This window comes from Chlorocebus sabaeus, chromosome 14, assembly GCF_047675955.1.
Source record: "Chlorocebus sabaeus isolate Y175 chromosome 14, mChlSab1.0.hap1, whole genome shotgun sequence".
Taxonomy (NCBI): domain Eukaryota; kingdom Metazoa; phylum Chordata; class Mammalia; order Primates; family Cercopithecidae; genus Chlorocebus; species Chlorocebus sabaeus.
Genome location: NC_132917.1, coordinates 94,820,770 through 94,892,512, shown reverse-complemented (window position 1 = coordinate 94,892,512; position 71,743 = coordinate 94,820,770). Strand labels below are relative to the sequence as shown.

The following is a 71,743-nucleotide window of genomic DNA, read 5'->3' as shown; positions in this document are numbered from 1 at the left end:
TGAGCCGAATGAGTTGGCTACATATACATATTCAACAGGATATCGGAGGAGCTGTATCATTTTATGAGAATACTCATAAAAGAAGTTCTAACACATGCATATTCGATAAACATGCATGTTCATTCTGGGGTGGAGACTTGACATTTAAATGTGTTATAATTAGGCCCTACACATCAAAAAGTGAAGCAGGGACATGAAGGTACACAGCCTCTGTAAAGGCACAGACTCTAAAACTGGCCAGAACCAGTCCATGAAGGATGGTCTCTTATCAGGAGGAAGTTACTGTAATCAGTCCCTTGTCCACTGAAAGCTGTCGTTAAGGTTGGTGGGGCAGGAGGTCAGTTACTCAGGGCCTGTGAACTGGGTGAGTTGTAATTGTTTTAATCCTGCTTCTCTCACGGCCAGTGCTTGCTTGGCTGCTAGAGAAAAATAAAAACCATGTGGTAGTTAGAATCTAGTTCATTCGTTAAGGGTAGGGTGCAAGACTTAACCCTTGCCTGGCATGGCCCTAGGTCCTGTTTATAATTTGGGGTCTTATTCCACAAAGAGTCTGTTCTGTCAGTCTCATAGTCTCTATTTTAACATTAATGCTTTTCAGTTGTTGGGTCTAAATCATAAGAGGGAGGGACATACAGGGAAGTATGTCTGACCTCCTGTCCTGTCATGGCCAAGAACTCAATTTTAAGATTTATTTGAGGTTCTTTGGCCAAGAGGGGGTCTGTTAAGTCGGATGGGGGCTTAGGATTTTATTTTTAGTTCTCAAGGAAAAGAATTTAATCTATTAGCCCCCGTGACTGTGGGACTAACATGGCTATGACCTGTGGGACAGACTTCAGGCTGGCCCCCAGGCAAAATTCTATGCTGTAGTAAATGCATCATGAACATTTGTAACAACATGTACATAACAATGTCACAAAATTCTTTCACAGTGACACCTAGATGAGTGTTTTATTGAATAACTGATGATATAACCTAGCTCATTTGATGCCAAGAGTGACCATCACCACCATACCAAGGTCATCACTGATCAGAGGCCTTACCCAAGAAGGGGGTGGTGTGCAGACCCAGCAGTGGGGAGGAAAGGTGCTGCAGAAGAGACGGGTGCCCACATAGGCCCCTGAGGGGATACAGTGCTCACTAAGTGGTAAGTATAGACTTAACGCAGGCTGTTAGTTTACCCCCTGTGCAAACGGGACCCCATCCACTTGAGAGTCCAGGGTCTGTTTGGGTGGCAGGGATAGCCACTTGTGAAGGTAGAAAGGAAAATAAGCCACCAAATTGGTAGCTTTCTGAGAAATAGACATCGTGCTTAGAATCTCCATTTTCCCCACAACCCGGAGGAATAAGTATTGTCATCTGCATTTTATAGCTGAGGAATCTGACTCAACAAAATTAAATTACTTGCCTAAGCAATTAGCAATTAACCAAGTCTTTCTGGCTCAGAAATGCAGCTGTTGCCTGTTCATATCCAGCCCCTATATTGGGGTCAAGATCTGCCCTGTTCTCAATGCAGCAAGATCCGGCAGGTCACCCTGGACTCCCAGCACTGAATGTGGCTCAAGGGGACATCAAGCTTGACTGGGTCATGGGGCTCAGGAGCATCACTCTCAAAAATAGCAGCACAGGAAGAGGTGATGGCCCTAAACAGCATTTGCAGGCAGATCCCATGTTAATCGTAAAGGTCAGGACGCTCTCACTGTCTGTCTCTCTGTCTCTCCTCTAGGGCTGACCCCACACTGGACACCGCTGCATCAATGTCCACCACACACCACAGCTGCCTTTTCTTCTTCTGCCTGCTCATGGGAAAGTCCCCTCCTCTCCTCCGTTTTCTTCTCTTCCTGCCCCATCATACTGCGCACTTCTCTTCTCCCTTTCCTTAAAAAACCACCATCAACTTTAGGAGGAGGGAAAGGGGTGGCTCTGGCAGGAAGAGCCAGAATCCCCTCTAGACAGCAGAGAGAGAGAGGAATGGCTGCATGTTTTCTCCCCCAGTCCAAGGCACTGGGTCTTGGCTGGGTTACAGGTTCCAAGCTGTTCTCCTGCTGTGTTGGTGAGTTCTGGTCAACCTGCAACCTCTTGATGTGGCCACTGCAGTTCGAGTCTTCAGGGACTCCCCATGGCCTGGAGTGCTTTGCCTTGCTTACATGGGAGAGGAGAATGGATTTATAGAGAACAGCATCTAAATCCAACTTGGCCATTGTCTGACTACACTTGCCAGATTGCTGTAGTCTAAATCTACCATTGTAGAAAGACGGGGGTAGCTTGGAGCTGCACAAACCCGGGTCTGGAACTGGCTCCTTACCTTGGAAGGTGAATAATCCTGGCAGGACTCTTAGCCTCCCTGGGCCTCAGTTTCTCTGTTTAATGGGAATGAGGATCTCTGCTGGGTGGGTTGGGTGATGTGGGGGCTGTGTGGAAGCAGTCTGTCAATACAAGCTGAAAGAGAAATATTTCTCCACAGAGTATGAAGGTCAAATGAGAGAATACACTTAAATTAAATGGAAAATTAAAATGGCAAAAGAGGCAAAGCTGTATTGAAAGTTCCAAGCTTCTCTATAAGGAGCTTTTTGACTATGAAGGAATCCTGTACTCGTTCCCCCTAAATACGAAAAAAAGAGTTGAAGAAGGCAGAAGGGTGATGCATGATGGGCGAGGACTTCACCTGCTGTTGCTGTCTTTGAGGATGGAGGAAGGAGGCCACAAACCTAGATGTTGGAGCCCCTAGAAGCTGGAAAAGGCAGGGACCTGATTCTTCCCTTGAACCTCCAGAAGGGACACAGCCCTACCAGCACCTTGATTTTAGCCGGGTGAGATCCTCTTAGGACTTCTGGTAACCAGAACTGTAAGACAGAAATGGAAGCCACTGAGTCTGTAGCTGTTTGTTGCAGCAGCAATAGAAAACTAATGCAGAGCCTGAGAAATCACTGGTGATGAGATGGGGGAAGTGGGCTCAGGAGGTCTGGATCCGTGATGAGATGGTTAAGTGGGCTCAGGAGGTCTGGATCTGTGATGAGATGGGGGAAGTGGGCTCAGGAGGTCTGAATCCATGATGAGATGGGGGAAGTGGGCTCAGGAGGTCTGAATCCATGATGAGATGGGGGAAGTGGGCTCAGGAGGTCTGGATCCGTGATGAGATGGGGGAAGTGGGCTCAGGAGGTCTGGATCCGTGATGAGATGGTTAAGTGGGCTCAGGAGGTCTGGATCCGTGATGAGATGGGGGAAGTGGGCTCAGGAGGTCTGGATCCGTGATGAGATGGTTAAGTGGGCTCAGGAGGTCTGGATCCGTGATGAGATGGGGGAAGTGGGCTCAGGAGGTCTGGATCCGTGATGAGATGGGGGAAGTGGGCTCAGGAGGTCTGGATTCGTGATGAGATGGGGGAAGTGGGCTCAGGAGGTCTGGATCTGTGATGAGATGGTTAAGTGGGCTCAGGAGGTCTGGATCCGTGATGAGATGGGGGAAGTGGGCTCAGGAGGTCTGAATCCATGATGAGATGGGGGAAGTGGGCTCAGGAGGTCTGGATCCATGATGAGATGGGGGAAGTGGGCTCAGGAGGTCTGGATCCATGATGAGATGGTTAAGTGGGCTCAGGAGGTCTGGATCCGTGATGAGATGGGGGAAGTGGGCTCAGGAGGTCTGGATCCGTGATGAGATGGGGGAAGTGGGCTCAGGAGGTCTGGATTCATGATGAGATGGGGGAAGTGGGCTCAGGAGGTCTGGATCCGTGATGAGATGGGGGAAGTGGGCTCAGGAGGTCTGGATCCGTGATGAGATGGGGGAAGTGGGCTCAGGAGGTCTGAATCCGTGATGAGATGGGGGAAGTGGGCTCAGGAGGTCTGAATCCGTGATGAGATGGGGGAAGTGGGCTCAGGAGGTCTGGATCCGTGATGAGATGGGGGAAGTGGGCTCAGGAGGTCTGGATCCGTGATGAGATGGGGGAAGTGGGCTCAGGAGGTCTGGATTCGTGATGAGATGGGGGAAGTGGGCTCAGGTCTGGATCCATGATGAGATGGGGGAAGTGGGCTCAGGAGGTCTGGATCCGTGATGAGATGGGGGAAGTGGGCTCAGGAGGTCTGGATCTGTGATGAGATGGTTAAGTGGGCTCAGGAGGTCTGGATCCGTGATGAGATGGGGGAAGTGGGCTCTGGAGGTCTGGATCCGTGATGAGATGGTTAAGTGGGTTCAGGAGGTCTGAATCTGGGGTGGGAATCTGGAGTGGAAGGGGAATTCATTTGTTCATTGTCTATCCTTTCATGATGATTGAATTTATATATATATATGTGTGTGTGTGAATTTTCACAATGAAAGTTTTTTCCAAAATAAAATAAAAGAAACAAAAGGGGCTTTTTGCAACCCAATTCCCTTCTGTGTCTGAGCCCACTTACATTGAATGAGTCTTTTTGCTAACGTCTTTATATTTGGGTGACAATCTGAATGTCAGTGACCAATCAGAGCAGAGGCAGACCTTGGAGTGGGCAGGGCATCCTGAGGGCCCTGTTTCCCACCGTGAGGCATAACCCTTTAGGCGCCAGACCATGGGGAGGTCCAGGGGTTGCAGGGTAGGGCCATGCATCTGCAATGGCTCTCAGGGGGCTCCCGGTGGTGGCAATTGGTGAACCTGCACAGTGGTGCTTCAATATTGTCACAACCCTGCTGTCTCTCATGCCCTCGAAAAGCATTTCTCTTACCTGTGACAGACTTCCTATACCTAGCAGCTTGCAGAAATGTTGCAGGTTAATGAGAATAGTCTCTTGGAGCCATACCTTCCTGCTTGGAATCCCAGTTTCCCCAACTGTCTCCAGAGAGGTTAGGCTAGAAGGCCCCTGAGCCTCAGCCCCTTTATCGCCCTCCTGTCACCCAGACCTGACCTGGGTCTTACATCCTGGGTGCAGTATGACAGGGGTGGGCAGGGGCTGGCTCTGGGCCAGAGGACCCTTTCTGATGGACTTCAGTTATCGGCTTTCCAGGGGAGACTGATCAACCTCACAAGAGTCATAAGGTGAGCAGCAGTGGGCAGATCCATCCCCCTCATCTTAGATTTATGGGGATACAGAGGGAAGGAGGAGATGCTCCAGGAAGACTGGCGGGTGGGAGTACCAGGTTGAAACCAAGGACACCTTCCTGGAGGAGCGGCTGTTTGAGCCAGCTCTGAGAACAGGTGGGGTCTGGACAGGACTGGAGAGGAGGAGGGGGTTTCCTATGAGCAAAGACTGGCCATCACCCCATCCAGCTACCCCCACCGGGCCCCTCTGACATCCCTGTCCAGGCCCTGTCACCACCCCGTTTTTCCCTCTAGCCCCAGGAATGCAAAGTAACCAAGAAGGTCCGCTGCTCCAGTTGGCTGCAAATAATTACAACCTCGAGCCCAAGCAGCACTTGGGTCCTGGTTTGGGACCATGAAGCAGCTTGGTGAGACTGTGTAAGGCCAGGGCAGGAATTGGGACAGTAGGATTGTATTCTCCCTGGGGGCCCGCCTTGGAAAGCCTGTGGCCATGGCCTCTTGGTCAGCATCAGACCCTATGGTCTGGCAATGCCTGGGACACCCAGACCTCACTCTGGACAGGCCCTGGGAGGGGGCCCTGGTGAGACTCCTGGTAGCCTCACAGCCACCCTTCTGTCCATAGCTACAACCTGTCATGCCAGCTGGTGGCTCCCTCCCAGTTGGCTGGGAGCACAAAGGCCAGGAAGACAGACATCACCCACCCCAGGGGCCAGTCAGGGCCTGAATCAGGGCGGGCAGAGGTTGGCTGCCTTGGGCTATGGATGGGCTCAGGGAGTCAGACAGCAAGGGACTAGCCTCCAACCCTACTGCTGACCAGCCCTGTGACTGGGGAGAGTCATCTTACTTCTCTGGGCCTCAGTTTCCCCCTCTGTGGAGTGACACTAAATCATCTCTCTGGAGACTGGGATCAATAGGGCCCTGGTGATTGACCAGGCACTCAGCACATGCCTGGAGCACACAGTGCAGGGGCTGTGGTGGGCAGGTGGTCTGAGTCCCTGGGGAGGCACCCGTGTGTGCCTGCCCTTCCGACCAGCCACCAGGCCCTCAGTGCAGAGCCCACTACCAGCAGCAGCTCACACCCCGAGACCAGTTCAGAGGTGGCCCCCAGCTTAGCGGCAGGGACACCACAGATACTTTCAGCTGGTACTAGGGCAGCTTCTCCAGCTCCCACATGGAGAGGGTGCCCACCTGAGTCCCACTCATGTGGAGTCTCATGCCCCTGAAAGTGTCATTCACTGCTGGCCAGGCTCAGGAGGCCTCATGAGAAGGGGGTCACTGGGGAGGAGATATGGGGTAACGGAGGGGTGGTTGAATTTTTGTATACTAGGCAGTGCAAGTGTTTACCATTTGGGAGGGGAAATGTTTGTTATTATCAGCAATGCCACACTTGAATATTATACTAAAATCCAGTTTCTCTATAACCTGTGAGTTGCTCTTTTGTTCTTTCTTTTCCTGTCTTAATTAAAATGAGATGCAGACTCTCACGGTCCACAGTCGATTAAGACATCTTGCAGGAACATCAGGTTATGTCTTGGAGAGCAGGGTTTTAGTACCATCAGCCTGGCAAGGAGCCTGGCCTGCCCCTCAGAGCTCCTGGGACTGCGAGATTTAGCACATTCACAGGGCACCACTACAGCCTCTGAAACATGCTGTCTTTAAAGACATTTGCAGGCTGGACGCGGTGGCTCACTCCTGTAATCCCAGCACTTTGGGAGGCTGAAGTGGGTGGATCACCTGAGATCAGGAGTTCGAGGCCAACATGGCAAAATCCCATCTCTACTAAAAATATAAAAAATTAGCCATTTGTGGTGCCTGTAATCCCAGCTACTCGGGAGGCTGAGGCAGGAGAATCACTTGAACCCGGGAGGTGGAGGTTGCAGTGAGCAGAGATTGCACCACTGCACTCCAGCCTGGGTGACAAGAGCAAAACTTCATCTCAAAATAAAATAAAACATAAAAAAGACATTTGCAAGGACCACGTCCTCACCAGGAATGGTGCCTGCCTTTCTACAGTTTTTCAGGAAGAGGAAACATTTTCTGCTTCTCTCGCTGAGGTTTCTTTTAACCACCCATTAGGAACCTATGGATTTCAGGATCAAACACTGGGATTCCCTCAGCACGAAGGGAGGAAACTTGCAAACAGAGCTGAAAGTGCAATGTGGAAAAGCCAGGCTGAGGAAGGTTCTTAGCCAGTAGACCAAGGGCAGGAAGGACACTGCCTCATCAGTCTCCCACTAGGGAACTTGTGGTTCTTGTCCTCTGACCTCAGAATTCCTTGTCATGTTTGTTTTGCCTCCAAGGGAAGGGTTTGCATTGCAGAGTTTAAGGCTAGAGTGGGCCTCGTGCAGTTAACATTAACCCTCTCTCTCCTTCGCTGGCCGAGGTGAAGTCCGGGACCGTGTAGTTCTGACATTCACTCTCTCGGTGGATCACCAGTTCACCCACCTCACCTGGCAAACTGGGCCTTAGTTTGGTGACAGGCATCTTCTACCCACCTGGGAGGCAGGGTTCAACACTCTGTCTCTGACCTTGCTTCCATCCTCTGCCACTTCTTAGGCAGCCAGAAGGGGCTGTCCTGCCAGCATTCCTCGAGCAGGTGGAGGAAGCTTCAGGCACCTGTCTCCTCAGGTGTCTGCATCCAGGTGCTCTTCAGGCCTGCCCAGCAGGGCTGTCTTGATCCAGCTCGAGCTGCCAGAACTGACTCACTCAGGAATGTGTAGACTTTGGCATCAGGGGCTGCTTTAATTTGCACAATTTCCAAATACCTCTTTCTTCTTCTTTTTTTCTGATGAGTCATCTCCCTAGACTTGCATTTTAAAGAGATAGTTATCAGGTTCTAGAGAAGACGTGGTAGAACATTTATATCTCAAAGGCACAGAGCTGAGACTTCAGGTTTAGATACCATCATTTGCCTAAACCGAAAAGGAGGGTGTAGGTAAAGTTCTGGTTAAGACAGGATGGACAGGAAAAACACCTTAAACAAAGTGACGGCTTGCTTTGCTGATTTAAGCCAACGGCTTCTTTATCGTAAAACTTCCCAGTGATTTAGTCCTCCCTCTCTTCCAGTGCACAGAGACATACCCCTCTTTACAAATAAAAATTTTCTTTATAGATGTAAATTTATCTTACAAAAATGTTTCAAAATAACCAGATGAAAACTGTCCTTATGCCAGAAAGACTTTTTTTTTTAAATTAATAGAAACAAACAGTATTTGTTGTATTGACATACTTAGGCTTAGACCTATGTTTAACAAGAAAGCCTAATAATAGCACTGTGGTTAGACTCTAGCCTATTTTTCCAAGCCATCATTTTATTATTAAGGAAAGAAGGGATCAAATACCTTTTATTCATCTGATATGATCGTTTTAAACACATTCCACTAATAAGTCCCATTTGGAACAGCTGAAAATCCTTTAATAAAAGCTTTTTAAAGATGAGCTCATGGGCTTAGTATATATTTCACAAGCTTAATTAGGTCAAATGGAAGGAACTCAGATGAGTAGTTGCCCAATCAGAGCCCGTTATTTGTACGTCACCAGCCCCCCTCATGACCTTGAAACTTCACTCTGACCTAATTATTGCAAACCTATATATAACAAAGTGAAAGGATTAATTTTCATTCATCACCTTCTCAATCCCAGGTTTTCAAAGAAAAAACCCATCTAACGAATACTTACCAAAACCAGACAGGAATATTAAAGCTTGCCTACTTAAGAGTCACATTTGTTCTACTACAGCCGGGTTGCATGCAATTACATCTTTGGTTCTTCATACACTCTAGAACTGACCAGGACAAAGTTTAGCACAGAAAAACTATAAGAAATAAGTTCCTAAACATAGAAATTGCGAAGTTCACAAGGGTATGAAAAAAACTAATGTAAATGAGAGACTCCCCTCCCTTTGTGTTAAATAAATCAACGTTCTGTAAAAATACACACAATTTTTACAGACAAATACATTTACAAGTTGTTTTTATCTTAAAAATTGGGGATATTTCATATTTATAACTAATTATTGAGCCTTAAGTTTTCTTGGCCATTTCTAGGCTAATAAACGAACAATCATTTAAACTAAGCCAAAGTAGAATAGATATAAAAGTCCTGAACACTTCAGCTTCCTATTCTTTAAGAAGTATACCTGGGAACGCTCATTTGAGAGAGGAACTGCTTTCCTCCACCCTCTGTTTTACAGAGCTGAGGCTTCTCATCACAGTTCTATGACTTGTGGCTTAAATCCATGTTACATGGTCACTGGCATTGTTAGCACGTCTCTTTTAACGTGGTAGGAAGTAATCAATTTGGTGGCGTATTTAATTAATTCTATCACTAGCCTGGCTACTGGCCACCCTTTTCTTCTCAACAAGGAAATTAAGTCAGAAAACCTTGTTTTCACTAAGACTTTGGGAACATAGCAAAGTTCATGACAATAAGAAAGAAGCAGCAGCAAGGGTTTGAAAAGAGTGGTTTCAGTCAACTGAGGGGTTCCTATGGGAGAAGCAGGATCAAAGAGAGAGAAAGAAAAAACAGGGAGGGCAATTAGATGAGTTGATAGTTGTCCCAAGAGTGATGCCACTGGGGGCTTCCCTTAGTGGGGAAACAGTCCAGGTCAAAGGGATGACCCATGAGACGGCTGCTGTAAAAGTGGACAATTCTTTTTCCAGTGGCCTGGCTATTTGCAAAAAAAGGCTGACATCTTAGGGCACAGGGGTCTTTAGATTGCACGCACAAGTACAAGTACTCTCAATCCCTGCAGTTGCTGTAACTGGGAAGACATGCACCTGCTTACCTTTGTAAGGGTTTCCCCACTGTTGCCACTGTAACTCTAGGTTATGTTTAGGGAGGCCAAGCTTACTATCTACTGAGCCCAGTCCAGTTTCCATCTGATCATCAGACTGAGTGGCCTCTTACCTGGATCCAATACGGTTCGCCGTCAAATCCAATTTGACGTTGGACTCAGTTCAGTTTTTTGCCAATGACTCATCAGCTACCCAAACCTCAAAAGGCCATATGTCGTCTCACAGCACAAACTGGCCACTGGCACCCACCCCAAGGTTATTTGCCCTCTCACAGCACAAAACCCTGGATTCGAAACCCAAAAGGATCAAGGTTCAATGCAAAAAGAATAGAGTCTGGCCTAAAAGGAATGTACAACCCTCGGAAGGAGGGCAAAGGGGCCAGTAGTGTCTTTCCTGCGTTCCTCAAGGGGTCTTAGGAGGTGGATCCCATCCAGCTTGCCAGAACTCTCAAAAGACAAAATTACAACAAATTTAGTTTAAAGATCTCACTTAGCTTTTATTTATTATTTCAGAATCAATTTCGAAACCCAGTCTGGATAAAAAAAAAAAAAATTTTGCTTAAACAAATACATAGCTCAAAACACAAATTCTTGGAGCTTCAAAATTTGAGAGAGAACTTGCCCAGACCTCTGCTGCTGTGAGAGATCTGCGTGCACAATGGGCTTGGTGGGTCGCTGAGCTTGGGCACTCCATGCTTCTGGGGTTTGATGGAAATTCTACTTCAGATTGCATTTCCTACACTAATCTGTTTAAAAAAAAAAAAAAAAGAACTTTACATACATTAAATTTAGCAGAGTTTATTTGAGCAAAGAAACAATTTCGGAATCAGGCATCAGTTTGCACCAAAAATGGCTCAGAACGCTCCATGCCACCATATGTGCAGGGTATATTTACAGCTGGAGAAAAAGAAGTGCACAGAAACAGCCTGATTGGCTGCTGTTGGCATTTACCTTATATAGTCATGTTTTGGCAGCTTTCAGCCTCTGATTGGCTGAAGGCTCAGCTGTTTTCATTGGCTGAGACATAGTTACATGTTATAAGACTATAGTCTTGGGTTAAATTATAGTTATTTTTACACATTAAGTTAGGTTACAACTAGCTATGTATAGAGAATTCATTAGGCCAAACTTAAAATAAGTGTGGAGGCAGCTTTAGGACAAAGATAATTCAATTTAATAATACCCTTATGTATACATTTACTCTTTTTATGTGTTTCTATATATATTAATATAAGTAGTTGTATGTACATATATAAAAACATACCTATGTGTGTGCATACACATGTATGTGAGTATATATGCTTGCTTCTACCCTGTGTGAGCAAAGTATGCCAGAATGGCAGAGTGCTACATATATATGTGTAAATTTCTATATTAAATATATTTATGTATGTTACCTATATATTTATATGCTCATAAATATATATGTTTCTTTGGATAGTCACCTATGTTCTGTATTTCTAAATTTATAAACATGCATATTTATGTGTGTGTGTGTGTGTGTATATATATATGAAGGGGTGGCCTGCCCCTCCACACCTGTGGGTATATCTCATCAAGTGGGACGAGAGACTGAGAAAAGAAATAAGACACAGAGACACAGTATAGAGAAACAACAGTGGGCCCAGGAGACCGGTACTCAGCACACCAAGGACCTGCACCAGCACCGGTCTCTGAGTTCCCTCAGTTTTTATTGATTATCATTTTCATTATCTCACCAAGAGGAATGGGGTCGGAGAGCAGGGTGATAATAAGGAGAAGGTCAGCAAAAAAACATGTGAGCAAAAGAATCTGTGTCATAATTAAGTTCAAGGGGAGGTACTATGCCTGGATGTGCACGTAGGCCAGATTTTTGTTTCTCTCTGCCCAAACATCTCAGTGGAGTAAAGAATAACAAAGCAGCATTGCTGCCAACACGTCTCGCCTCCCGCCATAGGGCAGTTTTTCTCCTATCTCAGATTTGAAAAAAATGTACAATTGGGTTTTACACCGAGACAGTCAGCTCCCAGGAGCAGGCAGGAGATGGTGGCCTTTCTTTATCTCAACTGCAAGAGGCCTTCCTCTTTTACTAATCCACCTCAGCACAGACCCTTTACGGGTGCTGGGCTGGGGGACGGTCAGGTCTTTCTCATCCCATGAGGCCACATTTCAGACTATCACATGGGGAGAAACCTTGGACAATACCCGGGAGAAACCTTGGACAATACCCGGCTTTCCAAGGCAGAGGTCCCTGCGGCTTTTCACAATGCATTGTGCCCCTAGTTTATTGAGACTAGAGAATGGCGATGACTATTACCAAGCATACTGCCTGTAAATATTTTGTTAACAAGGCACGTCCTGCACAGCCCTAGATCCCTTAAACCCTGATTCCATACAACACATATTTCTGTGAGCACAAGGTTGGGGCAAAGGGGCTGAGGCAAAGTTACAAATTAACAGCATCTCAGCAAAGCAATTTTTCAAGGTACCAGTCAAAATGGAATTTCTTATGTCTTCCCTTTCTACATAGACACAGTAACAGTCTGATCTCTCTTTATTTTCCCTACGTATGTATATGTTATTTAATTTTTATGTGTTTGCTTCTGCCTTATTGGTAAGGTAGCCCAAAATGGCAGAGAGATTACATATGTATGCTATAAATGTTTATACTATATATTTATGTTTATGTATATATTTATATATGTTACATAGTTCTTCAAGAATTTGAAAAAGTTTCTAAATTGAGGAAAAATTTACATAAGATTAAGCTCTTTAAAGTGTATCATTCAGTGACATTTAGGACATTCTTAACACTATCTAGTTCCAGAATTTTTTTCTTTTTTGAGAGGGATCTCATTCTGTCCCTTAGGCTGGAGTGCGGTGGTGAGATTTTGACTCACTGCAATCTCCACCTCCCAGGCTCAAACAATCTTCCCACCTCAGCCTTCTGAATAGCTGGGACCACAGCTGTGTATGTGTGCCACCACGCCCAGCCAATTCTTCAGGGTTTTTTTTTTTTTTTTTTTTTTTTTTGTAAACACGGGGTTTCACTATGTTGCCCAGACTGGTCTTGAACTCCTGAGCTCAGGTGATCCACCTGCCTTGGCCTCCCAAAGTGCTGGCAGTTTTTATAGTTCGAAGTCTTACATTTGAGTATTTAATCCCTCTTGAGTTAATTTTTGTATATGGTGATAAGTAAGGGTCCAGTTTCATTCTGGCATCTAGATAGCAAGTTATCCCAGAATCATTTATTGAATAAGAAGTGCTTTTCCTATTGCTTGTTTTTGTCAACTTTGCCAAAGATCAGTTGGTTGTAAATGTGTGGCTTTATTTCTGGGTTCTTTATCCTGTTCTAATGGTCTGTGTGTCTGTTTTTGTACCAATAACATGTTGTTTTGGTTACTGTAGCCTTGTAGTATAGTTTGAAGTGAGGTACTGTGATGCCTCCTGTTTTGTTCTTTTTGCCTAGGATTGCTTTGGTGATTTGTGCTCTTTTTTAGTTCCTTATAAATTTTAGAATAGTTTTTTTTTTCTAATTCTGTGAAAAATGACATTGGTAGTTTGATAGAAATAACATTGAATCTGGAGGTTGCTTTTGATAATGTATGGCAATTTTAACAATATTGATTCTTCCTATCCTTGAGCATGGAATGTTTTTCTGTTTGTTTGGGTCAGCTCTGATTTCTTTCAGCAGTGTTTTGTGATTTTTGTTTTCTTGTTGTAGAGATCTTTCACCTCCCTGGTTACCTTTATTCGTTGGTATTTTCATGTGTGTGTGTGTGTGTCTATTGTGAATTAAATTGCATTCTTGATTTGGCACTCAGCTTGGATATTGTTGGTGTATAGAAATACTGCTGATTTGTGAACCTTCATTGTGTATCCTGAAACTTTGCTGAAGTTGTTTATTAGATCTAGGAGCTTTTAGGCAGAGACTGTGGGGTTTTCTAGGTATAAACTCATGTTATCTGCAAACAGAAATAGTTTGACTTCCTGTCTTCCTATTTGGATGCCTTTATTTCTTTCTATTGCCTGATTGTTCTGGCTAGGATTTCTAGTACTGTGTTGAATAGGGGTGATGAGAGTGGGCATCCTTGTCTTGTTCCAGTTCTCAAGGGGAATGCTCCCAGCTTCTGCCTGTTCAGTGTGATGTTGGCTGTGGGTTTGTCATAAATGGCTCTTATTATTTTGAGGTATGTTCTTTCAGTACCTAGTTTATTAAGGGTTTTTAACATAAAGGGATGTTGAATTTTATTAAAAGTCTTTTCTGTATCTATTAAGATGATCATGTGGTTTTTGTTTTTAGTTCTGTTTATGTGATAAGTCACATTTATTGATTTGCATATGTTGAACCAACCTTGCGTCCCAGGGATAAACCCTGCTTGATTATGGTGGATTAGCTTTTTGATGTGATGGTAGATTCAGTTTGCTGGTATTTTGTTGAGGATTTTTGCATTTGTGTTCATCAAGGATATTGGCCTGTAGTTTTTTCTTTGTTATATCTCTGAGGCTTTGGTATCAGAATGATGCTTGCCTCATAGAATGAGTTAGTGAGGGGTCTCTGCTCCTCAATTGTTTGGAATAGTTGCAGGCACGGATGGTAGCAGCTCTTCTTTATACGTCTGGTAGAATTTGGCTGTGAATTAATCTGATCCTGGTCTTTTTCTTGCTCAAAATCATAAAATTATATGGAAATTATTTTATTACTGATTCAATTTCAGAACTCATTATTAGTCTGTTCATGGTTTCAGTTTCTTCCTGGTTTGATTTTGGGCTGTTTTGTTTTCAGGAATTTTTCCACATTTTGTAGGTTTTCTAGTTTGTGTGCCTAGAGGTGTTCATAATGGTCTCTGAGAGTTTTTCGTATTTCCGTAGGGTCATTGATAATGTCCCCTTTGTCAATTTTGATTGAGTTTATCGGGATTTTCTCTCTTTCTTCTTCTGTTAGTCTAGTTAGTGTTTTATCTATCTTATTTAGTCTTAAGAAAAAAAGAACAACTTCTGGTTTCATTGATCTTTTGTATGTTTTTTCATGCATCACTTTATTTCAGTTCAGCTCTGATTTTGGTGATTTCTTGTCTTCTAGTTTTGGGTTGGTTTGATCTTGTTTTTCTAGTTCTTCTAGGTGTGATGCTATGTTGTTAATTTGAGGTCTTTCTAACTTTTTGATGTGAGCATTTAATGCTATAAACTTTCCTCTTAACGCTGCTTTAGCTGTGTCACAGAGATTCTGGTATGTCATATCTTTGTTTTCCTTGATTTTGAAGAATTTCTTTATTTCTGCCTTAATTTCATTATTTACCTAGCAGTCATTCAGGAGCAGGTTGTTTAATTTCCATGTAATTTTACGGTTTGGAGCAATCTTCTTAGTATTCACTTCTATTTTTATTGTGCTGTGGTTTGAGAGCGTAATTGGTATGATTTCAATTTTTTAAAATTTGTTGAGAATTGTTTTTGTCTGATTGTGTGGTCAGTTTTAGAGCGTGCACCATGTGGTGATGAGAAGAATATATATTCTGTTGTTTTGGGGTGAAGAACTCTGTAGATGTCTGTAAGTTCCATTTGGTCAAGTGTTGAGTTCAGGTCCCACATATCTTTTTTAGTTTCCTGCCTTGATGATCTGTCTAATACTGTCAGTGGAGTGTTGAAGTCTCCCACTATCACTGTGTGGGAATTTAAGTCTCCCCATAGGTCTCTAAGAACTTGTTTTTATGAATCTGGGTGCTCCCTGGGTGCACTCATAATTCTTGTGTTGGATGCATATGTATTTAGAAGAGTTACGTCTTCCTGTTGAACTGAACACTTTACTGTTATGTAATGCCCTTCTTTGTACTTTTTGATTGTTGTTGGCTTAAAGTCTGTTTTGTTTGAAATTAGAATAGCAGCCCTGGCTATTTTGTGTTTTGTTTTGTTTTCTGTTTACTTGGTAGATTTTCCTCCATCCCGTTACTTTGAGCCTATCTGGGTCACTGCATGTGTCAGATGGGTCTCTTGAAGACGGCATACAGTTGGGTCTTCTTTGTTTGTTTGTTTCATATTTAAAAATTTTTGAGGCCGATCTGTCTCTTTCACCTATGCTGGAATGCGGTGGCATGACTATGGCTTACTGCAGCCTCAACCTCCCTAGTTCAGGTGATCTTTACACTTCAACCTCTGGAGTAGCTGGGACTACAAGCGCATGCACCATGCCTGACTAACTTTACATTTTTTGTAGAGACGAGGTTTTCCCATGTTGCCCAGGCTGGTCTCGAACACCTGGGCTCAAGTGATCTGCCCACCTTGGTCTCCCAAAGTGCTGAGATTACAGACATGAGCCACTGCACCCGAGTGAGTCTCACTTCTTTATTCTACTTGCTACTCAGTGCGTTTCAATTGGGGCATTTAGCCCATTTACATTCAAAGTTAATAATTCTATGTATGGAATTGATCCTGTCCTTATGTTTCTTCTTCTTCTTCTTCTTCTTTTTTTTTTAAGCTGGTCATTATGCAGACTAGTCTTGAGTTTTGTAGTTGCTTTATAGTGTTAATGGTCTACGTACTTAAGTGTGTTTTTGTGGTGGCTGGTAATAGTCTTTTGTTCTCACATTTATTTTATTTTATTTTGAGACAGGATCTCATTCTGCTGCCCAGGCAGAGTGCAGTGGTATGATCTGGGCTCACTGCAGCCTCTGCTTCCTGGGCTCAAGTCATCCTCCTGCCTTAGCCTCCTGAGTGAGTGGGACCACAGGTGCATACCACCATTCCCAGCTAATTTTTATATTTTTTGTAGAAACGGGGTTTCACCGTGTTGCCCAGTCTGGTTTCAAACTCCTGGGCTCAAGTGATCTGCCTGCCTCAGCCTCCCAAAGTGCTGGGATTACAGGTATGAGCCACTGTGCTTGGCTTGTTTCTATATTTAACATTCCCTTAAGGACCTCTTTTAAGGCAGGTCTGGTGGTAATAAATTCCCTTAACATTTGCTTGTCTGAAAAGTATCTTCTCCTTTGCTTATGAAGTTTGTTTGACTGCATATGAAATTCTTGGCCTCCCTGGCATTGGGCCATCAAAGACAAAGTCATCCTCCAAGCTGTCATCCTGCATCGCTGCCATCACAGCTCTCAGTGCTAAAAAGGCGCTTCAGACTCCTCCAGAGAACAAGTGGCCAATTCGAGGGAATCCTCCCTGTTACCAAAAGAAGTAAACGACAGTCTGAGAGCCGCTGACAAATCTGAATCCCAGAATCTCATCGACAGGACCAAAAAACCATCCCTAAAACAACCGGATAGTCCCAGAAACATCTCAAGTGAGAACAGCAGCAAGGGAACCCCGTCCTCTTCCGTAGGGTCCACAACACCAATCCCCAAAGTCTGCATAAAAACCATTAAGATGTCTTCTGGGGAAGTCAAGAGAACGATGACCAGGGTATTGCCAGAAGTGGATCTTGACTCTGGGAAGAAACCTTCCAAGCAGACGGCATCTGTGATGGTCTCTGTGACATCCCTTCTGTCGTCTCCAGCATCAGCCACCATCCTTTCCTCTCCCCGCGGGGTGCCTCTCCAGTCTGCGGTGGTGACCAATGCAGTTTCCCCTGCAGAGCCCACCCCTAAACAGGTCACAATCAAGCCTGTGGCTACTGCTTTCCTCCCAGTGTTTGCTGTAAAGACAGCAGGATCCCAAGTCATTAATTTGAAGCTTGCCAACAACATCACGGTGAAAGCCATGGTCCTACCTGCTGCCTCTGTCCAGAGCGCCAGCAGCACCATCATTAGAGCAGCCAATGCCATCTAGCAGCAAACTTTCATGGTGCCAGCATCTAGCCTGGCCAACGCCAAACTTGTGCCAAAGACTGTGCACTTCGCCAACCTTAACGTTCTGCCTCTGGGTGCCCAGGCCACCTCTGAACTCCGCCAAGTGCTAACCAAAACTCAGCAACAAATAAAGAAGGCAATAATCAATGCAGCAGCCTCACAAACTCCCAAAAAGTTGTCTCAAGTCCAGGTGGTGTCATCCTTGCAGAGTTCTGTAGTGGAAACTTTCAACAAGTTGCTGGGCAGTGTCAATCCAGTCCCTGTTTACATCCGAAACCTCAGTCCTCCCGCCAATGCAGGGATCACATTACTGACGTGTGGGTACAAGTGCTTGGAGTGTGGGGACTACTTTGCACTTGAAAAGAGTCTGACCCAGAACTACGACAGATGGAGCATGTGCATCGAACTAACGTGCAACCATTGTGCAAAGAACCTTGTTTTTTTTACAACAAATGCAGCCTCCTTTCCCATGCTTGTGGGCGTTAGGAGAAAGGGATGGTAATGCAATATTCCTATTCAATTTTAAAGCCAGTCCCAGCAGGTCAAATGATAGTTTCTCCATCAAGCAATACTTCCTCTTCATCTTCCACTCTTCAGAGCCCTGTGGGAGCCAGCACACACCCTGTCACAAAAATTCAGTCTGGCATAACTGGGACAGTCATATCGGCTCCTTCAAGCACTCCCATCACCATAGCCATGCCCCTGGATGAAGACCCCTCCAAACCGTGTAGACATAGTCTAAAATGTTTGGAGTGTAATGAAATCCTCCAGGACAAGACATCGCCGGCTACACATTTCCAGCAGGCTGCAGATATGAGTGGACAGAAGACTTGCGCTATCTGCCAGAGGCTGCTTCCTAACTGGTGCAATTATGCATCACACCAGATAATCCATCAGCACAAATCTCCCTACACCCGCCCTGAGTGCAGGGCCATCTGCAGGTCAGTGCACTTCCAGACCCACATCACCAAGAACTGTCTGCACTACACAAGGAGAGTTGGTTTTCGATGTGTACATTGCAATGTTGTGTACTCTGATGGGGCTGCTCTGAAGTTTCGCATTCAAGGTTCTCACTGTGAAGTCTTCACAAGTGTCCTGTTTGTCCAATGGTGGTTTAAGTCTGCCCCAAGCACACATTCCCACGCCTACACACAGCATCCTGGCATCAAGATAGGAGAACCAAAAATAATAAATAAGTGTTCCATGTGCAACACTGTGTTCACCCTGCAAACCTTGTATCGCCACTTTGACCAACACCTTGAAAACCAGAAAGTGTGTGTTTTCAAGTATCCAGACTGTTCTCTTTTATATGCACAGAAGCAACTTGTGATGGACCGTATCAAGTCTGTGCACGGAACATTGAAAAGTACTGAAGGGCCTCCGAACTTGGGTGTAAACTTGCCTTTGAGCATTAAGCCTGCAACTCAAAATTCAGCATATCAGAAAAAAGAGAACACCAAATCCATGAATGGGAAAGAGAAACATTGGAAAAGAAATCTCCATCTCCTTTGAAAAAAATCAATGGAAACCAAGAAAGTGGCCAGTGCTGGGTGGACGTGTTGGGACTGTGACCACCTGTTCATGCAAAGAGATGTGTACATATCCCACGTGAGGAAGGAGCACGGGAAGCAAATGAAGAAACACCCCTGCTGCCGGCGTGACAAGGCTTTAGACTCGTCCCACAGCCTGTGCCGGCACAACCGCATCAAGCACAAAGGCGTCAGGAAAGTGTACGCCTGCTCGCACTGCCCAGACTCCAGAGGTACCTTTACCCAATGGTTGATGCTGGAGAAGCATTCCCAGCGGATGTATGGCATCAAGGACCCTGGCCTGAAAGAAATGAGACGCCACCAATGAGGAGAAAACAAACAAAAGAAAATGCCAAAGTCCCCAGGCCCAAATGGAAGCTGAAAGAACCGGTTCTGGAGTTCAGGCCTCCCAGAGGAGCCATCACTCAACCACCGAAAAAGCTGAAAATCAACGTTTTTAAGGTTCACAAGTGTGCCGTGTGTGGCTTCACCGCCGAAAACCTGCTGCAGTTCCACGAACACATCCCTCAGCACAAATCGGATGGTTCTTCCTGCCAGTGCCAGGAGTGTGGCCTCTGCTACACGTCTCATGTCCCTCTGACCAGGTACCTCTTCGTCATACACAAGTTAAAGGAACCTCAGCAAGTGTCCAAGCAAAACAGGGCTGGGGAAGATAATCAACAGGAGAACAAAGCCAGCCACGAGGATGAATCTCCCGATGACGCTGTGTCAGACAGAAAGTGCAAAGTGTGTGCAAAAACTTTCAAAACTGAAGCTGCCTTAAACACTCACATGCGGACACACAGCATGGCCTTCATCAAATCCAAAAGGATGAGCTCAGCCGAGAAATAGCCACAGATGCTCCATGAGGAAAATCCCTGTCCACATTGGAATAAAAAAGGCATTTTTGTTACAAAAAGTTTGCAGTATAATAGAGTTAACAGTACTGTCTAGGCTGTTGCAATATATTCTGTTTCAACATGCCTTCCTTCTTCACCTCATGCTATATATCCTCGTTAAGTATTAAAACAGTATTTGAGTTTAAAAGAGTTTGTATATATTTAAATGAATAACTTTTTATACTCTTTGTTACACGTTTGTATCAGTATTTAGTGGAACACGTTTTCAGTTGTTTTGGGTTAGAATTTTTCTTTTTGCACTGTTTCTTTAAAACAGAGTTCTTAGTAACAGGGGCAGTTCCTGAATTCAAATAAATCATTTTGTATGTTTCGGATTTGAATGGGTTAATTAATTTCAGGCTAAAATAAAGGCTTTTTTAGTGTTTTTAATTTTTAGAATTCACTACATAAATTATAAGTAATTGTGGGTCTCAAAAACACTAGGAACTTTTAAATGTATTAGCACTTCCTCAATGCACCTGCTCTGAGGGAGTGAGTGCATGTTTGAGACAACCGCACTCCAGTGTAGGTGTGCCTTTGACTTCCGGCCATGCCGAAGGGTGTTTAAAGCAGCCTTACCGGTTGCTCCTTTCCCAGTCATGGATAAAAACTGAAGCCAGGACTCTAATAAGGAATGCTGATTTCCTCAATTTCATTTTGAGGAATGGGGAAGGCTATTCTAAAGAAAAAAAAAATGGGACTAGTATTCTGGGCAGATCTGCAAGGCTGGCTTTAAGAGCACAAGGAGGGAAAGTAACAACAGGACTGGACAACTATAAAAGTTACAAATACGGAGTTAGACCAATAGATCTATATAGTTGGGTTTTTGTCATGTAATTTATTAACTATTACAGAAACACAACTAAGAATGTCAAGTATTTCTCTGGCTCTTGATAGAAAAAAAAACAGTCGACTTAATCCTTTGCTGTCAAAAGAGTTGGTGTTTCCTGTTCTGCGTGCTACTGCCAAACGTTCTGGTACTTAGAGTTGGGATGCACGACGTCAACCACCGACTTATCAATGCAGCTGGCTGAGTATCGCAACTGGCCATTACCTTAAGCACTGAGCCACGAGGGATTAGTTCAGTCATTTCAAGAAGTATGTTTAATGTCGGTAGTTCTGCTTTACTAAAATGCAGTGGAGGTACTCTTCTGTCCCTTCCATTTATAGTTCTCTGGGATAGTTATGTTTTTTGGTTTCATTTTGTGTTTTCTTTTGCATTTTATATCTTGTATTTATCCCTGAACATGTTTTGTACTTTTTTTTTTAAGAAAAGGAATTCTTTTGTGTATATATAGACACTTGCATGATATACTGTAGTCAATGTTCAGTTCCTCAAAAGGTCTTGCTGCTGTCAGGTGTTGTACACTCCATCCATCATAACTGTACGAAACACATTTCATATGTAAATAAACGTGGGACATTTGAAAAAAATATTTTGTTCTGTGTAGTTGAAAATCATTGGCTAAGTTCATTATAACCTCCTTTCTGCATCTTACCCTCATCCACACTCTTATAGGCTTTCATTAATTGTAAATTCTTATGTCTACATTTTCCATATCTTTTTAGTACTACTTTTTGGAATGAATCTTTTATGCTCTGCTCTGTTCAGTGATCTTGGGTGATATGAGAACACAAAGTCAGAGAGACCAGGTTTCTGTAGCCCTCTAACATCGGATTCTTAGACAAATCCTGCTGTGCAGTGCTCAGGCACTGCCACCCTCTGGAGAGAATTCTGTGGCTACATCCCTGAACGTCAACAGTTCCATTTCTAGGCTTGCAGCAGGTTCTGGTGTCTTAGCTATGGAGCTCCCAATACCTGCTGGTCACAGGGCAATAGAGACTGGGCTTCTAGGAATAGAAGACACAGAGCAGTGAACAGGAGCTAGTTTCATTCTGCCTATGGATAGGCAGTTATCCCAGCACTATTTATTGAATAGAGAGTCCTTTCCCTGTTGCTTATTTTTGTCAGCTTCGTGGATGTTCACTTGGTTGTAGGTGTGTGATTTTATTTCTAGGTTCTCTATTCCGTCCCACTGGTCTATGTATCTGTTTTTGTACCAGTACTGTAGTGTTTTGGTTATGCAGTCTTCTAATATAGTTTGAAGTTGGATAGTGTGCTGACTCTGGCTTTTTTCTTTTTCTTTTTTTTGTGGGGAGGGGGGTGGGTTAGGATTGCTTTGGTGATTCCTGCTCTTTTTTTCATTCCATATGGATTTTAGAGTAGTTTTTTTCCTAATTCTGTGAAAAACGACATTGGTAGTTTAATAGGAATAGTGTTAAATCTAGAGATTGCTTTGGGCAGTATGGCCATTTTAATGATACTCATTCTTCCCATCCATGAACATGGAATGTTTTCCAATTTGTTTGTGACATCTGTGATTTCATTCAGCAGAAATTTTTGTGATTCTTGTGGAGTTCTTTCACCTCCTCGGTTAGATACATTCCTAGGTGTTTTGTGTGTGTGTGTGTGTGTGGCCATTATAAATGGGATAGCATTCTTGATTTGGCTCTCAGCTTGGACAATTACTGCTGTATACAACTTTTACTGACTTTTGTACATTGATTATATATTCTGAAATTTTACTGAAGTTATTTATCAGTTGTTGGAATTTTTTGGTAGTCTTTAAGGTTTTCTAGGTATTCAGCAATATCGTCTACGAAGAGAGATAGTTTGACTTATTCTTTTCCTATTTGGATTTCCTCTTTTTCTTTCTCTTGTATAACTGCTCTGCTATGACTACCAGTACTATGATGAGTCAGAATAGTGAGAATGGGCAACGCTGTCTTGTTCTGATTCTTACAGGGAATACATCCAGCTTTTGCCAGTTCAGTATGAGTGTGGCTGTGGGTTTGTCATAGATAACTCATTATTTTGAGGTATACTCCTTTGATGTCTAATTTATTGACAGTTTTTATCATGAAGAGATGTTGGGTTTCATTTAAAACTTTTTCTGCATCTACTGATGATCATGAAATTTTTGCTTCTGTTTGTGTCTTTTGCAAATTTTGTTTATTTGGTGAATCACATTTATTTATTTGCCTGTGTTGAACCAACCTTGCCTCCCATGAATAAAGGCTATTTGATCATGGTGAATTAACTTTTTGATGTGTCGCTGGATTCAGTTTGCTAGTATTTTGTTGAGGATTTTTGTGTCTGTTCATCAGGAAAATTGGCCTGTAGTTTCCTTTTTTTGTGTGCCTGTGTCCGATTTTGGTATCAGGATGATGCTGGTTTTATAGAATGAGTTAGGGAGGAGTTCCTTCTCCTCAATTCCTTGGGGAATGTTTCGGTGGGATTGACACCAGCTCTTCTTTGCATGTCTGGCAGAATTTGACTATGAACTAATTGATCAAGGACATTTCTTGGTTAATAGGCTTTTTATTACTGGTTTATATTTTTTGAACTTGCTATTGGTCTGTTCAGGATCTCAATTGCTTCCTAATTCATCCTCGGGAGGTTTTGTGTTTCTAGGAATTTATTCATTTTCTCTAGATTTCTAGTTTGTGTACATAGAGGTGTTCGTAATAGTCTCTAAGGTTCTTTTGTATTTCTGTGGTATCAGTTCTGATTGTATTTATTTGAATCTTCTTTCTTTGTTAGTTTACCTAGCATTCTGTCAATCTCATGTATTCTTTTAAAGAAACAACTTATAATTTCATTAATATTTTATATGGCTTTTTGGGTCTCAATTTTATTTCTGCTGTGATTTTTGTCATTTATTTTATTCTGGTAGCTTTGGATAAGTTTGTTCTTTTTTTTTTTTTTTTTTTTTTTTTTTTTTTTTTTTTTTTAGGTCTTTTAGGTGTGATGTGAGATTGATAATTTGATATCTTTCTAGCTTTTTGAGATAGGCAAACCATTTAAGCATTATAAACTTTCTTCTTAATACTGCTTTCTCTGCATTCCAGAGATTTTGGTAAATTGTGTCTCTGTTTTCATTTATTCTAAATGATTATTTGATTTCTGCTCTAATTTTGTTGTTAACTCAAAAGTTATTAAGAAACAAGTTGTTTAGTTTCCATGTTTTTGTGTGATTTTGAAGTGTCTTCTTGATACTGCCTTCTATTTTTATTCCTCTGTGGTCCAAAAATATTCTTATTGTTATTTCATTAAAAAAAAGTTATTGAGACTTGCTTCATGGCCAAATATGTGGTTGATCTTAAGGTATATGCCATGTGCAAATGAGAAGAATGTATCTTCTGTGGTTGTTGGGTGGAACATTTTGTCAATTTTTATTAGGTCCAATTGGTGAAGTGTAGAATTTAAGCCAGAATTTCCTTGTTAGTTTTCTGCCTCACTCATCTATTTTTCTGATTAGTATGATTCAGCTTTTTTTTTTTTTTTTCCTGACATGGCAGTTTTCTGCACCTATCACAACACTTCAAGAAGACTATTACAAGAATACTACAACTTACACATGGCAGCACATAATATCATCAAAGGAGTGACACATTGGAGAAAAACCATAATAAATATTCAACACTAAAACAAACATTTGTATATTCTTTCATCAATTGTATTAGTTTTTTCCTCTTATTGTGCCCATACTTATTAGAATCTTTTTCATAAAAAGCAGTTTTCTTTTCTTCTTTTTTTCTTTTTGAGACAAGATCTTGTTCTGTCACCCAGGCTGGTATGCAGTGGTGTGATTATGGCTCGTTGCAGCCTTGACTTCCTAGGCTCAAGCAAATCCTCCCACCTCAGCCTCCTAAGTAGCTGGGACTATAACTTTGTGCCACTAGACCCGACTGATTTTATTTTATTTTATTTTTGTAGAGTCAGGGTCTTGGTATATTGCCCAGGCTGGTCTCAAACTCCTGGGCTCAAGTGATCCTCCCACTTTGGCCCCGCAAAGTGCTGGGATTTTAGGTGTGAGCCACCACGCATGGCAGCAATTTTCGACTAGAGCTGATTGCAAATGTTTGTAGAGAAGAATTGAGAATAATAACAGTGGATGACCAAAATTCAGTGTAGCTATGGTTAAGATTTGATGAAAGTTCCCAATAGACAAGGAAATTTTGTAATTTCTATTATTTGCAGCATTTTAAGATAACAACAAGAATCATTATGACAGAGTCGTATTAGAGCCATCAGGCTTTCATAAATTTTACATCACCTTTAGAATATTCACATTAATAACATACCATGCAAATATAACTTAAGATTTAACACAGTAATCAAAAGTATGACTGATAACAAATTAGCTTTTTGTAAATTTATATAACTTTTGGAACATTTATGTCAATAACATACCTATAATTGTAACAGGAAGATCTAGTATCAATTATCATTTGATAATACTTTCCACATAATCTACCAAATAAGTCTAATTATTTAATGCAAAAAGACTTAATTTAGAATTTTCGTCCTGGGGGAACATGACAAAGATGTCAAAAGTTTCAAAAAACCAGATCAAAATAGAATCATATGTCACTGGAAAATAAAAGTTATTTATATAATTAAAGTAATCAAAATACTTCAAAAGAAATACAGAAATTTTTATGAATGTAAAATCCTTAACCCTTTTAAATTTCAGTTTTCCTAAGTAATATGAAACCTAGCAAGGATAATGCAGAAATTGTTTTGATAAAACATAAAATCTTTGCTTTTTAGACCAACTACTATAAAGGTAAACAAACAAACAAACAAACAGAAATCCCCACAAAACCTCCTGTAGTGTTGATTTAGTTTGGATGTGTGTCCCCTTCAAATCTCATGTTGAGATGTTACCTCTAGTGTTGGAGATGGCCTAGTGGGAGGGGTTTGGACCATAGAGGCAGATGCTTTATGAATGGCTCACTGACATTCCCATGGCAATGAGTAAGTTCTTGCTCTGGTAGTTCATGCAAGAGCTGGTTGTTTAAAGGAGCTTGGCACCTCCTCTTCTCTCTTGCTCCCTCTCTTTCCATGTGACATGCCTGCTCCTCATTCACCTTCCACCATAGTTGTAATTGTAATCTTCCTGAGGCCATCACCAGAATCAGACGCTGGCACTATTCTTGTACAGTCTGCAGAACCATGAGCCAAAATAAATGTCTTTATAATTTACCCAGTCTCAGGTATTTCTTTATAGCAATGCAAAATCTCACTTGCCTCCAGGATCCTCCCTTTGTTCCAGTTTGTCTACAGGGCTTGGCACTCAGTTCTGTGCTGCTCTCCATGCACTTGCCTGTGTGCCCGTGTGGCCTCCCCAAACGACTGTGTGATCTCTGGGTTGGAGGCTGTGTCATTACAATCAATTACATGCAAAAAGTCTTTATGGGGATGGGTGAGGGAAGGAAAATAAAATTTAAATAAATCTTTATAGGCCACTTAATACCCTGTACCTGCAAAGCAGCGTTCTCAGGGGTGTATGTGTGTGTGTGTGTGTGTGTGTGTGTTGGTACATCAGCATGTCTATGTGAGTGTGTGTCTGTGTGTATGTCTGGGTGTCTGCGTCTGTGTGAATGTGACAGTCCATCTCTATGTGTGTGTGAGACACTAAGGGGAATGAACCACACACCCTGCTCTGAGGCACTCAGTCTAGATGGAGAGTAAACTGTGGCACAATAACTAAGGTGGGAATCGGGCACATGATGGAGACAAAGGAGGGGGAGATCACGGAAGGGGCCAGGAAGAACTTCGTGGAGCGAGTGGCATCTGCGGTGGGCTTGAGAGGGGAAGCAAGTTCCACCTGGGGTGGCAGTGGGAGGAAGGACCTTCTGAGGAGGGACCTGCTGGAGCAAGGCCCAGGGGACAGGAGCATAAGTGTCACTGGCAGAAGTGGGGAGGGGGTCGAAGCTCCAGTTTGATGGAGGGCTGGCTCTGGCTGTTCTCAGGGAGTCTCCTCTGGTGCTGGCCCCTTAGTGGGGTTTGAGGGGACTGGCCCACAGGCACCACCTGCCTCTGTCCAGGAGGTCAACTGGCGTCAGGAAGGATCTGACCACTTGGGCTCCTCAGAAGCCATGTTGGAGACTCGGAGACTCCCCTTGGACACTCAGCCAAGAGGCGTGATGGAAGATGGGGCGTAGATGTGCTGTGGCTGCACCTACATTCTTGGGGCTCCCCCCAAGCACTTCTCACTCCTCAATCCAGGTGTCCCAAGTGAAGCTTTTGCAGGCCCCAAGGACCCACATCTGAGTGAGAGGACTGAGGGTCAGACTCAGTGATGGGAGTCCACATTAATTTTGTCAACCCATGTGACTTTATTTTCCCTCACCCCAAAGGATCAAAGACAGAATGCAGCACAAGCTGAGGTCCAGGCTCTGAAAGAAATCTGAGTATTCTCTGCAGGAGCATATCATAAACTCAGCACACATTCTGAGCTCAGGTTCCCATTCGTTCCTACCAGGGGAACCTGGCTGTGTTCTCAGTGGAGAAGGCACCTCCCACAGGTGGCCACTGCAGTATCCTGTGTAACTCAGTGCTCCCTGTGCTGGTGTGTTGGCTGAACCAACTCCCTCCTGTACTTGAGCTGCCAGAAGCCACTTGGAGGAGCAGGGACAGCTCCCACTCCAGGTCCTCAATCCTCTGGGCCAGGTGGACTCTCCTCACTTCCAGCTCTAGAGCCTTGTCACTCTTCAGGGCCCAGATTCCCAGCTTCTCTCCACCTGGGCCACCTGCCTCCGGTGGGTTAGGTCTGTCTTCCTGCCTCTCACAAGGGAAGATGCTGGGAGCCACCTGGAAAGGACAGATGTGGAACCAGGAGAGGCGACCAGTCCTCCACTCACTCTGGACTTAGCCATGATCTTTGCCACTCTGGCACTCTTGGGGCACCAACACCCACCTCACACTTGAGAAAGGGCTAACAAGCTATCTCCAGGGACTGACCTCATGATTAACTAATGATGACATAATGTCCCCTGAGTCTATGTTACCACATTAATGCACAACAGTCAAGTATATTATTACACAATTGTCACTTGAGCAATTTGGAACAATTATTAAATAATTAAATATCACTGCATTTCATAGTCCCTTGCCTAATACTGTTTTTTCCTTCCTTAATACCTGGGCTATTTATATGGGATTTTTTTTTAAAAGAATGAAGTTCTCCTGTTGCTCTATTCTTATCAATCACTGTCTTCTGACCCCTCGACACAGCCAAGGACAGGTCCCTGCACCTGGTCCCTCTGCAGTGGAGCTGGCCTCACAGCTGCCAGTCTCAGGTGGAGTAGGGGCAGATTCAGAGAGGAATGACTCCTCCACTAGCACAAACTCTTTGGAAGGCATCCAGATAAGGCTCAGGGCAAGAATAATTGGTGTGTTGAGAAGAGAACATAACAGTAAGCTGGAGTTTGCATTTGGGCTTCATGAGAGGTCCCTCTTCTGGGGCTCAGGAATGCTATAGGGCCATGAGAGACACAGTTCCCATAGCCCCACTGGGAAGGGGTTTGTGTATTTCATGGCCGTTACTTGGACCCCACCCTGCCTTGTTTGCCCACAAGATACATTTCCCTCAGTTGTTCATGAACATAGTTATCCTTCCTTGCCATTTTTGTCTTGAGAGAGAGGTCACTTTGACCAAGAACACTGATGCTCCAGACATCAAGACCCAGGTATACGTGATGTTCTCCTGGAACTTTCCATATTCAGGAAGGATTCTGACCCTCTTCGCTGTATGTAAAAATGAGAAGAGAAGAAAACCCACTCAAGGCTACTTCTTGGCCCCATTCCCAGGGTTTCTGTGGCAGGGGGTACTCCCTGACTAGACAGAGGGGATTCTGTGGCGTCTTGGGGTATGCCAGCCTAGATACCCACTGGGGGTAGGCTTGTGAGGGGAGGTGCCCACCTGCACCCTTCCAACACCCAGGGTGTTACCCATTTTTAGCAACTCAAGAACTATGGTGTGGTAAGGGTGACACTGAGATTAGGTGCAAAAGTCCAGGGGGACTTGCAGTTTAGAAGGGAAGGTGAAACACGACACAATGACTAAAGTGGGTATCAAACACAGTGAAGACAAAATGATGTGAGGGGATACCAAAAACCTCAAGTTAGAATAAATTTTATGCAGTGTGAAAACAGTAACACTGGCAATCTAAGGCCCACAGGCCAGCTGCCGGCTTTAGCAAATAAAGTTGTGTTGCACTGAGTGCAGACACAGCTGCATGATTACTTTTTTTTTTTTTTTTGACAGACAGGGTCTCACTCTGTTGCCCAGGCTGGAGTGCAGTGGTGCAAACATGGCTCAATGCAACCTCGACCTCCTGGGGGTCAAGAAATCCTCCCACTCAGTCTCTCACATCATGGCAAGGGTGCTACCACACCCAGCTATATTTTAAATTTTTTGTAGAAACAGGGTCTTGCCATGTTGGCCAGGCTGGTCTTGAACTCCTGGGTTCCAGCAGCCCTCCTACTTCAGCCTCCCAAAGTACTGGAATTGCAGGTGTCAGCCACTGCACCTGGCTTGAGTCATTTCTGTCTCTAGTCTTTTTTCCCTCCAGCCTTCCCTGTATCTGCACCTCTAGAGCCTAGAGCAAAGATGGAAGGCAACCTAGATGGAAGATGCAGCTCACAGAAAGCTCCTGATTTGAGGCACACACCGTCCAATAGGCTATATTTACACAGTAATTTTTATTGTTTGATTTACATGATTTTCCTTAATATTTCCAGGCTATGGATTTACTTAGAGAGCTGCAACCCTAAGCTGATGGCATGGGCTTCCCTGTCTCCGGCCCCAGCTCCAAGGCTTCCTGGCATAACCTTCCATTCACCAAACCAAACATGCAGAACCTGACTTTTTCTAGTGGACATTCTGATCAGAGCTGACTGTTCTGATCCCAACTCGTCTCTGTGGAAGGGCCATAACCCCACGGGACATGCCCCTATAGACAATTCAGTCCTGAGACCTTGGGCTGCTGGGCTTACCACAAGCATGCCACCTTCACCTGGAGACAGTGGGTTTGGCCTGTCCTCCTCTTTCTGGAGCTCCAGGGCTTGAACGCTGAGCTGGAAGAACTCCTCATTCAGCGCATCCAAAGTGTCTTCCACCTGCCTTATCTTTCTCTACAAACAAGGGCATATGGTCTTCATTACTTTTATGAAAACTGCATTAAAATTTTCTTGTGCTCCTGCTCCATGACAGGCAGCAGGGCAAGTGTTGGACATACAGAGTCAAAATCCAGTGTTACTCTCCAAGGACTCAGAGCCTGGAGGCCAGATAAGCCAGACCTATAGTCCAGCAAAGTAAAGTAGGAAAAGCTATTGTGGAGAGAGGCACTGGGCACTTTGGAAGCAAAAAGTGGGACACCTAGGCTAGGTAGAGTTGTCAGGGAGCGATCTCTGGATTAGGGGACATGTCAGCTGGATCTTAAAGGATGGACAGTAGTTAGCCGTGTGGAGAGTGGGAGAAGAGCAATCTAGGCAAAAGGAACAGCATGTGGGAAAACTTAACAGATATGAGGAAGCACAGGGAGCATTTATTTAGCCATCTGTTCATCCATCCATCCACCCCTCCATTCATCCATCCATCTATCCACCCACCCACCAACCTACCCATCCATCTATTAATTCACCCATTAATCTATCCATCCACCCATGCATCTATCCATCCATTTATCCATACATATACTCATCCATCCACCTATCTATCCATCCATGCATCCATTCATTCACACACCCATTTATCCATCTATTAGTTCATCTACTCATCCATCCACTCATCCATCCATCCATCCATCCATCCATCCATCCATCCATCCATCCATCTATTCATTCATCCATCCATTCATTTTCCTACCCATACATTAACCCAGCTGCCCATTCATTCATCCATCCATTAATCTACCCACCCAGCTATTCATCAATTCACCCATCCACCCATCTACTCACTCACTTATCTGTCCATCGATTCATCTACTCATTCATCTATCTATTCATCTACCCATACGTCTGTGTATTCATCTATCCATCCATCCATCCATCCACCCACCTATCTACCCATCCACTCACCCATCCATGTATCCATATATCTATTCATCTTCCTACCCATCCACTAACCCATTTACCCATCCATTCATCTATCCACTCATCCACCCATCTACTTACTCACCTATTCATTCATTCACTCATTCATTCATTCATCAATCCACCCACCCACCCATCCATACGTCCACCCATTCAACCATCTACTCACCCATCCATCAACCTACCCATACATCTACCCATCCACCCACATCATCTATGTATCCATCCATCTATTCACTCATCCACTCACCAATTCAACCATCTACTCATCCATCCATCTATCCATCTATCCTTCCACCCATCCATCCATCTATCCATCTATCCATGGGTGGATGGATGATTCATACATTCATCCATCCACCCACCCACCTATCCATCTACCTACCCACCAATGCACCCATCTACTCATCCATCCATTCATCCATCTATCCATCCATCCATCCATCCATCCATCCATCCATCCATCCATCCATGTCTACCCACCAATCCATCCACCCATCTACTCGCCCACCCACCTACCCACCCATCATCCATTCATCCACCCACCCACCCACGCATCCATCCATCCACCCACCCATAAGTAAAAAAAAGACTTATTGCACACTTAGTATGTATCAAAACAGGGATCCATTCTGGGACTCCATTAGTGAACTTCCATGGAGTTTGCGGTATATCAAGAAAGGCAGACACAGAACAAGAAATGATGTGTGATGAGCGTTACTTGATGGCTGTTTGGGTTGCTGTGGGAAGTAGTAGCATGGGATTTGTTTGGAAAAATGGAAGGAGATGATGTTAGAGACATGGGGGTGGTGTGGGGGCTGGGGACAGCAGGAGATGAAGGGCCTCTGTGCTCTTCTTGCATTGTGGGATCACATAAAGACCATGATGTCGGAGACTTTCCTGTTAATAGAACCCTCATTTTCTTGGAAATGCCAGTGTGTCCAGCTGAAAAATGACTTATCTCAGACTCTCCTGTAGATAGAGGTGATCATGCAGCTAAATTTTGTCCAGTGAGATGTAAAAGATGTTGTTGAGGAGGTGGATTCTGAAAAATGTGTTTAAAAAAGGAAGCTGCTAAGCTCCTTTTTTACCTCTGGCATTTCCAGCAGCTATCTTGTAACCACAAATGACCATGAAGATGGAAGTCATGTGCTAAGGTCATAAAGCAGAAAGCCAGAAGGATCCTGGAATTTGTAGATCCCTGGATGCTGATGAATTTGCTTTTGAACACATTAAATTTAAGCCCTCTGCGGGCATTCCATGAGCTAACACAACCTCAATTGCATGGTGAGTTTAGCTGTCACAGAAAGCCCACTTTTTGCTCCACATATGAAATAGCAGCTAAAATAAAAATATAAATGAAGAGCCATGTTTAAAAGAAAACTCTTCAGACACCAGAGATGATGAGACAAGTCAGGGGTAGGAGGGAGGTGAAGGCACGTGGCATGTGGATCTTCCTCCTTAGAAGTCAAGGAGTTAATTCCCACCTTAGGCAGGTGTTAAGCTGTAAGCACCATTATGGTGGGAGAACTGGTCCAGGGGTGCCTAAGAAAAGTCTGGACTGAGGAAGTGGCTGTCTGTTCTCTGACCTTGGATTAGAAACCTCTACCCAGCCTCAAGACATGGCCCTGTAGCTGAGTAGGCTTCTTGCTCAAGGGTGTGGTTGGAAAAGAATTGATGTGAGAAACTGGAAGCACAAGGCCACCCACCTTGGAAGGCCAGAGCCTAAGAACAGGACTGGAAAAAACCAACCCCATACACGGTAAGCAGAGACAACCACAGTTGCAGCACCAGGTCTGCACAGAGGAAAGTCCCACTGGAGATGACACTGACAAAAACACAAAACCTGCAAGGAAAGCTGATGACCTGAGAATCAACAACAAAAAACACACCCAAGAAACCAAAGATAATGGTGAAGTCTGACCATGACTGTCATATGGATTCTATTCCTTCTTTTGTTTTTCTTCATACTTAAAAAACATGAAGAAAAATAAAAGGAGGAATAGAATCCATCAGACAAGAACAGGAACACTATAGAGAGAGAGAAAAAAAATTGTAGAAGTGAAAAAATGTTAATACAATGACAACGTGACTGGTGGATTACAGACAGAGCCAACTGCGGTGAGTTGCTAGAAAATTATGAGGAAACAACCTGGGATGTAGCACAAAGAGGTGAATGGATGGGAAACAAAGAAACACACGGGAGGCAGCGATTTTCAGTATGGTCCAGCAGTACCCATTAACAGATGGTGCTCTGGGCACGCAAGCATCTGTTCTTCGTGTAGAGTTTCCCTGTCCTCACCCTGGGATGCACAAGGGAGTAATACTAGGGAAATGCATCAGATTGCTACACGCTTAGGAGTGGAGTTGCTTGTTTTCAGTGGAAGGGCAAAAGCATGGAGTTGGGAGGCTCCCTACTGACAAAAAACAGGTTTCAAGGTTTTCTTCCCTTTTCTTTTTCCTTCTATATCGGACCTGCCCTACTATTTTCTGATTAAAAAGAAATGAAAATCAAAAATACACCAGAACATAAAAACTCCCACCTTTCATTTTTTTCTAATTTTAAAAGATAACATCTACTCAGTGGAGAATACTAGTAAAGATAACAATTCAAGGTACAAACAAGTACAGTAATGTTGCCCGTAACCTGCCGAGATAGATTGCTCCGATGGCCCCTCTTTGGGCATGTGTCCTCACCCTGTAGTTTGGTGGTGCCCTCCCACAATGGCTGGTGCTTTTTTCTCACCCCTTGATCTGGGATCCACCATCTGACTTTCTTTCACTATTCGGATGAAGCTGAAGTCACAATTTGCCAGTTCTGAGCCTGGGCCTCAAAGAGCCTTTTGGAATTCTGCCATCATTATGAGAAGGACATGCCCAGCCTAGCCCGCTGCCCTGCGGGAGGAGGAGGGATCCTGGTGCCTGGCTGCCCCAGATGAACTGAGCTGGGCAAGCCCAGTCTAGAGCTGGGTTCAGGCCAGAGACTGAACCTCCACACTGCAGGAGCAATGGACACTTGCTTCTCTTTGCTGCTGAGGGTTTGCACTGTTTGTCCTGCAGCAAAAGTTAACTGATATCCAGTAACTGAGCTCACATTTCATGTCTTCTCCTTTCAGTTTCTCTCCCTTCCCCCAGGCTAGTCTCTCTCCTGCTTTTATGGCCCTATCTTGCCCTGTTGCTACCTTATCTCTTTACGAGCACACATGTACTCATTTTTGAAATAATGTCATAATTGCATTCTCTTTTAATCGTTTAACCTAAAGACACTAAAAATTATCTGTAACATTATTTTTCCTAAAGGCGTAACTATGTCACGACGTTAGCATAATCCAGGTAACCCTTATATTACTGAAAGTTTAGGCCACCTCCACTCATTTTAATGTTACAAAAATTGCAGTGAGCATGTTTCTTCATGTTCACTTGTATTTTAAAATTATTTCCTTTGGAGAGATTCTTAGAATTGGAGTTAATGAGTCAAAAGGAATAAATATTTTGGAGGTTTTTGATACAAATTGCCAGGTTGCTTTTCAGAAAGGTTTTAACTTTTCACTTTAAAAGAAAATCAAAGGACTTCACCCCAAAATACCCTTCTTTGACATATTTTGAGAAGGCTGTTCAGGGGGTCTGCAAACAGAAGTAGCCTTACACAGCTGTCTTTGCTGGGGGAGAGCATCTGCATCTGTAGACAATCTGCTTTGGTGCAGCCAGGCTTTCTTTGAGGCCCTCCCCTTTCTGAATCTAGGAAAGATTAGCTGAAAGTCTGACCCTTTCTAAGGTCTGAAAGAAACATTCACCATCTGTTCTGTCTGAGAGCTGCTACCTGTGAGGTTTCATCTGCATAGCAAGGCCACCTTTGCTAGCCAGACCTTCTCTTCTGTCCATCCTATAACCTGTCTTGCCACCCTCAAGCCCCTCTTCTTTCTGTAACTTTAAGAGGGTATAAAAACTTCAACCATCTGATACCCCTCCCCTGCTTTGAGCCTCATACTTTGGGTATGGCTCCCAGGCTCACATGCGCATTAAAAATAATTTTGTATGCCTTGTTCTCCTTTAATCTGCATTTTGTCAGTTACCTCCTGACAAAAGGTGAAAGGGGGAAATTTCCCTCTTCTCCTCTACACTATTAGGGCCACTTACATGTTTTTCTAATAGAGAAAAGGTATCTATTAATGGTAAAATTTTAATTTAGCAAATTTATTTGATATTGTTATAGGATCACATCTATTGTTGCTTTCTTTTGGGTTTTCTCTCATTATTTGAAGATTTCTTTAAACCTTCATAGGCTCCCGCCTCTTGGTCTTGAGAACATTGTAGACAATCAGTTAACACCTGTTGATTGAGTGAATTATTTCTCTTGACCAGTATTCTCCAATCTTAATTTCTTTGTCTGTAAAATATTCCTTTGAGTACTTTGTCTCCAACCTTGTGTTTGATTTCTGTCTCCCAGAGTTGCCTGTGACATGTAGTTAAGCAGCAGGGCTAAGAGGTGAAACAGCCGGACAGCAATGAGAAACCCTGGAGGTGAAATTAAATAATTTAGACTTAAAGCCGTCGGAACTGATTCTGAGCCATGAGAGGAGTGTGGTGGCTATGCAGACTGAGTTACAACACAGGCAGCTCAAGCTCTTGCCTTTTTTTCTGTAAATAATTAGGAAGATCAGGCTGTGCTAGAGATAAGGCCTCCTACAGTTGTTAGTAATAAGGTAATCTTCCTTGGAATAGAGCAATCTGTAACCAATCTAATCTCTGTAAGATACGCACTGGCCCTGTGTGGAAAATGTTGTCATGCTGCTAACATCTCTGTGTCTGCCTATATATGAAACCTTAACTTCTCCACTTTAGAATACTACCCCATTTATTTGGAGTCTAGAAGATAGTCCTAGGTGGCTATCTTCAAGCTTTGCGATTCAATAAACTCTGCGTAATCATATCTTCTGACTCTCATTATTTAAAATGGACATTTTGGTGCCTACCAAGGAACTAAAAGCAGACCTCCAGGGATCCATGTCACTTCTCTGGCAGCTATAGCCCTGGTACCAACATTAATGACTGTCATTCATCTGGCCTCACCAGAGTCACAGGGGATCTCTGGTACTACCCCTCTCAGGTTCAAGTCTCTTAGCTTGGTTGAGAATCAGACTTTATTCGGGTACCACATGTTCCTAACTTGATGGGTTTGAAATTAAATCTCTACTGCAAGGTAGGAATTTTATTTGTTAGTCTAGAGATTCTGTTTATCACAGATTCGTAATTTTCACTTTTCTCTGAAGTTAAGGTTTTGCTTGGAATTATTCCTTAGAGTTTTTCAATCTTTTCTCTCATTTAAAATTTTGATCACGGAGAAAAAGTTTCTCTTTGAAAAGAGGAAGTAAATCTTTGTGACTTAAGTGAAAAATGTGTAATCTTTAAAACTGGGGAGACTCTGAAGCTTGGTTCAATTGCACTAGAGATATGGAGGGATACCCACGGGACAGCGTATCCACACCATTACAAGTACTGGCAGACATGCCACTGAATAGGCCACAGTGACTGGACGGTTATTGGCTAGCTCCAGTGGAATGTCTTGGTTATGCAGCACCAATTCCATGGCCAGGACTTACCCCCAGGATTGTTAGGACTGTGTTCTTTGGGTAATGGCTAGGCGCAAAGTCAAATAGTTCATATTCTTTCAAAGCCTTCAGATCTTCCTTATTTATCATTTCATTGGATTTATTCTGTCTTCCATTGATGTGATCATTTAGCTTCCATCTTTCTGCCACAACAGGGTATTGAGAATGCAATTTAGCATGCAGAGGCCCTAACCAACTACACAAAAAAGGTCCTTAAGGATAGCTGTGTGGGTGTCTCATTATTAAACAAGAAAGTTGTTCTTATGAGGCAGGCTGTATTAGACACACTCATGGCAGCCCATGGGGAAACCTGCACTACCCTAAAAACTGAATGCGTGTCTATATTCCAAATGATCAGATAACAACACTAAATTAATGGCTGATATGAAAACCCAAATACCTAACCTTTCGGAATCAACACCTTCTCTAAATGATTGGCTAAACAGCTGGGTTGGATCTTGGCAAACTTGATGGCAGAGCTGTTATTTATTCTAAGAATTATAATCATTTATTGTGTTTTGTCCTTTTTGTTTGTTTGTTTTTTCCTCATTGCTGCTGTGGCATTTGTTCACAATGGAGTTGATGCATAAGTGTAGTGACTAAAATAATGGTCACTCAGAGAATTGCATTAATTAAAGATGCAACTGTGTAGTTTGACTCAGGTGCAAAATCACCTGGTTCATATTGATTTAAATTCAGCCTCTACTCCATTTGCCTTACAGCTTGATCAGTTCCCCAGCTGTGGGACATGACCCTCTAGGAATGAGCCTTCCTCACAACACAAAACTACGTTCCTGAACATAAATGGAGCCCAAATAGTTTGAGTTCATTTATAATACTTTCTTTGAAAGATCTTGATAAAAAGGGGGAAATGTGTAACTAAGTCATTCAAACTTAAAGCTGTTGAAACTTTAAATGATTCTGAGCCTTGAGAGGAGTGTGGCTATATGGCCTGAGTCACATGGTAGTTGCAGCTTCTACCTTTTTTCTTTTTTCTGTAAATAATTTGGAAGACCAAGTAGCACCAGAGATAAGATCCCCTTCAGATCACTACCCCTCCTCACAGAGTAATAAAGTAATCTTCCTCGGAATGTAGCGATCTAGAACTAAGCGAATCTCTGTAATGTATGCACTGTCGCTGAATGGAAATGTAATCCTGCTAAAATCTCTCTGTCAGTGCCTATGTAAGTAAACCTTTACTTTTCCACTTTGAAATGCTGACGCCATTTGTTTGGAGACTGTGTTTCCTGAGAGGTCATCCTCAATCTTTGTACTCAAACTTTATACTTAATTGTACTCATTATTAAGGTTGATGGAGGAGACAGAATGTCCAGGGAATAGGCTGCCTCAAGAGCTCCTGAGGTGAAGAGGGCCTTGTCCCAGAGTCATGCACCTACCTGCAGCTCAAGAGTGGCTCCATGCCCGTGTCCAGCCTCAAAGATCCACTCCCCAGGTCCTGGGCTCTTGGCATCTCTTCCTTTAGCATCACCCTGGGGAAGGTCTGGGGATCCAGGGTTCTGCTGGGGTCTGAGAGTAAGAGGAAGAAAGGTTCCCTTTCAGGCCCCTGCTGTCCAGAAGCACATCCCACCTCAGCCAGAATCCAAAAAGAACACTGGCCACTTTCAACTCCTTCCTGAGTGTCTGACATTAGAAAAGGCTGTGATATTAATGTGATGGAGAAACTGATAAACTCTCAGAATCCCTGATGTTCCCCTGTACCCTGCTCCACCTCTGTATACAGAGCAGCCTTCTCAGTGAAGGGCAGCAGAACATATGTTATCACCCCAAAACTAGTCCTTATCTGCCATCCATTTCCTCACATATTTACCTTCCCTCAGCTTACCACCCTAGAAACTCAATGCCATTTTCCTTTGTTTTGTGCTTCTCTGAAAATGTATTATTCTCTTTTAAAGATGCTAAATAAGCCCAAGTTCTAACCACCCGCTTGAGTTACTCATCCTCGGGTGTCCCTGTGGGTATGCCAGATGCACATGTTAGGAACTTCTGTTTGTTTTTCTTTTGTTGGCCTATCTTTTGTTAGTCTCATTTACAGGGTCTCAGATGGAAAGCCTAAAATGGGTTGAAGAGAAGGGTCAATTTTCTTTCCCCACCTCAGGCTAGCTGTGTCCTTGATAGGGCCAAAGACCATGGTGTCAGGGCCTCCCCACACTGCACTGCTTTCAGGTCTGGGAGAGGAGACACTGCCCAGTGTGGTCACACATACCTGCCATACTTTTGTACACAGTCCCTTATTATGCTCCCAAGTTTTCAGTCTAGAATGTGCCAGCTATTTCATGCTGGAACCCTGTTCCGTGCATTGCTATACTCTTCAGAGTCCCCTTAGGCAACTCAATTCTGATCTGTTTCCATGCCTTGAATTGAGAGGGCTGGGCCATCCCAGGGAGCCTTAGAGCCTCTGGAACTGCTTAGTCCATGAGCCACACCTGGGCTTTCTCTCCTAGTGTCTTTGTCAAGAAACATCCTTCCCTGTACCTTTCCAGTTAGGAACCCACCCTTATTGTAAAGCCCATCTCAAATGATCCCCGCTTCACAAACCCTTTGCTGATCCTTACGAACTTTAAATCTCTGGAACCTGGTCACTTGGATTCAGCATTTCTCGCCTTTTCTTATCATTGTTGGCACCCTCAGGCCTATTCCACCCGACTCACTCATCTTCACACCCTGCACAATGCCCCACATCAGATGGCCATTACTGTTTGTTGAATGACATTATCCTCAGATGGTAGCTCATGGAATTGGCTGGAGAAAGTGTTTGCTCAGGATCCACAACATTCAGGGCAGAGTGCCTTCTAGAATCTAGAGACCCAGATTCTTAACTCTCCTTACCTCCAGGGTCCCCAGGCCCGAGGCTCTAGGAGAATCCAGACTCCTCTCTCCCTGCCTATGGGACACTTTAGTTACTTGTATACACTTTCTGAGCCTCTTAAACAAAACAAAACAAAACAAAAAACTAATAGCAGGGGTGTTTCTGGGAGGGAGGACTGACCATGGCTTTAGTGGAGGGTTGGAGGGGAGGCCTGAGCAGGTGAGCAGTACAGGCTGGGCTGTGAGAGTCTGATCCTCTAAGCTGAAATCTCAGCAACTTCACCCTCAGTTTCTTCATCTTTAAATGAAGCTAGTGATAGTACTTATGTCGAGTTGTTGTGAGGACTGAATTAGATAGCAGATAAAGCGCTTATCTTAATACCTTGTATTTAATAAACGTAAGCAGTCAATGATTGTTACCACTTACTGTCATTAAAAGGGGATGAAGGAAAAAGAGACCATGTCTCTAAACATTCATAGAACTCATCAACATAAGCAAACAAATCCATCTTCGCCTCTGGGTAAACTTAGAGGAAGAACAAAGAGATCCCTTGGTTACACCCCAGAAGAGATGGCATATAGTTGAAGAAAACGAGGAGGAGGTGGGGAATGGGGTGTGACGTCTGGGGTCCACCAGCCTGAATGTGGCCTTGTTCCCATGGGTGGGAATAATTTCTCTAAATGACATGTGTTCTAAAGAGTTACTCAAGTCACTGGACCCTGTGGCTAACCAGGTGGGCATGACAATGGGGGACTTTGGAAGCAGGGACCCCTGGAATCTTGTAGCTGGATTTGAATGGATTAAGGTGTTAAATCAGGTTTTGGGTATAAGATTGTCACTGCCAGGGAGCTAAGGTCGCCCCTAGGGACACATCTGCTGCTGCAGCAGCTTGTCTGGTTCCTGCCCCCACCTTGTGCTTTGGTGCTCCTCATCGGAGGGTGCAGGCTGGGCCGTCAGGAGCACATCCCGCTGGCAGCTGGAGGGAGGCTGTTCACCAAGCTGACCGGAGGCCTTGGAAGAACAGACAGCCAGGCCTGTAATTTCCCCTCTAGGTTTTGGGCCCGGAGAAGAACAGCGACGGACAGATGAGGGCAGCATTGCTAAAGCAATGAAGGCACATGCCCTGAACTGAGCTTGGGATTCCTGTGACCTAGTTCCTGACCACCAGCTGCTCCCGGGGCCACAGGCAACTGCCTGGCAGGAGTTAAGACCTGCTGTGGGCTGTGGTCTTGGCTCCTCGGAGATACATGCCACCTTGGTGTTATTCTGCTTTGTTCACTGTAGGGAACTGACAGGCTCAGGCAGGGGTTCCTGAACAGAGGCCCGCCGTGCCTGCCTTCCCTTCCAAATGCTGCTCTGAGGGCAAGATCCCTCTGCCGCCTGAGCTCTGTATGGTGGGTTAGAAGACCAAGCAGTGGACTGGGGAGATAATCTCGGACACACATCTTGGAGGAGATGAAGAGCAGAAACTGGGGTTGATCTTCCAGTACAGGCAAAGTGCCCTGGGTTTCTGACCAGAGTGCAGAGCCCCAGCCCCGCAGGGGTATGAGGCCCCAGTGCATGAGTGAGGGGTGTGTGGTGTATGCGTATGTGTGCATGCATGTGCGTGTGAATGTGGATGTGCACACCTGAATGTGCCTGTATGTACACATATTTGTACACATGTGTGTGTCTGCATGCATGTGTGGTTGCAGATGTGCATGTGTGTGTGCCAGTGAATCTCCACGGGGTCAGGGGACTGGGCAGTGGTTCTGCACACACAAGTGTGCTCAGGTGCCCCCTGGCAGCCTTTCACCTTTCTGCTGGCTCTGGCTGACCGTCCCTGTGCCTGAGAAAGTGCCGATGCCAGGGCTGCGATGGCTTGGTCAAGCTCCAGCTGAAAGCCCAGGGCAGTGGCACTGGGACTGCGACCTGGGGAAGGAGGACACAGGAGAACAGAACAACCTCAATATGTTTATCTCACCCGGCCACAGACCTCCCCAACCCGACGTTCACGTCACTCCTCTGCTTTCGAAGCCTTGTGTGTGGTTGTGTGTGTGCCTCTCACCTTCTACTTTTCCCTCTATTTCCAGAGCCCATTTCCATCTCCCTCTGGCACTGGGACACTCACCATCCTGTGCTAAACACATGTGGATAGAACCCTGCGGGGCACATGGTGGTGCTTTGCATATGAATGCTTTGGTTTTCATACACCTTTCTTCCCTTCCTACGTCTTATCCTGTTTCTTACTTTTCTTTTTTAACTCTAAAATGTTTACAGACCCACCTATCTTTCATTTACACATCTCCTCTGTCCCTTCCACCTTTTGTGACCCTTCCTCCTGTTGGCCACACTTTCTTGCACCCCAGGCACCCACAGCCACCCACACCTGATGGCAGCCACGCCAGGCACAGTCTTCTGGGGCCCCACAGTGAGATTTTTGAAATAGCCACTCAGAGTAGTTTTTCTGAGTTATAGGATAATTTCACCAAAGTGTTGATTAATTGCTTTATTCTTATTAATTTGATAAGAGTTTCATCCCATCCTTTTTTTCTCTTTAAAAAAAAAAAAAAAAAAAAGGTCCCTTTCCAAGAAAAAAACTTACCCTGCTTTGCAGTTACTGATAGCTTCGGAGGAATGCAAGATTTCATGCCTTGTAACAGGTTCCACTCAGCAAGCAAAGGGGAATCTTCGGGACATAGAGGTTTGTTTGCTTGTTTGTTTGTTTTTTCTTTCTTTTTTCTTTGTTTTTGAGACAGGGTCCTGCTCTGTCTCCCAGGCTGGTGTGCAGTGGCACGATCTTGGCTCACTGCAACCTCTGCCTCCGCCTCCTGGGTTCAAGCGATCCTCCAACCTCAGCCTCTCGAGTAGCTGGGATTACAGGCATGCATTATCACACCTGGCTAATTTTTGTATTTTTAGTAGAGATGGGGTTTCACCATGTTGGCCGGGCTGATCTCTAACTCCTGACCTCAGGTGATCTGCCAGCCTTGGCCTCCCAAAGTGTTGGGATTACAGGTATGAGCCACCGTGACCAGCCTGGGACAGAGTTTTTAGTTTAGTCTCAGACAGGGTTCAGAAGAAGGTAGTTTTCTTGGTCCCTTCTTTCTCACAGTCACTGAGTGTCCTAGCTCACCAGTGTACTAACGAGAAGTTTGAGAAGGGAACTGGCTTGGAGCAAAGATCAAGGAAGGCTCAACCTGTGCTCTGCAGCGTGGGGTGAGGAGAGCAGAGTTTCCGGCATCTGTCTGCCCTGCTCCTCAACTCCCCACCAACTGGGCCCACAGGGCCTTGGAGGGCCCCTTATCCAAGGATACGGTTACAAAAAAGTGACACATTTTCAAGAGACCCACCCCTTTCTGGAGCATGACCTTCATGGAGGACAAGTGGGGTGGGACCCCCTACCCAGTCTGTCTCCCCGGAAGGGCCAGGAGCTCCGTGGCAGGCCTGCAGCTCTTGGAACCGGAGCCTCAGTGACTGGGCAGAGCAGCCGCAGACCTTGGTCCGTAAGCCCCCTTATTCCCTTCTGGCTGGAGAGGAGGGGGTGTAGCTGAGACTGGGCTTCTGACAGGATTGTGGTTGGTTCTGTCAGCTTCTAGAAGCTTCAGGTCCTCAACTATGAAATGGAGATGGTGATAATTTCATTCACAGGTTTCCTGTGACAACCAAATGGGTTCAATGAGGCAATGCCTGTCCTGTGTGTATAAACCAGCTCCTCAGGGGCTGTGGAGGGACAAAGTAGGGGGTCCCAGAATCCCCTATTCCCTGCAGGAGGGGGCAGGCCAGCTCCCTTCCAACCTCCTCCAGACGGCCATATGTGATTGTCTCCCAGCGAGAGCGTCTCCACCCACTCTCAATGCTGGCAATACAACGTTGCTGTGCCCCCTATTATCTTGATCACTGAGCAATTCACTCCCCAGGTGTGCAAATCACTTCCTAGTTCATGCTAGGAGTTTTCACCTGCCGTCCTGCCCACCCAGGCCCCTGCCCTCACCTGGAGGAGGCTGCTGGCACTGCCTTTGAGAAGCTGCAGTGTGGCTGTCCCATGGTTCCTGGCTCTGCCCAGTGTCTGCTCTGGCAGTGGCTTTGGGATCTGTTTCAGGGTCTCCACCCTTGCCCAGAGCTTGCTGCTCAGTCCTGCTGAGGCCCTGCAGAAAGTCCTGGAAAATCCAGGGCTGGGTCACCCTCTTAGCTGAGGGCATCCTGCTTGGCTCAGCAGTATCCAGAAGGGGTGGGTGGCTGCTCCCCGGGTGGCAGTCTGGGGATGGGGGCTGACCTGGAGTCCCTGGAGCTGCTGCGCAGTGGCCCTGTAGAAGGCCAGGGCATCACTCCTGTGCTTGCTTAGCTGGGACGCAACATGCAGGTTCTGGTCCTCGAGCTTGTCGTACAGTGTGCGGATGCTGAAGTCCTCCAGGGTCTGGGACAGGAGCGGCTTTCCTGCAGGAAGGAAGAGGCCTTGGAGTGAGACTTCAGGATGAGGAGACCTTGGGCCAAGTGGTGGGCTCAGCAGCTTTCCTCTTTCCTTCAGGGCTTTGAAGGCAGAATGGGCAGGTGGAGGAGCCGGGAGGCCCACCTGCAGGAGGGGCCAGCTCTGGGGAGGGAGTCAGCACTGCGGGGTGAAGGTGGGAGGAGGCTTGATGGAGGCAGAGGAGGAAGGAGGTCTCCAGGTGTAGGAGGTGGCAGGATGGGTGTGACACCAGAGCTGGGTGGCAGCACTGCCTCACACTTTGCTGAGAGTGAGTCTCCCTATCTTCAACCTTGCTGGGGAGGCTGTTTGCTGGGTTCTCCTAGACTTTGTTTGACTGCCTTCCCCTGCTTTCCCCTCCATCTGAGTTCACCTCACTGTCCACCCGTTCTCACACATAGCAAAATGACAAAAGTAAGTCCCTCCTTATCATAACTACCTTAAATGTAAATACATTGAAGTCTCCAATGAAAAAACAGAGATTGGCAGAATGGACAAAAACACATGATGCAACACATGATCATAAAAACACACGATCAACTTTGTAGATTTGCTGTCTACAAAGTCTCATTTTACATTCAAAGACGCAACTAGACTGAAAGTGAACAGACAAAGATATTCCATGAAAAAAGTAACCAAAAGAGAGCAGGGATAGTTATAGTAGTATCACACAAAATAAACTTTAAATAAATAAAAAAAGTTTACAAGAGACAAAGAAGTACACTATGTATTAATACTAATGAAAGGTTCAATGCAGCAAGAAGATAAAGCAACAATATGCATGACACACTGAACGACAGACCAGTAAAATATGCAAAGTAAAAACTGTCAGAATTGAAGGGAGAAATAGTTCTACCATAATGGTTGGAGACTGCAACATTTATTTATTTATTTATTTATTTATTTATTTATTTTTACTGTAATTTCTGGGATACATGTCCAGAATGTGCAGGCTTGTTACACAGGTATGCACATGCTATGGTGGTTTGCTTCACCTATCAACTCACCATCTAGGTTTTACACCTCACAGGTATTAGGTATTTGTCCTAATGCTCTTCCTCTCCTTGCTCCCCACCCCCTAACAAGCCCTGGTGTGTGATGTTCCCCTTCCTGTGTCCATGTGTTTTCATTGTTCAACTCCCACTTTTGAGAGAAAACATGCGGTGTTTGGTTTTCTGTTCTTGTGTTAGTTTGCTGAGAATGATGGCTTCCAGCTTCATCCATGTCCCTGCAAAGGATGTTAACTCATTATTTTTTATGGCTGCATGGTATTCCATGGTGTATATATACCCACCTCTTAATAATAGAACAACCAGACAGAATATAAGTAAGGAAACAGGGGACTTAAACACACAATAAACCAACTAGATCTAACAGACATACAGAAAACGTTACCCAACAAAAACAGCATGCATATTTTTCTACAGTGCTTATGGGATGTTTTCCAGGATAGAGTATATGTTAGGCCACAAAATTAAGTCTCGATAGATTTAAAAAGATGGGTATCATAAAAAAGTATCTTCTTTAACGACAGTGGGATGAAGCTAGAAATTAGTAATTGAAGAAAAACTTAAAAATCCAAAAACTTTTGGAAATTAAACAGCACATTTTAAAACAACCAGTGGATCAAAGAAGCAATCATAGGGGACATTAGAAAATAATTAGAGATGAATGAACATAAAAAAGCACCACCTACCAAAACCCAAGCAGCACCAAGGGGTATAATGTGTACCTATAAATATTTGTATCGTAAAACAAAAAATATCTCTATGAACAACCTAACTTTACAACTTAAGCAACTAGAAAAAGAGGAACAAACTTAAATCTAGCAGAAGGAAGGAAATAACAAAGATGAGAGCAGAGATAAACACAAAAAGAATAGAAAAAAATAGAATCAAAAGTTGTTTCTTGGGAGAGATGAACAAAATTGACATATCTTTAGCTAGATGAACTAAGAAAAAAAGAAGGAGACTCAAATTACTAAAATCAGAAACAAAAATGAGGACAAGTCTACAAAAACAAAAAAGGATGATAAGAGTACTGTGAACAACTGTATGCCAACAAATTCAGACACCCTAGACGAAATGGACAAGTTCCTGGAAACACAAAACCCACCATGACTAAATCATGAAGAAATAGAAAATCTAAATAGACCTGTAACTAGTAAAAGGATTGAGAGGCCAGAAATAACCCCTTCCAGATACAGTCAAATCACCTTTGACAAGGAACCCAAGACCCTTTAGGAGGGAAAAGGACAGTCTTTTCAGTAAATTGTGTTGAGGGAACTAGATATCCACATGCAAAAGAATGAAGTTGGACTCCTTCCTAACACTACACACAAAGATTAGCTAACATGGATCAAAGACCTAAATGTATGACCTAAAACAATAACATTCTTAGAAGAAAACACTGAACAAAAACATCACAATATTGAATTTGGCAATGAATTTTTGAATTCAATACCAAAGACACAGGCAATAAAAGAAAAAATTTGCAAACTGAATTTCATGACTTAAAAAACATTTCATGCATCAAAAACCGCTATAAACAGTAAAAAGGCAACCCACAGAATCACAGAAAATATTGTCAAATCATGTATGTGGTATGTAGAGAACTCTTAAAACTCAACAACAACCACAAAAACCAAACAACTTAATTCAAAACTGGACAAAGAACTCCAATAGACATTTCTCAAAAGAAGATATACAAAGGGCCAATAAGCACATAAAAAGATGCTCAATATGACTAATCATTAGGGAAGAATGCAAATCAAAACTACAAAATGATATCATTGTATATATACACCCCTAGTAGGATACCTACTATCTAGTAAAAGGAAAATAACAAGTATTGCTGAGGAGGGGTTGACTGCACACCAGCATGGTACCTGTACCCCAGCTCATGGCCTTCTCAGAGTCAACTCCTTCCCCAGATTCCTGAGGTCCAAGGTCTTCATAGAACGGGAGGCTAAAAGGAAGAGCCAGCCTCAGTGCCCAGACACAAGCGGCAGTGCTGAACCCCACGTGGAGCCCACATCACAGATTAACTCTAAAGAGCATCTGTCCCAAGTCCACAGGGTCAGGGGGAGCTTGGCCAGTGTCCAGGCTCCTGCAGAGTGACCAGACCCACCACAGTAGTCCCTGGGCTGGGCCAGGGCTGGGCCTGGTGTGTGGGGGACAGGGGGGACTCACCTGTCCCTGAGGATCACATACTCAGCAGGCACCTGAGGCTGTCCCAGGCTTCTCCACCGAGGCTTCCAAGCCTGCATGGGGCAGGCGTGGGGCAGGGAAGGACTCAGCAGGAGGCCCAGGCCCGTCAACAGCACAGTCGCCAAGCCAACAGCCAGCAGCACCCCTGGGAGGTGGGTGGGAGAGGGGAATGGGGCTACATGGTGGCCACTCAGAGCCCCTCCAGGCTGCCTGGGATCATGAGAACCGCTGTTTTGCATTTGCCTCAGTGGCCCTGGCCTCCGCCCTGCTGCCCTTGCAGTTGAACTCGTCACAGCTCCCTTTCCGCCTCTGGGCTTTATGCCATTAGTCTCCCGCTGGGAGGCCCTCCCCACTACCCTGTGCCCTTCCCTGTGAGGACCCTCCTGGGACAGTCCCGCATGAGGCCTGTGCTCTGAGTGTATGTGTGCATGCATGTATGTGTGCGTGCATGTGTGTGAGAGAGAAAGAGCTGCTGCCCTGTGCCCAGGGCTCTGAGTCTTAGCTGTCAGAGGGCTGTGTCCTCTCGCCCATTGGGCAGGCCCCAGCCTAAAGAGCTCAGTGCAGATTGCTGACCTCTGGAGAAAAGAAGGAAGGAAGATGGGAAACCCACACTGGGGGCTCGTCTAGGGTGTCTGTGTGATCCTGTGACTCCACTCAAGGACGCTGTCCACTGGGGCAGCTTTCAGGACCAGTGGAGCATGAGAAGTGGGGAAGGGGAAGCAAGAAAGGAGGCCCCAAATGGAGAAAAGTTTTGCTTGCAAATGAAGTCCTAGGTCAAGGACAAGCTGCACCATGCCACTGTCACTGTGGACATATCTGGAGTTTGGAGGCTACACCCAGAGCCTCAGAGAGGGCTGACACACACTAGGCGCCCAGGGCCTCAGACAAGGCTGACACACACTCAGGGCCCTGTGGCACGGCACTCCTCCCTGTATGCTCCAGTCCTGGCTGCTATGTCCTGTCAATCAGTACCTGTGATCACTGCCCAGTCTGGGCCCAGGTTTGGCAGCCTGTGCCTGAGGACGCCTTGGCTGCACAGGGGACAGGCCAGGACTACAGGCCACCCCCTCCTCCTTCACCAGCACCACGGCCAGACTCTCTGGCTGCCCATTGTCTTGAAACGTGTATGTGCCTGGATCTAGGAACTGGTGGGCAAACCAGAGGAGCAGAGATCAGGAGTCAGAATGTGAAGGTTCACCTGGAACGGGCCGCTCACAGCAAGCCAGGTCTAAATGTCTCCCCGCATACGGAACAATGTGGTCCAGGGAAGCTGCCATAACCCCTGCTGGGCACCAGGAGTTCCCACCTGCCAAGTTCCCCTCTGCCCCGTGAACAGGAGGCCTCTCCTGCCCCTGGGCTCTGGCCTGGCCGCCTGCATGGTCTGCAGTCTCCTGTGTTCTCCTATTGGCCCATCCAGGGAGAGGCTGTGAGCCACATGGAGGAACCTCACCCCTTCCCCTCCCACCTCCCAAACTCCAGGGAGCTCAGCTGTGTTACCTTGAGAAGTTGAGGTGCGTCTCTCGCACCAGGTGGCTGAGTCTGCGGAAGGCCCCGGAGTCCCAGTGGGGGTTGCTGTTGAACAGATGCTGCTTCTGGTACACAGGATAGTGGCTGGCCGAGCGGTCTGGGGGATGAATGCAGGGCTGGGCTGGGTTCCAGAACCCGTCCCAGCCCCCCTCCTGAGCAATCCAGTTCCAGGGACAGACCCAGTATCCGTCCTCAGAAGAGTGAGGGGAACTGAGGTATGCTTCCCATGAGATGACACGATTCACCCTGTCACACCTATGATGGTGCATTTAATGATCTGGGTGCCAGGGCAAGCCCTCCTCCCTCTGCCTACAGAGGCCACTGGCACACAGAGAGCATGCTCTCAGCAGAGCCTCCAGGTGCCATGCCTTTCGTGGTGAGCACGGTCGATGCCCTGGCCTTCTCCCAAGCGGGGCAGCTCCTCTCTGCACCCGCAGCAGGCAGCATGGTGCGGGCATGCAGCAGGCACTAAAATGTGTGCTGTGGAGTGGCTGAGTGAAGGGGGTGGCAGTGCCTCTGACAGAAACCCGGGGGGCCCGGCCTGGCAGTTCCTCCACACAAGGAGCCTTTAGCTGAGCACGGCTGTCAGTCCTTCTTCCTGAGCCCCCAGCTCCTGACCAACACGGGGCTGCACATGTGGAGAAAGGGGAAGTGACTGAGTTCACTTCACAGATGCCAATGCCAAAGCTTAGAGGGGGAAGGGGCTGCCCAGGTCCCAGTGGGTTAGGGAGCACACAGGCACCCTGAAGAGTTCATTTCCCGGGGTTCATTTCCCTCTTTGCTACAGGTTGCCAGCGTTGGTCGAGGAGAATGGGAGGGAGCTGGGGTTGCTGAGGGCTCCAGGACCAGTGTTCAGTGGATGGAACGAGGATGCCATGTGTGGAGAGGATGCAGTCACAGCTGGGAGAGACGTGAGTGCCCCGTTCTCTTAGGGAGAAGGGATCAGGCCTGCTCTGCAGGTTCCCAGGGGTGGGGCCACAGCGAGAACACAGGCTTCAGCTCATCATGAGGAAGACGTTCCTTATCAACTGAGGCACCCCAAAGCAGAGCGGTCTGTGGTGTTTTGGGGTCCAGCCCTGCAGGATGACTGTATGGCACAGCTGGTGCTTGCTCCTGCAAGGGTCACCGGGCTTTGGGAAGCTCTGTGGAGGCCTGGGGCCCCAGGCAGTGGTACACTTGGCCTGGGTGAGTCCCCACCGCCCTGAAGTAAAGAGGTGCCAGTGCTGCAGAATGTCGGAGCAGGAACACCTGTCCCAACTCCCTGATTCTACACACGTGGAAATGCAGCCCACAGTGAAGTGAATAACCGGGGACAGCGCAGGTCTGGGATTCCTGCACTGACAAGGCCTGTTCTTAGGCAAGGTCACCCAGAAGGCCAGGGGAGGGATCAGAGGGCCCAACCCGGAGGGAGGCCGGTTGAGCTCAGTGGGCGGCACTCACTGTGGGGAAGAATATGAAGCTGGAAGAGGATCACGTCCCCTAGCTCCAGGCAGACCACGGGGTTTGGAACACGAGGATCGATGCCAGGGACCTGGGGGCTGGGCTGCTTTGGGCCTGAGGTCCGATAATGCCTTTGCAGCTGGGGGCTGGCTTCAGGTGGTCCTGGGAGAGTTGGAGAAAGACCTGATGAAGACCTGGGCTTGGCGGAAGGCCCATGCTCACCCCTCAGCCCCACCTGCCTCTCTTCCCTACTGGGCCCTCTCCATGCAAAGGTCTCTCCTTTGTAACCATCTGTGTCCTCGGCCAGATTCTCCCCTCCGGAGCACCTGGGACACAGCTGAGAGGTTTCTGAGGGGCTGTAGGTGGGCCCTGCAGCCTCCATGCTTTGCCCTTGCTGGGAGAATGCAGCCATGCCCCACATCCGCCACGCTCTCCAGGAAGGCCCGGGTTTGGTGCCCTCTCCTCCACTTACCGAGAAGAAAGGAGCTGAGCACATCTGCTCTGGGGATGATGAAGCCGAAGATGCCACGGGGGCCAAACTGGACCAGATGGACCCTGGCGCTCCCTTGGAAGAGCTGGTCTGGGCCCAGAGTGCTTGATACTTCCTGAGAAAATGCAGCATGAGATCCCAGGCCCGGGAGGAAGGGTGGCAGAGATGGACAGACAAAGACCCAGGTTGGGCCCTAGTGTTCCTTGGGACGCAGTGACGGCCACCCTCAGCCTCTCCAGTGTGGCCTCTTGGGCCCTGTTCCCCTCCTTATCTTCAGAATGCACCCGAACTCAATCCGAACCCTCTACTGGGTCACTGCGTGCCCTTTTCCCTCTACCTACAAACATCCTACTTAGAGACCGACTTGGAGACATCTCCCTATCATCCCCAATCTGCTGCCCAGTCCCAAGCCAGATGATCCTCCGTGGCCCTCCAGTGGCAGCAGACAGTGCACCACACAGAACCTCCTGGCAGATGCAATCCATGCAGGGCCAGCCTGACCTGCCTTCTGCATGTACTGGCCTGGTCTGGCCCAGGCCCTGGCCCCCTGCACCCTCTACCCCAAGGAGGCATCAAGGCCCTGAAGACGGCTGTAGCCACCACCTCGAAGGCCCACACGTGGCCCTGCCCTGTGGTCAGAGTTCCTGTTGAGAACAAGAAACCCAGGGCTGGCTCCAGCAGAGCGCACACCATTTACTGGGCATGGCAGACGATGCCTTGTATCCAGGCCTCACTTCACACATCTGTAAAGTGAAGCTGATGCTTTCTTGGGTCTCATTTGGCCTTTAAACAGAATGATTAACATTAATGTACAAAATACCACCTGCTACCTCCTTCCTGCCCTTGCCTTCAGCTTGCAGACTGGAAAGCCATGCAGATAGCAGGGCTGGGTGGGGAAGACCAGTCACCATGTGGCCTTTTCCCTCTGCCACCTGGTTTCCTTGATGTGGTACCTGGGTGGCTCCGTCTCCCAATCCCCACCTCAGAGTGGAGGGGTGGCCTCCCACCCAGGCTGCCTGAGCTGGGCTCACCATCTGGACGCTGTCCCCAGCCTCGCTCTTCACTCTGAGAATCAGCTCCCTGCTGGGGCCCCAGGCCAAGGAGAGCTGGGGAGCCTGGGCCAGACACTGGGCGTCACAGAGCTCCTCCGCTGAGATATACTCGTGGCACTGGCAGCTGCAGGAAAGGAGGGGCGAGGGGCTGTTCCGGTGGGTGCAGAGAGGATGCCCCGGCCCCTAATCCTTGCAGCCAAGGCAGGCCCCTCAGGAGGGATGGGTGGGTCATCAGCCTTTCCCCAAGGAAGGCGGGCTGCCTGCTTCCTCAACAGCCATTGCACTTCTAATGGAGGTCTGGGATGCACACTGCGACTTTGGTGTCCTGCTGAGGCAGGTGTGGGGAGAAAGCTGCTCAGCCTGGAATAGTCCTGTGGATCCAAAGGCAACTGCTCGCTGCCCAGTCCACAAGTCAGCAGCAGGATTGGGGCTAAGGACAGAACTGGGGGCCCCCTCTGGGCTTAGCATGTGGTAGGACTCAGCTCCTGCACTTGGCTCAGGGGCCTAGACCCCACTGTCCCACGGAGCCAGCATCTCCTCAGCCTTGGGTGGCTCTGCCCTGGCACGTGTTGGCGGGGCGCCCTGGGGATGCTGACCCAGGGAAGCTTCTGGAAGGAGCTTGTGCTTGGCTCAAGCTCCTGTCAGGGCTGGGTCCACTGACACCCTTCAGGACGGGTCCTGTGGGGACAGTGAGGGCCTGCCAGGAGACGCTACATTCTCTTTCCTCACTTAGATGCCCAGTTCAGCGCTGAGCTCCCCGCCCACTGGGTGGCAGAAGGAGGCGCAGTCATGCTGCTGCGGGGACACACACTCCCAGGTGGCGGCCAGGCGCACATCTCTAGGCACGCAGCGCTCGGCGACCTGCAGAGGGGTCGCAGGACAGTGTTGGCCCTGGCACCTCTGCAGGCCCAGGTGTGCGGCACTGTCAGCATTACAGAACATTCCAGAGACACAAGGCAGGGCCTCAGGGGAATGAGACTTTTCTCAGGAGGTCATTTATTCACTATGCTAAGTCTAGGGTTAGGCTTGAAGGTCAAGGGAACCCACAAAAGTAACAGAGGACAATGGGCTGCCTTGGAGAGATGACTGGGGCTCTAGCTCGGTACTAGTCAGGGATGGCTTCCTGGAGGAGGCAGTGGTGAGACTGGCTGTGAAGTAGGTGCGGGGAGGACACTGCAGTTCAGAGGTCAGAATGACCAGTGTTTCAGGAGAACAGGCTGCTCATCAGGGCCAGTGCAGAGGGTCTACAAGAGGACACAGCATCAAATGAGGCCATTTCCATGACTCTCTCCTGAGAGCGTGGACCCAGGATAGGGGAGGACAGGGGAACTGCAGCCTCTCCCTGGGGGTAGAGTCAGGGATGTTACACCCCCATTGAAACAGCCTGAGTATTTAGGCCAGTGGTAGCCAAACCTGATCATGCTCCATCAAGAGTAAAAAATTATTGTAAAAAATTTATAGCATATATTTTACTACACATAAAAGATAGACTAAAATATAAATGAAAAATGAATGAGAAGAAAACATGAAAATGAGTAGTTTGGATATTTTCTTCTGCACCCCGGGGCTGGTCACACCCACTTTGGGGTGGGCTGGGAGGCCTCAGGCCTGGGAGAAATCCTGGCCTCTCGGGGATGAGGGAGTCTGCCTATTCCAATCAGAGATGAATTGAGATGGTTTCCATGAAGTAACCACGCCTCTGACTGATGATCTATCTGACCTCGGCGGCGAGCCCTGCTGTGGCTCCTGCGCTCTGTCCATGATGACATTACTGGTCAGCATCTCAACCTCTTCAGGTGTGAAGGGGGCAGGTTTGACCCGCAGGGGTGGGGAAGTGGGCCAGCTGGCGTGTGTCAGGCTCACAGGGCTTGGAGGAGCTATGGGAGGTTTGGGGCTGGAAGCCAGGAGGAGGAGGTGCTGGTGCTGCTTTGAGGATAGCCTGATCTCTGGAGGGGAAGGAGCAGTTAGGAGCTACCCCAGCAACTCAGCCCTGAGGGAGGGAGGGAAGCTAGAGGATGAGACAGATGCCAGGGACTTGGTGTTCTTGGTTACTGGGAGGAGGGCCCTGGCTTTGGCCTCAGGCAGAGATGTCAGCATGAGAGACAGACTCCCAGGCTGACCCATGGGGCCGGCCCTTCACCCAAGCTGAGGGGCTCTCGGCTGAGGTTGCCTTGGTAGGGGGCTAGGTTGAGCGGGTTTCAAAGGCGCCTGAAGAGCTTGCGGAAGTGCAGACGGCTGGGTCCCACCCCTGGCATTCTGACTCAGTGGGCCTGGGGTGGGGCTTGAGCATGCACATTTCCAACACATTTCCAGGCGATGCTGATGCTGCTGGTGCAAAGGCCCCGCTTTGAGAACTGCTAGGCTGGAAGGCAGCAGGACGCAGAGCCATTTGTGCCTGCAGGAGCAGGGTCAGACAGGAGAGGCTGCTGGAAAGTGAGCGCCAGGTGAGTTAAGGGCCCTGAGGCTGCTGGAGGCCAGCCAGGGCAGGATGAAGTGGAGGGGCCAAAGTCAGAGGCTGGCGACGGCCTCCGTGTGGCAGAGATGAAGCGGCAGGACACATCCCCTTAGTTTTGTCCCTTCCCAGAGGCTGGGTCCCCAGCGTCAGGTAGAGCTGCCTCATCAGGGTGCAGATGAGAAGGGCGGGCAGAGAGTCCCTGAGGCTCCCGACATGACTGGGAGGGCCAGGCTGGCCTTGGGGTCTTGACTCTGTGGTTGAAATGTGGGATTGGGACCGATCGGTAACTGGCAACTTGGGTTCAAAGGGGAAACCTCTGAACAGGCACAAGCTGTCTAAAGTGGGTCCTGCAGTTGGTGGGTAGGAGGGATAACGGGACGGGGGCTGTGCTCTGTCCAGGAGGGGTTGACTGAGCTGTGGGCCAGCACAGGGCTTTCTGCACCAAGTGGCTGATGGGATAAAGTGGCTCCCTGTAAAGAAGTCACTGCGTTTTCAAAAGTAATCCACTCCGGAGCCTCCAGACGTGAAAGGAAGGGGCTCCGGTGGATGCTGCTGTGGACCTGTATGCCTGGGGAGGGGGGGACTCTGTGCTCCTCTGCTGGTCTCCCAGCCACATGGAACGTGGCCCCTCCTGCCAGCTGTCCCAAGCACGGGCACAAGGCAAGGTCACCCACAACCGGGGGGGACTCTGCCCACAGAGAGCGAGCCCACCTGTAGCCTCAGAGTCCCCATGGGCGGTCCCAAATGACTCCTCAGAGTCTAGCAAGCTCTGCACGTGGAGTGGTGGGAGCACATCTTAGAATTACTCTCTAAGATGCTTTGTGATGCCAGCATCGTGGTTAGATGTTAAGGAATTAACTCCTTCTCACTTGCAAAAGAGTAATGCACCTGGCTCAGAGGACCAAACAGGAAACAAATACCCAAGTCAAAGTACCTGGGCGCAGCCCATCAGTACCGCCTGACCTTCCCCTTCCCCTACCCTTGTGCCTGCTGGTCTAGGAGCTGCAGGGACTCACCTGGGGCTGGCAGTCTTCATGGCCACTGCTCTCGTCTTCACTTTCCAGACCCTTGTTGTTGAAGGATACGTGTCCTGCTTGGCAGATGCAGGAACCATCCAACTTCTGGAAGACCCTGTTTAGGCCCCGACATGTGCAGGTAGAGGCACCTGGGAATAGAGAAGTCCCTTGGCCTCACAGGTACCCAGGAGTGAGCCTGGCTGGTGGCCAGCTCTGTCCCTGTCCTCAGGGAATGTATGGTCTCAGTAGGGAGATCAGACACCGACCTTTACCACGGTTCTGACCCTGGGTGCCTTTATAGGGATTGAATGAGATCTTCTCAGTCATTCTCAACCCTGACTTTTCATGAGAAGCTTTTAAGAAACACTGATGAATAGACACTTCTCAAAAGAAGACATTCATACAGCCAACAGACACATGAAAAAATGCTCATCACTGGCCATCAGAGAAATGCAAATCAAAACCACAATGAGATACTATCTCACACCAGTTAAAATGACAATCATTAAAAAATCAGGAAACAACAGGTGCTGGAGAGGATGTGGAGAAATAGGAACACTTTTACACTGTTGGTGGGATTGTAAACTAGTTCAACCATTGTGGAAAACAGTGTGTCGATTCCTCAAGGATCTAGAACTAGAAATACCATTTGACCCAGCCATCCCATTACTGGGGATATACCCAAAGGATTGTAAGTCATGCTGCTATAAAGACACATGCACACGCATGCTTATTGTGGCACTATTCACAATAGCAAAGACTTGGAATCAACCCAAATGTCCATCAGTGACAGACTGGATTAAGAAAATGTGGCACATATACACCATGGAATACTATGCAGCCATAAAAAAGGATGAGTTCGTGTCCTTTGTAGGGACATGGATGCAGCTGGAAACCATCATTCTCAGCAAACTGTCGCAAGAACAGAAAACCAAACACTGCATGTTCTCACTCATAGGTGGGAATTGAGCAATGAGATCACTTGGACACAGGAAAGGGGAACATCACACACTGGGTTCTATTGTGGGGAAGGGGTAGGGGGAAGGATAGCATTAGGAGATATACCTAATGTAAATGACGAGTTAATGACGAGTTAATGGGTACAGCACACCAACATGGCACATGTATATATATGTAACAAACCTGCACATTGTGCACATGTACCCTAGAACTTAAAGTATATATATAAAAAAAAGAAACACTGGTGTTCAGGTCCCCTTTAGGCATATTAAATAAAAATAGGAGATGAGGTCAAGACATCTGCCTTTTTAAAGCCCCTTAGGTGCTGGGCTGAGAACTATGGATGCAATGGACACCGAATGTGAGGCCTCGTTTCCATCCATGACCCCACAAAGCTTCCTGCAGCACTGCACAGGCTGCTGCCTCCCGACGTGGGAGAAGTTAGGTCTGCAGAGACCAAGGCCTGAAAGGTGGAATGGATTTGACAGGCAAAGCTGGGAGGACAGGAAGGAGAGCAGTGGGAAATACAAGGTTTAGTCGGGAGACAAAAAGGGTCCAGGGGGATCTGTTCTTCTGGGAGAGGCATTAGGGCTGAGGTGGTGATTGGGACCTGGTGGCCAATGGGGTTCCTGCGATTCTGCCCTGTTTCCCACTGCTGGGGCTGGAATCTGCTCGGGGAGACTTGGCGACACACAATTAAAATTCAGCCCTGTCAGTGTGCTGCAGATTCCCACGCATATGCACATTCCACATGTACATGGCAGTGTCCAGTGAGCCCTCAGCAGGGCTTATTAACTGAGGCGATGGAAAGCTGGCATTGTTCTGCTAACGAACAAGAGAGAGAACTATTTCCACCATACAGAAGGAAGGGAGGTAACATAATAGGGACACATGGAGTTGTCTCCCCTAGTCTGGTTCTGGATGGTCAGGCCCTGTCTTTTGCAGGCTCCCTGCAAGACCCATGCACCTCTGTGATCAGGCCATCTGCCATGTCTTCTCATTGTCCAGGGCACTGGCTTCAAATTGGGTTTCTGGAGGCCTGTGGTTCCACAGAGGTGCTGCAGGGATGTGTTGGATGAAGGAGAAACCAAATGGGAGCAGTTACAAGACCTCACCATTTGTTTAATCTGAGCCACCCTGCCTCACACGCTTTATGTTAATTCTCGAAGGGAGAATTCTTTTGAAAAAGTGTTCTATTGTTAAAGAACACTTCAAACAAAAGTCTGAACTTGGCCTGACATTCATGGCTGTAGAATTAACCACAGATCTGTATTACAAGTATCATTTAAAAAATATTTCCCCTCACCATCTCAACGCACCAAAGTTTTACTCATCCTCAAGATCCAGCTTGTAAAAGAAAGTAAAATTTCAGGGTCTTCTAAATTTATTATGCCAAAGGGGAAGTTAAGCCCCAGAGACAGAATCACATAGAGTGTTTGCAGTTCAGTTTCTTGTATTATAGATGAATTCACTTCCTCATTGTTCTTGTTCTGTAAATTACTAGGAGAGACCAGAGACCAGAACTTCCCTGCTTCTAATCACTGATCTCTGTTATAGATTAACTCCTCCTTTATTGTCCCGTACCTAACTCAGACTAGACGGCACCCAAGACCCCATGACTATTGTATCTTCAGTGTAGAACGTTAAATATACCCTTCCTGAATGAAAGAGATCACCTTGACTAATTAGATCACTGTAACTACACGTTAAGCCTTGAATAGAAAGATGTTGAAGGGAAGATGTTTAGGGAAGTTTAGTTTTCCCGAACTTTATATAAACAATTCCAAACTTCTACACTACAGAACTCTGACTTCCATTCTTTGGAATCTGGGCTTCCCAAGCAGCTAACCTTAAATGTTGCTCTTGAATAAACTCTCCTTAAACTAGATTCTGACCCTTTTGATTATTTTATGTTGATGAGTTTAAATATATACCTCTTCCATAAGTTCTCCTGATCCAGTCATGAAGAAGCAATTTCTTCCTGTTTTAAACCATTCAGACTCTTTGGGCTCCCTTCTTGCAGCACTCAACACTTCTGCCACCACGGGTGTGAATGTTTTCCTTCTTCCTATTGTACCTATCTTAGTATCTTCCACAGTGCCTTTGTGGAACTGACAATAGTGGGAGGTTAGTGTCTGTGAGATAACCTTAAAAACAAATTAAGTAGAAAGCTGTGTACCTCATTCTCAAAGAGAAAGAGGCAGTTTACAAAACTACATATGCTTACAAGATAAAAATAAATAAATAAATTTCTACCTTTGGCAATGGCAGGATAGCTTATTTCAGACCAATCCTCCTATGATGTATAATTAGAAAGGTGGAAAAATATGTAGAGAGTATCTGTTTGAAAAATGGAGGATGTAAATACTTAAGAAAAACATCTGGAGAGAAGGAAAATCCAGAGGGATGTGCCCCACACTCCGATCTGGTGTTGCATTTTCCCTAAAGGCATTTGCCACTTCAAAGGTGCAGTTGAGAAGCTGGTGCCATGGGCTGGATGTTTCTCTTCCCTCAAATTCTTATGTTGAAATCCTCAACCCCAAGGTGATCGTGTTAGGTGAAGCCTTTGGGAGATGATTAGGTCACAGGAGTGGAGCCCTCAGGAGTGGGATTAGTGCTCTTATAAAAGGGGCCCGGAGAGCTCTCTTGCTCTCGGCTCTCTGGCATGTGAGGACACAGCAAGAAGTCGGTAGTCTGCAACCTAGAAGCAGGCCCTCACCAGAACCCAAGCATGCTGGCATCCTGATCTTAGACTTCCAGCCTCCAGAACAGTGAAAAGTAAATTTTTGTTGTTTATAAGCCTTCCAGTTTATGGTGCTTTATTATAGCTGAACTGAGTGAGACAGCTGAGAAGATGAGCACGGCTTCAGGAGGTCTCACAAGGATAAGGGAACAAACATTGAATCCACCAAGAATGAGAGTCTCTAGTTAACATCACAGGCTTTCAACTGGAACCACTGAGGGGTTACACCCTAAGACCTGATCGCAAAGAAACTCACTCTCTCAAGACATGGAGCCAGAACTACATTTGCTAAATCCCTGATGAATTGAAGTCATTTGTTCCTACTCTAAATGCCTCCTAGAATAAAAAAAAATTCTTCCCTGGAGGAAGGTAACACCATCCAGAATTGGAAATTTTCTCTACAGTTGTCAACAGAATATCTAGCATTCAATAAAAAATAACAAGACATGGGTGAAACCCCGTCTCTATTAAAAATGCAAAAAATTAGCTGGGCGTGGTGGCGGGCACCTGTAGTCCCAGCTACTTGGGAGGCTGAGGCAGGAGAATGGTGTGAACCCAGGAGGCAGAGCTTGCAGTGAGCCGAGGTCGCGCCACTGCACTCCAGCCTGGGTGACAGAGTGAGACTGCGTCTCAAAATAATAATAATAATAATAATAATAATAATAACCAGACATACAAAACAACAAAAATAATTAAGAAATACTAATGTGAAGAAACCCAGACAATGGTTACACACTCTCAAGGGATCCAAATATTAAAGTTGCCAAACAGGACATGTACTTTAAACTGCCATTACTATGTTTGATAAATGACAAAGTGGAAAAGGTCAGCAAGGAATAGAGAACTATAATGAAATAGAAGATTCAATAGCAAAAATTAAAATATCAATAATGCATTTAATAGGAGATTATATGGAACTGAAGATAAAATTAATACACTGGAATATAGGTCCAAAAAACTATCTAGATTGAAGCATAGATAAAATTAAATATAAAAATGCAGAAAATAGTGCAAGAGACATAGTAAAAAGTGATAGCATGAGTAATTGGATATCAAAAAGGAAAGAATAAATATTTCAAAACAGAATGGCTGAGAATTTTATAAAATTGGTGAAATCCATTAAACCAGATTCGAGAAGTGATAAAGAACTCCAAATAGGATAAATCCAAAGAAAAACTACAAGAAGAAAACTTCAGTTACAGTCCTAAAAACCAAAGACAATGAGAATCCCTTAAAAGAACAAGAGCAGAAAGACATTTAACTATGAAGAGCAAATAAGACTAATATCAGAAAAAGAAAAACCAGAGGCAATGGAAAGATATTTTTGAAATGCTGAAAGAAAAAGTTCAAGATAGAGTTCTATACCTAGCTAAAATACGCTTCAAGAATAAAGCTGAAAAAATACACCTTTCAGACAAACAAAACATTACAAGATAAAGATTTTAAAAACCTAATAGCATTTACAACATAAAAGTCCAATAATAAATCTAATGAGATACACACCATCTCTACCAAAAAAACAAAAAAATCCCCCACAAAAATCTGCTTAGGAAAATAAAAGCAGAGATAAATAAATGAGAGGATAAGCCATGTTCAAAGACTAGAAGACTCAAAATAGTAGTAATGTCATTTCTCTGCCAATGGTTCAATTGTTTCTATGAAATCCCTATAGAAATCCTGGCAGGTTCCTGTGTAGATATTAATAATCTGGTTATATGGAAATGCAAGGACCATGAATAGCCATTGTTGTTGAAAAGAACACAATTGAAAGACAGACTACTCGATTTAAGACGTATATAACTACAGTGATTAGGACAGGGTGATTTCTATACAAGAATAGAACGCAATACCAGTGGAACAGACATGAGATTCTCAAACACACCTGCATGTCTATGAAATGTTTGATCAATGACAAACCTGGGTAATATTTCATGTTAGGTTCCATGCCAATTGAATATCTATTTGGGAAAAAGATATTATGAACCTTAACCCATACCCTATACAACAAATCAACAGTTTGCAGGAAATAAAAAAGAAGAGTATATCAACTGGAGTGGGACTTACTGTAGATGTGAAGAAGCATAATTGGGACACAGCCTGAGAAGAATGTTGCTTGCTCTGGTGCTCTGCCCAGAGGCGATTAGGGTCCCCGTTATGAGCTGAATTGTGTTTCCTTAGATTCACACACAGAAGTCCTATCTCCCAGTACCTTAGAATGTGACAGTAACTGGAGGTAGGGCCTTTTAAGGGATTACTAGGTCAAAATGAAGATGTGGGAGGGGCTCTACTCCAACGTGACTGTTGCCCTTATCAGAAGAGGACATTTGGACACACAGAGACACCAGATGCAGGCACAGAGAAAAGAGCATATGGGAACACAGGGAGAAGGTGACCAGTTGCAAGCCAAGGAGAGAGGCCTCGGGAGAAACCAACCCTGCTGACACCTCGATCTTGGACTTGCAGCCTCCAGAACTCTGAGGAGGTAAGTTTCTGTTGCTCAAGTCCCACTGTCTGTGGGATTTGGCTATGGCAGACAAACACAGCCTAGAGAGTTCCACATCACAGAGAATGGCTGCAATAACATTAGCCTGGAAAAGGTTTTAGTGCTATCTAAGGGTCATTTCACTAACAACATTACAATCACATGTCCAACCCAGTTAAAAATATACCCCTCAATAGCTGAAAAGCACACAAACGGCTGTACATGATTGTTACGAACCCACCAGTGAAATGTAATTTAGACACAACCACCTCTGGGACCCACTTTACTCAGCCCCTGGTCTCCAGGTAAATGGGGGGATTACAAGATTCAGGGGTTGGTCACCTCAGAGATAGAACGCCTCAGCTGGAAGATAAGAAAGGACGGCAGAATCCCTGGACACCTCAAATCACACCATCTGAAGGTGTCATGGTGTGGTGATTGACAGCAGGAAACTGGGAGTCAGCCAGACTAGGTTCAAATCCTGGTTCTGCCACCACTAACCTTCTGATGTGAGCAAGTTATTTAAACTCTCTGTGCCTCCGTTTACATACTCATAACACAGGGATCATAATGGGTACGTGATTCATAGAGTTGTCATGAGGATCACGTAAGCTGACATTATATAGCATTAGAACACGCCTGGCATGTGGTAAGCAGTCCCGTTGCCTTAAGAGAGGAAGCTTGCCGACACCACCAGCAGAGCTCTGGGATCAGCCCTCAGTTGGAGCCCCCATTGAGGCTAACTATGTATGACGCGTGTAACTTTTGGATTATCCATCGTAAGATGATCTGGTTACTTCTGTTTGTACAGTGGACTGCATACATATGGGTGCCACAACAAAGACCATGAGAAGACCACACCTCAAAATGGGGAGAAGTGGAGACATCAGCAGGGCTGCTGGCTCAAAGCTGGGAGCTGCGTGCAGCTCTGCCCTTGACCCTACGACCAGGGACTGACTTGGGTGAGCAGAACAAGGCTGTTTCCCGGAGAGCCATGCAGCATCGCAGCCTGTTGGACGGCCTCAGAGCGGTGCTGGCCCCATCCACCGAGCCACCTTGAGCAAGTGGCTGAGCCTGGTCTGAGCTGGTTCCCTCACACCCACCCCTTTGCCTGCTGGAGTCCTGGCATACACACTTGCTCCATCCACACACCCAGCCCAGTGCGTGGGAGTCACAGAGGGGCTCCTGCCCTCACCTGCAGCTCTCCTAGAACAGCTCCACTCAGCCATAGGTGGCTGTTTCCTGAAACCTTATACCTTGGGCCCTCAAAGCTGCAGGCCCCAGACAGGGCATTAGGAGCAGGCAGACCTGACACTCACCTGGTGGAGAGAAAGCGACGCTCCCGCAGGTGAGGCAGCCCACCTGTCCGGGCAGGGCACTGAAGGTGTCCGCAGGGCACAGCTGGCACTCTTCAGCTGCCCTGGCCCCGCTGCTGCTCCTGAAGGTCCCTGCTGGGCACGGCCTTGGGCTGTGAGTCCCTGCAGGGCAGTAGTGGCCCACCGGGCAGGGATGGCCCTGGTAGCTCTCTGACCCTGGAGGAACACAGAGAGGAAATTCTGCCCCAGCCAAGGCAGGGACTGCGAGTGGACTGGGTCTGTCCAGGGGAGAGATGTGCCCGCTGAGGGAAAGGGGAAACCACACAGCAAAACAGGGAAGATTCTAGATTGTGGGGACAGTGGAGGGCTCTGTACCCTGTAGCCCCCTCACCTCCCACAGCCCCTTGGTCTCCCTCTCAACTAGGTGCAGGGCAGGGTGTTGGTCACCGTGGGGCGCTGGACAGTGACTGTCCTACTCTCCAGAGTGCCTGGGCCACTGGCTCTGATACATCCGTGTCCGTGCCGCTTTGCCCTGTGGCTGGAGGACTTTTAAACCTGATGTAGTAGCAGCTGACACTCACCTGCTGTGTGTCCCCATCCTCTTCATGTTCTTGGGTCTGTGTCTTGGGCTGCTCCAGGCCTCTTGGGCTGTCCCCAGACCCTAAGGGTCCCTCCCTGCCTGTGCCTCCACCCGCCTCACTGAGCTCCACTCAGGGTCACCTCTAGGCCCGGTCCCCCTTCTCCCACCCAGGCCTCCCAGGGACTCACCCTGGGGGCAGCTGAATCCAGGCGGGCAGGGCTGGCAGGGTAGGGCATCCAGGGTCCGGCTGCGGTAGGTGCCCGCTTCACAGAGGCGGCAGCACGTCTCCTCAGAGACCCTGAGGCTGGTCCCATTCAGGGCTTCGGAGCCCCCAGGACAGGCACGAGGTTGGGCGCTGCCCGGGGGGCAGTAATGGGGAAAGACACAGCTGCAGAGACAGAGCCCGGATGGTTCGTGCTGCCGGGACCTGTGTGTGTGGTGGTTTCTCCTCTCACTAGTGGGGGCCGACTGTCCCTGGCCTGGGGCCTCAGCTGCTGCGGGAGGGGGACTCTGCTACTGTCCCAGCCAGGGGTCCTGGGGTTGCCTTGTGTCTGGTGGGGCCACGGCACCATGCTGCCTTTCTGGTGGAGGATGGGCCATGCCCAGGTAGCCAGGCTGGAACCGCTCGCTCATTCCACCCCGGGCAGCGGGGTGTTGCAGAGTGGATCTGATGTCAGGGTGTTAGTCCCAGACACGGGATGGGGCTTACCAGATGAAATACTCCATGCCCAGTCCTATTTGAATTTCAGATAAACAATGAGCATGATTTTAGTAGAAGTGCACCCCCAATATTGCATGGGCCATACTTAGAGTAAAAATGTACCGTCCTTTACCTGTAAGGCAAATGTAACTAGGCGTGCTGTAGTTTTGTAGTTGCATCTGGCTGCCCCGCCAGGATGAGCCTGCACTCTGACAGGGGCATCCCAGGGCAATGTGCTTCCTCACCCCACCTTCCCTGGGGCAGAGGCAGGGGCTGGCCCTAGCTGGGAAGCCCAGCAGAGGGTCACCAGGGCTTGTTTGTGGGCCCCGCCCTTTGGCTGGATTTCTGAGGCGCACAGGCTTGTCATGGGGGCCTCACATAGGGTGCTGACAGCAGTTCCGGGGCTGGGGTTGAGGCCTTCGGGGCTGGGGGGAAGATGCTCACCGCTGCCCTGGGCCACTGTAGGTGGAGGAGCTGGCAGGGCAGGCGTAGCCCCCGGGGCAGAGGGGGGGCACCCCCGTCTGGGGCCCGCAGTAGGAGCCGGGCCTACAGGGGACCTCAGTCACAGCACCTGAGAAGATAGGGCCAGGGATGCAGGAGAGCAGGCCACGATGTGGGCATGGTTTGGAGGACACCCCAAGTCCCCCCTTCACCCATCAGTGGCACTTGGAAGCAGGGAGAGGTCCAGAGCTGGAGGAGAACCCAAGAGGGTGCCCAGGCTCCCCAGGTGGGGCCTGGGCAGGGAGGACAGCAGTGGGGTGAGGCCTCTGGGGTGGCGGGGAGCAGTGTGGGAACCAGGAAGGGGTGGGGAGCTTGCAGGTGAAGGGACATCTCGTGTGGTCAGGGAGGGTGACTTGTGCGGGTGGTGGTGTCATGAACGGAGATCAATGGCAGGAAGTTCCCTTGTCCTTGTGCAGCCAGAGGCTGGGGCAGGGAAGAAGGATGCATTTCATGAGGTGGAGGTAGGAGCTCTGATGAGGATGCACAGGGCAGTGACACTGAGGCCACAGCTCATCTGAGGGCGGCCAACAGGAGGGTGCTTTGGGTTGTGCCTTGAGCTGTGGCCGGTACTGGACGCTTTGTACTGGGCATGCTATTTCTAGTTAAACCTCTGGCCGGCTTCCTCCTTGACCCAGACGGGGAGGAAGAGGTGGCTTGAAGGCACCTTGGTCTGGGGACATCCAGGTGGTGTAGATGCCACCAGAGACTGGGTGGGCCTTGTAGGGGCTGGTCAGGTGTGGCTGTGCCACATCTGTGACCTGAGCTCAATCAGGGCTTCCTGAGGAGCCCAGGCCTGAGCCTCAGGCATGAGGGCAGGGATGGGAAGGGGCTGGGGTCATCCCACAGCCTCACCTGCTGGGCACTCAGATCCGGCTCGGCAGGGGATGGCAAACACATTTGCACGGCCCTGAAGCTCAGGGTCTGGGCAGTGGTAGCCGGGAGGGCAGAGCTCACAGTCTTCCTGTGCAGATGCCCCCGGCTCTGACCGAAAGGTGCCAGGTGGGCAGAGAAAGGCACCCTGGTCACCTAGACACCAGTGGCCAGGAGGACACGGGTGGTCTTCAAAGGAAGAGAGACCTGGGGGCAAAAGCATCAGGCTAAGAAGAGTTGCCCGAGGGGCTCCCGACAGCCTCTTCCCTCTCCTTCCCAAGGCCCCCACATCCAGCCTGCAGACAGGCTCTTACCTGGCCACGGGCAGTGGTACCCGGCGGGGCAGGGGAGGCACTCTGCCTGACTCTGGCCTCCTTCAGCTGCCAGGTATGTATGCTCAGGGCAGGCCTGGGGGGCCCCCAGGTGGGTCTCACTTCCTCCAGGACAGTAGTGGCCAGAGGGACAGGCCTGAGTGGCCGGGGTGCCTACAGAGCAAGGGCTGCCCTCACTTTTCTCCCCAGATTCGGCTTCCCCAGGTCTCCCTCAGGAAGTAGCACATTCCGGGCTGTGCCACAGGTCCCACTGTCCCCCGCCTCACCTGCTTTGCACCAGCGCCCAGGGGGGCAAGGCCCACAGTCCTCTTTCTGCTTGGCTCCAGGGTCAGCCACCAGTGTGTGAGGTGGACAAGGAATGGGCTCTCCACTGCCCTCAGGGCAGTAAAATCCTAGAGAACAAAGGGGTGATGCTGGCACCCGTGAAGGCAGGCAGGGGACAGTGGTAGGATTGTGGGGGACCCTGTCCAGGGCAGCCTGGGGTTGTGCTGTCCAGGAGTTGAGTGTTGGGCATTCGTCCCGGTGCACTTGCTTTTTATGTTTGTCAAATCAGCCACCATCTGAATGGCACTGGGAGCAGATTCATGTTACCTGCACACACATGTTAAATGTAGGAGGACTGGGGTGACTGTTTTTAGTCTGTCAGTGGGAATTAAAGAACCCCATGCGCAGGTGGCCCTGTGCTTCTTTCACACCCACAGGCGAGATGTGAGGGTGGTTACCTGGCGGACACTGCTCCGCGCACAGCTGTCTCTGGGGACACGGCGTCTGGGGCTGCCTGGGACCTGACGTTCTCACTTCAGAGGCCCCTGGTGGGCAGAAGTAACCAGCAGGACATTTTCCCAACACCTGTCCACCTCTAATAGTCCAGGAGAGGGAGTAGAGTGAGAAGCCGGGAAGGAGGGGCCCATCTAAGCCCCGGAGCCTGGGCCCTGGGCTGGGGGAAGCCCCACCCGACCCGGGTTTCAGTTTTCTCTGTGCCCACAGGGAGATGTGCTTTTGCCTGTGCCCCAAGAGAACTTTGAATGGACCCTGAGAAAAGAAAAGAACTTTTATCTAAGGAATGTGAGTCCTTTCAAATGATCAGGCCCAGAGAGGCATTAAAATGAGACAGCAATCCTGTCGACGCCCTGTTTGAGCTGTGTATTCATCTCTTGAAACTGCCTGCTATTGCCACGAGCAGCTGAAACTTAACCTACTAAAGCCTCGCCAGACACTATAACCCATGCTCTATAGCTTAACAACGTCTAGCCAATCACCACTGTTTCTTCTGTAAACCAGCGAGAATTCCTGACAAACAACTTTGTACCAGCCCTCTCCCAGCATCCCCCTTTTTGCCTTTAAACGCCCGCTTGTTACAAAGGCCAGTAGAGCTCAGATCCAAGGCTACTCGGGTCTGAGTCTTCTGGGCAGCTATCCTCACTTTGGCTCAAGTAAACTCTGTAAATTATATTTTGTGGCTCAGCCTCTTCCCTTAGACAGACAGCCTGGATATACAACAGAGTCAAGGCGAGGTGCGCGCAGCACAGCAGGGCCAGGAGGCTGACCCCTGGCCCGGGCCCAGCATGAGGCTCATAGCTCCCATTGTGTTCTTCCACCAGCAAGCGGCAGCTTCCTGCACATCTTTCCACCTTGGAGTATATGGAGCTCAGTGGACCAAGAGCAGGACTCAGGGCTGCCAACAGCGGACAAACCTCTCCTCCTCAAGAGCTCAGTGGCCTTGCTAGACTTGCAGTAAAAATGGGGACAGAGGGCACCAGCAGGTGCTGCACCTGCTTCCCGCACTGTTCCTGTGATGTCTGGGGCCTGCTGGGTCCCCAAGGGCTTAGTCCCAGGCTCCAAGGTAACCTGAGTCTGATCTCCAGCTCTGCAGCAGGAGAGAGCAGGCTAGACCTAGGGATGAACTTCCTGAGCCAAGGGAGACCAGCCCCCAGACAGAGCCTGAGGAATCTTCTGCTATCATCTTCTAAGCAGAAAAAAATCTGCTTCGCAGCAGGTTCACTTCTGCATGAAATACCAAGCAACTGTTCTGCAGACGAGTGGGACACCATCTCTGGAGTTGCAGGTGTTTGCCTTCAGCAAGTACTGGGGACTTTCCTAGACCAGAGACCCCCGTGCTGTGGCTCCCTCTGGGTGTGGGCCCAGGGTCACTTTGAGAGTCAGGGACCCCCCCCACCCCCCATCCAGCCCTAGAAGCTGTCAGTCTCTGACCCAGGTCCAGAGTTCTCCAGTGACTTCTACACTCCATGAGAATGTCCCCACCATCCAGATGCGGAAGCCAGGCCACACCGAGTGGACATAGGATGTTCAGGCGGAATTTGGTGCCCTCAGGCCTAATGTCGGATCATCCTGTTCAAAGGTACCATTTATCGTTTCTCCCAGACTGATTACAAGTGCTTTTCATATGAAAGACAATTTGGAAGTAGGAGAAGGAAGAACTGTCCGTGTTTCTCCTGAATGTGCATGCTGCACACCAGTGTCCCCGGGAGGCAAGAATTTTGCCTGCAAGGAGCTTCCCCAAGTTAAGGCAAGAACTGAGCAGAAGTTTTCCACCTTATGCTGATCCTCCCTCAGTTTGAATGTATTTCGCTTTAAATTTTTTTAAAAATCCAGTCCTGTGCTAATTGTTCTCTCTCTCCTTTACCTGAGAGTCTGGTTTTCTCTCCCCGCTCAGGCCTGGGTGGCCAGGCAGGGCTGTGATCTCACCCCCAGGCCCCCGCACCTGAATTAGGGCAGCCAGCCTGCTCTCCCACCCACAGTGCAAGGCCACGGGTCAGGACAAGCAGAGCAGGCTGGGGGCTGTGAGCCACTGCAGTCTGACCCGGTGGCAGGAGGTGGATGGCTCTGGGCAGTGACTGACCTGCAGTAGTGACCCGGGGGACAGACGGAACAGTCACTCTCTTCCCGGAGGCCGGATACATCCTGGAGAGTGAAGGTCCCTGGAGGACACCATGGTGGAGACCATGTCCCTGGAGAAGGGGGGCACATTGAGTGAAGATGGACTCTGGGACTCAGGTCACATCAGTGCCTGTGGACCGGCGACCTCCACCCGTGGTCTGACCCGCGACGGACCCCCACTGTCCCCAGCATCTCGCTGCCCCAGGAGGTGCTGGGTTTTTACGCTGCTTTCTCAGGGCCAATGATATGAATGAAATCACTGCCAGGCAACTTCGGTCTCTCCCCCGGGATAACTGTCCTTTACAAAGTGGAAGAGGACAAAACCGTGCCTACCGGAGAAGGGTCATCCTAGTAGAGGATTTTCAAATAGCAGCAAAGCTGCTTTGGAGTGAGGGACCCTGCATCTAGCCAGAGGTTCAGTAAGGCGCTTACTGTGCACTGGACCCCTGTGTGCTCTCTGGGACTGGGTGGAGCCTTGCCAGTAGGACCTCATGTAAGTGGGTCTCACTTGGGAGCTGCCTTTAGCCCTACTCCCTCCTCCTTCGGGCCTGCCCTGGGACCTGGAGGGAGGGATGTGCCTGTGCCACGCCCTCCTCCTCCCACAGCTCCACCCAGCCCGCCTGTCACATCTGTGGCTCTGTTCCTTGGGAGCCAGGCTTTGTCAGCCTCAGTGTTGTCTCGTCGTCTCGGTGCATGGGGCTGGCTGTGCACACTAAGTACACACTGCCGGGAAATCGGAGAAGAAAGCCCCTGACAGGGAAAAAGCTTTAAATGGCACAGCTTGATCTACTGAAAAAAAAATCTGACCAGCAAAGGAGGTAAGAAGCTGGAAGGGGAATGTGGAGTTAGGGGAGTGAGGGAGTCCCCATTTCCCCAACAGGGCCACCCCGTTTTCCCAACTGCTCACTGGGTTCATATATATAGTAGCAGGGCTGACTAGTGAAACAGGGAGTCTTGGTGACAATGAACCAGCTTCCTTGAACTTGGGATGTTCTACACAATCTGGGGTAAAAACCTCCGTTGAAAGGGGCATGTGTACCTCTAATACCATGGTCATGGGGGGAGCACGTGTGTACGTCTCCCACAGATCAAATGCTCACAAAGGCTATGTGCAGCCAGCAGGAGGATTTCTCCCTAGGTTTGCCTAAGATATGACATGCATCATGAACTCTTGTGGACACCTATTTGTCTGTTGCGCTGCCTGGGGACCGCATCTGTGTGTGTGAATGTGCGCATGTGCGTAAAGGTGGGTGTGTGCGCACATGTATGTGTGAGCATGTGTGATTGTGGCTCATGCACAGTGTGTGCAGGGCACTTCGACAAACTCGGATGAAGAGACAAAGAGCAACAGGGCTGGGGGGAGCGGGGAGGCTTGGGCAGAGGTGAGGGGAGGCTGGAGGGGGGTACATTTTCACCTCTGGTAGTCCTGTTGTGAGCTCATGCCTGGCACACAGTAGGCAGTCCATAGGGCGTATATAAATGAATGAAAGGCAGGCAGGCAGGGGTGTTGGGGAGGAGGAAGAGGGCCTGGGACATGTGTGGAGTTGAAGACTCCTGACATACCAACCGGGCAGTAGGCATGTGCTGGGCAGAGCCTGGGGGTGCTGGTGCCGGGATGTGGGCAGTAAAAGCCTGGTGGACACGGTAGGCAGGCGTCCGAGCCCAAGGAGGGCTGGTAGTGCCCTCGGTGGCACAGGGCGGGCCAGGCAGTCCCTGGCTGGCAGAAGTGACCCTGAGCATTGGACACAAAGTAGCATTTCTGAGGCCAAGAATGGATATGGTCAGGGTGCCAGCTGCTGAGGTGGTCAGTGCAGCGTCCTTCCTTCCTGCTGGTTCAGGTCTCAGGGAATGGAGGGGCAGGTGGCCTGGAGGTCGGGTGGGGCAGTGGGGAAAGGATGGGGAATGGGAGATGGGGGCGTTGGAGTCCCTCCCTCGAGGCACTGAGGGCTGGTCTGGTGTCCACAGTTGGGAAGCTGAGCTCCAGCCTCAAGTCCGTGGCTGGACTCCCAGCCTCTCAGGGCCCTGGGGACTGAGCTCCCTTCTGAAGCTCCCGGGAGGTACCTGAGGGCAAGGGAGAGCCTTCGGGCTGTAGGCCCCGAGGTCCAAGGGGCACTCAGAGTCAGTCTCACAGGACCCAGTGGACGAGTTGAGGCCCAGCCTTGGGCAGAAGGAGCCAGCAGGGCAGGGCTCACAGCTGCCCTGGGAGGTGGCGCCTGGATGGGGGTGGTGGCAGTTCATGGGCTCTGTGTCTCTCTGAAATTGCAACCCCGGAGGGACACGCCCTTCTTCCCTGCGGGCTCACTGCTGTGCCCTGGAGCTAGAACAGAAGGCACTGCGGGTCCAGGGTACAGGCTGTGGGCGGAGCAGTGGCCCTGTCCTGGGGGAGAGGTCTCCCGTCCACAGCTCAGCCTGAGTGTCCCCTGGGGAACACAGCCACAGGGGGTCCCGGTTGCACTGTTTGTGTCGATGGGTCCAGTCAGGGATAAAGCTCTGAACACCACACTGGGGACACATGGCTGGGCGGGGAGTTTGGGCCCAGGACAGACGCTCACCTGGGCTGCTCCTTGTCCCCACGGGGCATGGAACCGGGAGCAGCGTCCCCTGTGGGCAGTAGTGGCCTCCGGGGCAGGGTCCGTTGAGGGAAAAGGACTTTCTCTGGGGCGTGGGGCTGGCAGAGCCCCCCTCGCAGTAGTAACCAGCTGAGCAGGGCCCTTGGATACAGAGGGGTGTATACAGGGATTTCAGGGCAGAAGTCTCCCCAGCTTGTATTTGAACCCGCCTGACTGTGGGAGGCCCAGGTCTTGCCCCTGCAGTGAGTCCCTGCCTCTGGTTGCTGTCCCTAAACCTGGAGAGGCACAGAAATTAAGGAAGAAAGCAAAGGCGAAGCAAGGAGCTGCAGAGCCGCCTCGGTGTCTGGGGCCCGGTGCCCACAGCCTGCAGCTGGCGGTGTCCACACAGCTCTGGCATCGGTGTTGGCAAGGATGCCAGCAGTGTGAGGAGTGACAACTGGGGGTGACAGCAGTGGGCACTGTCCAAGCCAGTCCGAGCTCCTGACAGCAATGAGTTCACTCTACACAGTAGCTGCAGGAGGTGAGTGCTACTGTCAGCTCAGTTCATAGGCAGGAGACCGAGGCCCAAGAGAGCAAGGGCTTCATCTAGCATCACACCAACACTAAGCTCCGAGTGAGGCTGGTGTGGCTCAGTGGCCCTGCTCTTGGCTGTGAGGCTGAGACCTCTTAGGGGAGGAGCAGGAAGTGGCATGAGGGGGTGGGTGGGCCAACCGCAGGCCTGTGCTGCAGCCCTGTGGAGGAGCTGGACATTCGGGACCCCTGAGACCCTGAAGCAAGGATTCAGGGCA

General features: G+C 47.6%; 2 long non-coding RNA genes and 1 pseudogene across 2 annotated transcripts; 1 reads left to right on the top strand and 2 right to left on the bottom strand.

Moving 5' to 3' along the window:
- Nucleotides 1-16,714: 16,714 nt before the first annotated feature.
- LOC103241232 (zinc finger protein 532 pseudogene) lies at nt 16,715-20,023 on the top strand (annotated as a pseudogene).
- Nucleotides 20,024-37,852: 17,829 nt separating this feature from the next.
- On the bottom strand, nt 37,853-41,454 carry LOC140713444 (uncharacterized). Its single transcript, XR_012095522.1, has 3 exons — nt 41,166-41,454; nt 40,281-40,381; nt 37,853-38,070 (listed from the first exon to the last, which is right to left on the bottom strand). It is a non-coding gene; the product is annotated as an uncharacterized lncRNA (long non-coding RNA).
- Nucleotides 41,455-43,445: 1,991 nt separating this feature from the next.
- Nucleotides 43,446-44,580, bottom strand: LOC140713443 (uncharacterized). Its single transcript, XR_012095521.1, has 2 exons — nt 43,626-44,580; nt 43,446-43,509 (listed from the first exon to the last, which is right to left on the bottom strand). It is a non-coding gene; the product is annotated as an uncharacterized lncRNA (long non-coding RNA).
- Between the last annotated feature and the right edge of the window lie 27,163 nt (nt 44,581-71,743).